The sequence below is a fragment of the Protomyctophum bolini genome (genome assembly GCF_963924005.1).
Source record: "Protomyctophum bolini genome assembly, chromosome: 1".
Lineage (NCBI taxonomy): Eukaryota > Metazoa > Chordata > Actinopteri > Myctophiformes > Myctophidae > Protomyctophum > Protomyctophum bolini.
In genome coordinates, this window is record NC_137862.1 from 48,234,656 (window position 1) to 48,306,744 (window position 72,089).

At 43.5% G+C, this 72,089-nt stretch overlaps 1 protein-coding gene across 1 annotated transcript; it reads right to left on the reverse strand.

Moving 5' to 3' along the window:
- Nucleotides 1-3,030: 3,030 nt before the first annotated feature.
- On the reverse strand, nucleotides 3,031-42,496 carry loxl1 (lysyl oxidase-like 1). Its single transcript, XM_080767374.1, has 7 exons — nucleotides 40,827-42,496; nucleotides 25,365-25,473; nucleotides 22,936-23,073; nucleotides 11,021-11,177; nucleotides 10,164-10,259; nucleotides 7,818-7,933; nucleotides 3,031-5,072 (listed from the first exon to the last, which is right to left on the reverse strand). Exons 1-7 carry the CDS (start codon nucleotides 42,067-42,069, stop codon nucleotides 5,066-5,068), a joined length of 1,866 nt encoding a protein of 621 aa, XP_080623500.1. The 5' UTR covers nucleotides 42,070-42,496; the 3' UTR covers nucleotides 3,031-5,065.
- Nucleotides 42,497-72,089: the final 29,593 nt, after the last annotated feature.

Sequence of the window (72,089 nt, forward strand, 5' to 3'; positions counted from 1 at the left end):
GAGAACCACTAGAATAGTACAGTAGATCAAACCAGATAACTGAATATTTACAGTACAATTAAAAGGGTGAATGGAATGTGTGTAGATGCAATGGATAATATAGCTGCAAATAGTAATTAGCAGGCCAAACACTAAGTCAGTGAAACTAATGCCAGTCGACAATCTAAATGTACTTTTGAATCTACTACATGACTAGGAAGACCAAAAAGTGCTAATAAAAATTGTGGAAATAGCAGATCTGTAATCGGCGATTTTCAGTATCATTGACAGTTTTATTTTGTAACATTTCTGGAAAATCTTTGATTCTTTTGGAAAATACCAACATTTTAATACAGGAAAAAAGAAAATGTACTTTGTCATTGAATACTTAAGTATTTTTGTTAAAGCAAGCCACTTTAATTCAAGTACAAATGTTTACTTTAAACTTTTACTTGTAGTTGAGTAATATTTGACCCGGAGTATCTCTATACTATGATTCAAGTACTGAGGTTGAGTACTATATTACTATACTATAGTACTATACCTGTTCTTACAGTGTATACCTGTAAGAACAGTCAGTACAGTATACAGTACATCTGTATCACAGCAGTGCTTCCCAACCGGTGGGCCGGAGTTTCTTAAAAACCTTGAGAAATGTGATTCACTGTGATAGTGATAAATAAGAACTATGTTGGTTACATCGATCAAAATAATGTGCTTGGACCAAAATATATAGAAATTATTGACATTTTGCTAGAATGCCTTGATATTTAATAGACACCTGTTGGGCTGGGCAAATAAACCACACATATATCCAAACATTTAAAACCAACAACCGACTACATTTAGCTTCATTAAAAAGAAAATCATATATCAATTCGACACCAATATGTATTATAATTGTGGCGTGCAAAAGGAATAGTGAAAAATAGCAAAATTAGCCAAACTAGGTCAGAGCGCATCATGATGTGACGCGGTGTGAGCTTGTAGATTGGCAATTTTCACAGTATAAATATATTTTGACCTAAAATTAATCGGAATCGGAAATTGTGGCAAAAGTTATGAGATAATGGTGATATTGACTGAAGGTCATGTGGCCCAGCCCAACCTGGGGAAATGTGTTGTTTGTGACAGAGTTGTAGGAGGCCATCGTGAGCCATCACAACTTGTAATGGGACCCACACTGTCATCTTCTGAAAATAATGGTCAAAGTAAAAAATGTAAAAGAAACCACGTAAAAAAATTAAAGAAGAACATAAAACAGAATAAACTACTACGTGTAAATATCATCGCTGTCGGGAGGAAACCACCTAACTCGATTTGTGTGGTTTGGGATTTTTTTTCCTTTCATAAATCAATGCTATTGAACACCATTCACGTCTCTGTGTTGGTTAAAAAACATATTGGACCAATTTGCGCTTCGGCAAAACCTTTTATGACATTAGTTTGTAGATTTATCCCCCACATATGGCAGAGAATGATATAGAACTATATGTATTAAAAAAGAAAACAAGTAAAATGACGTGCTATTTTTTTTCAGAAGGTGATGTATACATCAGGCAGAGGGTGGGGGGAAGAAAACAGCTCACTCATATAGAGAGGTAGGTATAGACGTGGCTTTGGGCAGTCTTCATCCCAACGACAGGTCTGTAGCAGTAGTCTCAACACACAACACACTATTGAATAAAACAAAGAATGACTCAGATGACTGATGGTAATTGTGTGTGTGTGTGTGTGTGTGTGTGTGTGTGTGCGCGTGCGCGTGCATGTGTGCGTATGTGCCTGTGCGCGTGCATATATATATATATATTATGTCACAGTACTTCCATCACCGGAGGCGTTTTTACATGAAGGTCACGACTTGAGCCACGTGAGACATCGGCACCTCCGAAACGTCATTTCTTAGTCTGACGGGGGCCCTGCGTATAGGTGAGCTTGAAGAAAAAGAGCACTCCCTTTTCAAACTGACAATCGTACTGTAACACACATGATAGAGCACTTCACCCAATTTCAACCTAGCCTGTTCATATAAAACTGTGTTTTCAACCTTTTTTTTGTATCAATGCTCATTATTTATTCATCATTTGAGAAACGGACCACCGTGACATTTAGCCTCTCAGACCCAAAACGTAGAATATTCTGTTGTAGTTGGATACCATTTTGTCCACAATTCAATGCCGTATAGGTAGGAGATAGCAGGCTAACGATCAAAATGACAATTCTTCTACATTCTCTAATGGTGCAGTAGACTTCTCGTACATTAAAGTAATGCAGATGTTTCACTCTTGAGAGTGTAAAATGATACCAAATGTTCACGTAAGGGTCCATTTGGTTTCATTTTACGCTCTCAAGAGTTAAAAGATAATATAAGGGTTAAAGGTATAAGGGTCAATTTTGTTACCAGCTATCATTTAGCATTTAGACCACTTGGAACCCCCTCAAGAACCACTGGTGGTCCCCGGACCACTGGTTGAAAACCACTGATATAAAAGGTGCCAAAATACTCATGTATAAGATGGCACCATGTTCTATAATCACTCCGTCTCTCAGAGGAGGGCGAAACCTTTTATGACATTGCATTTTTAATTACCTGAAAAAAATTGTTTGGAGATTTACTCCAAATCTCCACACCCACAGCTGCTGTTGTTGTTGTTGTATGAAGGGAGGGGTTAGGGGAGCGGATGATATTGTGACTATATCACTGATTTATTTTTTCATCAGCACTTTCATTTGACTGTCAAGGTTTCAGCCAACAGGAAGAAACCCTAAATACAAAGGGAAGACATCATTGCACATAACAACCACACCACAGGGTCTAATGAAGTACTGTCACCTCATAGACACATACACAACTGGAAAAAATACAAAAGTCACAGCACATCATCTTGAAGATAGGTTGAAAATGGCTGAAGTGCTCCTTTAATAAGACATGTTGAGATGTGTGGCATCTGACCATCAGTGTTTGGTAGGCTGAAGACTATAAGCGAAGACTGGGGTGTAAGTGGTTAATGGACACTACAAATCGTCACTGTCAGATGGAGACCTTGTATGTCCAGAACCATTTTTATTACATAGGCCAAAACAAAAACACACATTAGTTGAAATATGGAGTTACCAGGTTTTTGCCTGACATGCCAGCGACGAAATGCAAATGAGAACAAACTTGCGGCCGTTTTGGCTATGGCTGGAAAACACAACATTAAATGGTTTGTGGTGCCTGGAGAGTCACTATATGACCATCCTGCCTGGCCCAATGAGGCAGCCAGCTCACATAAACACACACACACATTATGCCTCTTATGACTCACTGGGGTAGCTCTCTCTCTCTCTCTCTCTCTCTTAGACAGCGTGAAGGTACCCCCTCCTCTCTCTTTAATTTTATTAGCGTGGCTTGCAGTTGAACCCTGACTCGTGTGGGACCGTTCGTCTCAGCACCGCCACCATTTTCACGCCTTATTTGTAATCAAACAGAGCCAGCCACGCCGGGGGATGGGGAGGGGGCACAGACAAAGAAAGTATAAACTAATTTCGGCGCTGTCAGATGGAAACCTTGTATGTCCAAAACCGTTCCTCTTTGAGGGGTGCTATAGCCCCTCCGACGCCCGGTTTGTGTGTTCCCCGCCCGTGACGTCATGTGTGTGGACAAGTCTATGGACTTTTTATGACAAAATGTGTTCTGTCAATGGCCAGGTCAATGGCAAATGAATGACGTACTGGTGATGAGAGGCTTTACGCAAGTGTGATTTTGCTTTTGTCCCCACACGTCTCATATATGCCATTGACAATGAAAGAGGAAATTAGGTGAAATGTCCGCCTGTAAATTTAACCAAACAATCACATAAATTCAGTTGGTCATGAGATGACGTATGATGATGGATAATGATATGTATAATGATATAATATAATAATAAGAGCGCCCCTCACTCCACATGGGTGTGATTTTTATTATTAAACTAGAGCGGCAGTCTTGGGCACTCATGGCCTACTTGGAACGATGCAAGTTGGAAATGCATGCCCCACCCAGTTATTATGTCTGTGTCCCTTTTATGCCCACATATGGAGTTCTTTGTCAGGCATGACCAAATATGAGATATGCCAGATGTCAGAACAGTCAGTGTGACTGTGTCAGAACAGGCCAGCTCCATATATGGAGATATAGGGGTGATCAGGTCCAGAGCCCCGGCAGAGGCTTTTGTGCTGGTTCTGGACAACCGGCTATCCGACAGACTCGACACCTGCAGGCGCTGCACCCCCTGTGGTGGGGTGGAACACACCTGTGTCGATTTTGAAGTTGTTGAGACGGTTCTCGAGTTACGTGGATTACAGACGTACTACATATGTACGTACGTACACACACACACACACACACACACACACACACACACACACACACACACACACACACACACACACACACACACACAGACTTGGTGCATTTAAAAAACCAACATACTGTAAAAAATAAATAAATTGTGAAAATAGCAAAACAACAAGCTTTTAGATCACTACTTTAGCGACACTCCTGTATGATGACACGGGACGTTAATTGACTCAAATAGGGAGATACAAGGTTTCCCCCCCGACAGCGTCAATTTGTAAATGTCTCCGCTGCTGTGTGTCCTCATGGTGAGGTGACTCGGTGACATTAGGATCGGTGGAGTAGCACTATATGAGGGCTTGAATAATAATGACTATGCAGGGGAGACTGACATGGGGATCTGAGCGGTTGGCGTAGAATGCACTGTACTGTGATGTGCACGTGTGTGACTGTGTGTGTGTGTGTGATAGTGTGAGTGTGAGTGTGAGTGTGAGTGTGAGTGTGAGTGAGTGTGAGTGTGAGTGTGTGTGTGTGTGTGTGTGTTTCTGTATAGGTTAAATACTCCACATTCTTCAGTGCCAGTAGAGCCCTTTACCACGGGCCCAGGATACAAAAAAAAAATACAAAAAAAGGGAGGGGGGGGGGGGGGGGGGGGGATCCATTCACATTTCAATGGAACAGCATTCCTCTGGGAGGCTGCCTGGCCCGGGCAACCATCCATCCGTCCGTCCGATCATCCATCCATCCCTCCATCCATCGCCAGTCCCATCAGGACCTGTAGCAATGGACACAACAAACAAAACAACACGTTGTTAGACAGACCATATACACCAACGTAAATGAAGCTAATTAAGCCCCGAATGGAACAGCCTGTATAGTCACTCTGTGTATATCGACTACCCTGAACACTGTAATCCGTTATTATCTCCCAAATTATCGGCGCTGTGACGTAGGTATCATGCATAAACCTCATATCGCCATATATCGTCTCTGTCGGGTGGAAACCTCTATATGTCCACAACTCTTACTTTTCAGGATTCAAATTCAGAAAGTAGCCAAAGTATAGCTCAAAACGTGTCGCTTTGTGCCACGTTTTGAACGTGTGGATCTGCTACTTTTGAGACACTGTAGGATGATCAAGTAGGGCATCAATTAATATTAGGAAAAAGAAAAAATGGAGATAAGAGGTTTCTGCCGAACAGCAATGTTGTATTAGCCCTTACCCCCCCCCCCTCCCCATACATTCATTCATGACTTGCCATATGAATGCCCTATTTTGTCATACTACAGTGAAACGGTATCTACTGTAGGCCTGATTAGTAGGCAGGTGTCTGATCTGTCCATAGTCCTCCAATGAGACGCAGGGTGATTTTTTTTAGGTAGGCCTACTTTTACTTTACTTGATAACTTCCATTTTCCAGTACATATAATTCTACTCCACTACATCTCATATACAAAATATTTGAATATATTGCATAATATTATTCAATTCAACCTATATTCAATTACAACCTTGAGTAGCCTACTATTACTTTGGTATTGCAATGTTGATACCTCCACTACATACTAAAGTAAAACTTTGATTTTGATTTGTAATAGATCATTTTTATATTGAGATGTTGCAACTTAGCCTAAAAATACATTGGAGTATTTGAATGTAATCAGAGCATATCGCCTTTGCACACCATATGTTGTGCAAAGGCGATATGCACAGGCACAGGTGTGAAAATACAAGCTGCGTTTAAATACTTAATAATCCCCCACAATCACAAACACCTTTCACCATGCTTGTATTGTATTCATTACATTTTTGTAGGATGTTTCATACCAGCATAGACATGTCCTGTACAGCTTACTTAACGCTTGCTGGCAAACACGTGATTAGATTTCACTTTTGTTTTCTTTTCTATTAATGCAAGCAGTGAACAATGTGTTATTAAATAAAAGGTTGAAATCCTATTTGAAATGACCAAACCTGCCTACCGATGATGTGACTGGTAGGCAGGTTGCGGAACTGTCCAAAGGCCTCCTCTGAGACACAGATCAAATAGACAGAAATGGTGCCATCTTAAGTGAGGACCATTTTTATGAAGATAGGTTGGACATGGGTGAAGTTGGAGATACAAGGTTTCTGCCGGACCCCAACGATATCCACTCTCTCTATGAAGTCCCTACAAGATAGTAACACTGACTGCACTGATATAAAGAGCTATTGAAGGGCGCCAACTCCCCTACTGCTTCCTTTGAGGCGAAATATGAAAGTTTCAAAGGTCATTAATCTTGACTCGAGAATGAGCACATAATTCATTAAATCATCAGATATTTCAGCAAAGAACCCATTAAGTCCACTAAGTAATTTAAAGCACTGAGGGTCTGTCCATAAAGCAGTGTTTGGCAGGCACCGCGTCATGCCGTCTCGCCCAGCGCAGTGTGTACAGCTACAGACCACATCATTAGCCCTCCGGTTGGGTTCGGGCTTGAATTCACACCGGGGCCACTGGCACAAAAAAAAAAGGAATGCACTCACATTACCGTAGGGCAGCCCTTTTAATTTCAAGGGCCCCAAGTTTCATAAGCATTAGGCCACAGACCTCCATTTGCTATGATTTTTTTCTCTGGGAACCCAATCTGCGCTTTGATATCATAAGCGTCCCCTCCGCAACCCCACGTCAGATCTGTCCCAGAATATCACCTGATTTCAACCAACATAAATTCTGCCCACTAAGACGGACGTTCCTCACGGAATACCAAACAAAATGTCCCTGAGGGTGTTCTGAATGGGTCTGTAACTCTGAGATTGTACAAATGGAACCAAATGGGTCGATTCCATTTGTACACTTTATGTTATGGGGGTCCTTGAAATGAAAAAGTAAAGTAAATGGAACAGAGCCATAACACATGAATTGCTTTTGACGGAATATTACGTCATTTAAAATCCAACCGTTGTCTGCCTCTGATGGAATTCTCCGTCAGAAGTACTTGTCTCGAGACAAGTACTTGTCTCTCTGAAAATCAACATTCAACACTGGCTCAGTTGCTAGGCATCGCCTTCGTCACCCCCCAGCACCAGGATGTTTGCGCACAGCCCCATGAGCTCCATTCAAAGTAGGATCTTCATGGCTATTATATTTGAAACTATATGAGCGCTGTCCGTGGTTTTGATCATCCATGCAAGGTTTGGATGTGATTTGTGATCGCATCGCTCCTGACATATTCCGTTTCTGGCGAAAGATAAACAGCGTGAGCTACTGCTAACAGAAGCCGTTTCTTACAATGGAGGTCTGCGAGTGACTAAGCTGGATTTGAAAACATGGTAATCTAACATGGTAATCTGCCGTATTCTGCCTGGCACAGCCAACTGGCCTCTGTCACCACCTTGCGGCAGACAATTCATTTTAATTAGTATCACTCGTAACACCAGTATAGGGAAGGGCCTGGAAGTATATGAAGCGTTATTCTGTGTGCATGTAGCCCATTGTGTTGGTGTAATGGCTGCTGCGGCTTGTCGGTTCGTACTCACTGTGTTATCTTGCAGTTGTTTGTGGTGACAAAGCGTCCTGTGTAGTGGATGTTGCACCGGATCACGTTGTTGGTGAAGTCTGATTCCAGTACCAGGTACTTGGGGTTTACCTGGAGCTACAGACAAAGTCAAATTATGGACATAAGAGGTTTATGACAGCAACGACATACAGTACCTATAGGTTCTGAATTTGTAGAACTCTGCGTAGGTGCGTACAGTAGGTACTAGGGGTGAGACGATATATAGATATCGCAATATATATCGCTGTGATATACAGTATACTATATATCGTATCGTCCTCCCGATATCATGATAATGATTAGTATAGGCTACCCATTGTTGTGGACAGACAAGTTGTGGACAAGTTGCAGTCAGTGTTTTACTGTTTGGAGGAGGCAAGATTCATATACTTTATGGCCAGTTTGTGACACCAACATCTTACATATTTTTTGCCTTTTATAGTTATTTTTTCATTTTCAGTTACAGATATCGTGATATATCGTTGATGAAATCTCTTGCAATATATTTAATATCACAATATTGCAATATTTTGAATATGGTGATGTTATCATTATCGAGGACCTAATATCGCCACAGATATGGTATCGTGAGGTACCCATATCGTTCCACAGCGCACGGAAAAACAAATCTAGTTAATCCCGTGAAATATTAGCTCACTCTGATCTCGTAGTCGAAAAAGAGCCTTTGGAGTCCGTTTTGGAATTGGACGAGGTCACAGGGTCATCCAGGAGGACAATGACGTGTTTTATCAAAGCGTCATTGAGCGCTAGAGACATTGAGAGCCCAGGCTACAGAAGCAGCTCCACTATTTGTTAAGGCTTAATACTTAAACCGAGTGTTTTTTCCCTCAACATGAATTGGGCTATGATTCTCCTTGGTTGAAAGACTGCACACGGCATGTAGGATTCAAAGGAGTGCAGTGGATATTGCCTCTGTCGGCCAGAATACCCTGTATCTCCACATTTCAACTTCAAATGTTTTTTTTTGTTGGTTTTTTTTCACTCTTACAAGAGTCATGCAAAATAGTAGCCAAAATAATCCATCTAGCTCTGCAAAATGTGTGTGGTTATAGGTGTGTATGTGTAGGTTTTATTAATATTTAACGGATTAAAAGCATTAAAGAACCACAGCCATTAAACCTTACCATCATATAATTGGTCCACACTAATAAGTTGGCAAACTTTCTGTTTTCTCACTGTGTCTCATTAAGGCCTATTCATACTCAAGTTTGAGGCGATAGCTTATCACCGCGGTGTAGTTTTCTAAAGGTTTCATCAGCTATCACTGCGGACTCCGACACATCTCTGTTTTAACTGTCCGACAAGTCCGTTCACCCTGGGGCTATCACCTCATTCACAGATTTTTTATCTTGTTTGAAATGTCCAAACTTACATACCCGATGATATCACTGGTAGGCAGGTTTTTGAAACAGGCCTCCTTGAATATACAGTAATCCTCCCATCTTATATAGTGAGCATTACTGAAGACCAATTATATGAAGTTAGGTTGAAAGATATTGAAGTGGTCCTTTAACGAGAGCTTGTGACTAAATTATGACTACATTGGACACATGGAACACAGTTTTTTTTTCCTCTCTCCCATGTCCTGTAAAGTTTTCTGGACATACAAGTTTTTCACCCGACATTGACGGTATGAGACGCATTGTGTGGCATTGATCTGGTCCATGTATTAAACTTTATGTGTCATTCAAGCGTGACCTGGGAATACAATGGCATATAATGTGGCTATTTGATCCTTCAATCAAGTCAAGACCCGTGACAGCTTTTGCAGAGTCATTGAGGAACTGCGGCAAATGTCAAAACTCTACAGAAAGTTTCCATCCGCTTTTGTTGCCGTCACAATCAATTATCTTTGGTGGAACAGCTAGACCCTGATGGGCTCCCCAAAACTTTTCCATGCCAAGGACTCGCAGATAATAGCGAAGTCCAAAATAAGTAGATCTGCTATTATTGAATGTTTATATTTGAAAACCTTTGGCGATCATGACAAATAAAGACATGGCCGTAATTGAATGTGGTTAGAGTGGCGATCTGATTAATTTAATATCAAATGGGATATATTACACGCACGCACGCACGCACGCACGCACGCACACACACACACACACACACACACACACACACACACACACACACACACACACACACACACACACACACACACACACACACACACACACACACACACACACACACACACACACACACACACACACACACACACACACACACACACACACACACACACGCATAGGGGTAGAGTGCCCTTGTGCTCTCCACACACCCAAAGTTCAGAAGTTCTTACCTTTAATATGTAGTTTCCTGGCTGGATGTCGGTGATATCAATCCACTGGCAGTCGATGTCAGCGTTGTAGGTATCGTAGCAGCCTGGACTAAGACCCTGGAGGAACACACAGACATACCAGTAATGAGGTTTGAGGCTTTAGACTAGAGCAACGTTTCCCAAACAGTTGCGTCAAATGAACGTCCAAACAAACTTTCTCCCTTCTATCACTTAACCACCTAAGACCTGCACACTTCGTCGTATAGGCCACAGCCACAGTATTCGCCTATATGATGTCAATAGCAGATTGACAAGCTCAAAACGTGTCGCTTTGCGCCACATTTCGAGCTTGCAGATCTGCTGCTTTTGATACATTTGTGAACGTTGTTGTATGGTAAATGGTGCATTGATATGGCGCCTTTTATCCAAGGTGCTTTACATAGATTGTGCATTTCATTCACCCATTCACGTACACATTCATACATCGATGCCGGAGGAAACCATGCAAGGTACCAACCTCCACATCAGGAGCAAGTAGGGGTTCAAAGTCATGCTCAAGGACACTTCGACACTAACTCTGGGGTAGCCCGGGTTTGAACTGGGCTATATCTTGCGCCACACCTCAACTCTTATCCCTAAACTTATTTGCCATTTCTTACTATTTAAAAAAACCTTTTAAAATAGTTCAAATAATTGATCTACAAGCTCACAACGTCTCGATGTAGATTGGCTAGTTGAACTATGTTAAAATGTTTTTCAAAATAGTTTAAAAAATGGCAAATAAGTTTAGGGAGTGGCACAAGATGGAGCCCTTAGAATATGGAGATAAGAGATTTCTGCGCGACAGGCAGCGACGATATCCTCTGGTAATCATGTACCTGTGTGTGAGAGGTGCAGGCGTAACGCTTCAGGTGACCAAAGTCACATGTGGTGTCCTCAAGACAGAAGCTGGCCTTGTGTCCCTCTGCCACCTTGCGCCCGGTGGCCACCTCCAACAGGTCATAGTGGCTGAACTCATCCATACTGTGGTAGTGCCTATTGGAGAAATAAAACAAAAAAACAGGGGAAATTTAAAGATGGAGTGCCGTGATTTTTGTACTTTTTCTGTTTTGTATACATGTGTCTATGGAGTTAACATTACTCTAATAGACCCCCAGGTATGGTTAGAATATTGTCTTTGTCTTCCCTGTGTGTTTTTGGTTTCTCAAAAGGCCCAATTGAGGCCCAGGTCAAAAAGGCCCAATGGAAATGACAGTGATATAGTGACATCAGAATATCATCCCCTCCCCTAACCCCTCCCTCTTTATCATACAACAACAGATGTGGGTGCAGCTTCAGTTCAGGTGGATCACCACCCATCAACACCCACCAGGCAAACCAGGCATATTTAATGAACTGGTGGGTGTGGCCAGATAATGTTTTAACACTTTCTGTACACCTTTTTGAAAAAAATCTTTCTCCTAGTATAATCATAATAACTCCTGAGATGACGTGCACCATTTCTGTCTCACGTGACACAGAGGAGGTCTGTGAATAGTTCTGAAACCTGCCTACCGGCAGGCAGGCAGCCATCAGTGTGGCTTATTTACTAATGACTAGTTATGTTTTTATTAATGCAATGAACTTAAATATGAAGACACAGTAAACTTAAGTTAACTTTTAAGGAAGTACAAGGCTGTAGTTTCAAGTAGACAGCCATTTTGGCATCTCATAATTCAACATTATGAGGACCAATACACAAAGATACATTGAAAATGTACACCTTTTAAAGCAAAAAGTGTTGCTGGTTTCACTTTTAAGAGGGGGAGTTTGAACCACGGGCGTGGAGCTGCAACGGGGAATGGCAGGTTTATCTGGTCATTTGTTTATTACCAGAGATTAGTTTCCACTGAGGACCACTTTGGCAATAAAGGGCTTTTCAGTAATGCATTTATAAAGTGCTCTCTTCTGGGATTTGGTGTCATCATCATTCTATACTTGTTTGTGCTTTTACATTCTTAATAAAAATCCAATCAGATCACAGGATGTGAGGCAATGATGCACGCATGCCAGAATGCAGGGCGGTTCCTTCAAACAGATGGCCCCGGTTCACATGTTGAAAGAATGATGCACTGGTCTGGTCTCACCCACTAATGACTGCTTATAGAAATCACCACGCTACACTATCACATCATGGGTCTAGTGGACCATCAAATTGGGAGCACAGTTTGGTAACCTTCCAGACTACACACCGTTCTAAGCAGGGCTGGAAAGTAACTGTAATTACAATTAATCTAAAAGCTCACAACGCAGCACAATTTGTTATAATTTGTTGGCAATACAGAAAGTATTGCCAACACTTTTGCACTTCCACACAAGTATATTTCTCAATACAGGCCTTTTACGTAACAGAATATATTCTATTGTGGTATTAACACCTTTTCTTAAGTAAAGAAATCAGACTGTACTGTATATTGTACTGTACTGTACTGTACTACAAGCCCTCCTCCCTGGCCTCCCACCCTAAAAACTAATCATTGTGTATATTCCTGCACTATACCTGCATTGAGTGACCTTGGTAAATAGAATTTGATCTATTGAAGATTCTGACCTTCAAATGTACATCATTTTTGTTTTGATTGTATTGCTGTACTGTTGTATTGTTCTTTCTGCTCTGGCAATGTAAACGTATGTTTTCTCATGCCAATAAAGCCCTTTGAATTGAAATTGGTATTAGCGAGGTGTTTCAGCTGTTCGTGCTGTTCGACACAGGGACTAGACACGTATAGGGACATACATAGCTGCATATAGGAGTGGCTAGCACCACTCAAAAGTACTTCTTTCACCACTGTTTCTGAGGAGAAGTATGCGAGTGCAGGCATGTCGCTAGGGTTATCAAGGGGGCATCATCATCCTTCAACATTTATTTCTCATACTAACAAGGTAGTGTGCATGTTGGCAAAGCAAGCAGCTGTATAAATGTCATGATGATTTTCTTCCATCAAAATCAATGCATATTATGACAAACTAGGTCTCCACCAGGTCAGGAACATTTGTGAAATCACAGAAATCGCACACTGTGTTCATGATTTAAGGCATTTGGTAATCCTTTGGGATGGAATATGCTAAATCGGACTGATCCGTGTTAGACTGTTAGTCACATGACTATAGAGATAGTGGGCTGTATTTTGCGTGTCTTAAGTACCAGGTCTTATTCCCTAACTTGAGTAAACTAAAGACCTGGAGGCGTGATCAATGCTCTTTAGCCACTCAGAATAGCCAAATGGCATTGATCACGCCTCCAGGCCTTTAGTTTACTCAAGTTAGGGAATAATACCTGGTACTTAAGACACGCAAAATACAGCCCAGTGTGTATACCGATTTGCGTGATGTATGGATTTAATCTGTAGGAGTAATCTAAGATTTTTGCCCTAAAGTTATTAGTGTGCAATTGTAATGCAGGCGCTATTATAAATGCACCATTTACCATTTATCCGCCTGCCGTCAACGAGGCGGATGCGTGCACGCGACCTCGGATGAGGTTGCTTCTCACCCTTAGGCATCCTACTGGTATTATTATATTACTAGACCTATGCCCGTCGGGCACAATTCTACTTGGGAACGATGCAAATCGGGAATGCATACCCCCAACCGTAGTATGAAATACCTGTTATATCCGTTGTCATAGCACTCATTTTAACCGTCTGTTTGTGTCCCTTTTGTGGCCATATAATGGAGATCTCCGTATCTGTCTGCCTGTATCCCTTTTATGCCCATATATGGAGTTTCCTGATGTTCAGTATATGGGCATATATGGGCCTGGCCATATATGGGCATATGGGGGGAGGGGGGGCGGGTTGATTTGGCGATTGTGGAAAGTCCATGACATTAGTAAACGTCTGTGGAGAATGTCTGAAGAGTGCAAACTGACTGTGAAAAGTTGACTGACTAATCAAAAGGCAGGTGTGGGGTTGCCATTGCAATCAACTGGCTCAGGCAGAGCCTGGAAATTGGACAGGTGTGGGGGCCTGACCAGAGCCTTTTCTGGCAATTCTGGACAGCGAGAGAGCTGGGGGTGCTATGGGGGTGTTGGCTATTTACAGGGGGGGCTAATGCATCTTGGTTTACATAGAAATGCAGTCAATTGGGCTTGTTTGGAGGGGGGCTTAGGGGGGCCCCTTATCCCCCCCCCCCCCGTTTATCCAACCAACTCAAGGCCAGGCACTGCACTCCCTGTGGCGGTGTGGAATGTGTGTGCCGGAAGTCTGTGGCGTGAACGGTTCTCGAGTTGCGTGGATTACAGACGTACACACACACACACACACACACACACACACACACACACACACACACACACACACACACACACACACACACACACACACACACACACACACACACACACACACGTATACAGACAGACGTGCATTTATTGTAAGATATTCTGAGAGAGAGAGAAACTTGTCCTCAATTTCATTTGCAATAGGAGTAAATAAAAGTTTGGGTTTATGACAAATAAATAACCTTTTACCTTCTTTCCTCAACACTAATTATCCATAATATATAAATGATGGATATGGGGTCAGGACAGCTAGGCCTTTTCGTGGAGGGGTCAGAATAACATTTGGATTTAAACTGTTCTTTCTGAGGATATAATGAAGCCTTGTTCCAAAAAAGACTATTTTTTACCTATTTAAACTTGAAAACGGGTCAAAAGAATGACCCTAACACAATGGAAGGGTTAAGCCCATAATACTCATACAAACTTTTGTATATGGGTTTGGTTGGTGTAAATAATGTTTATATGCTTGAAAACCTATCGTGGTTAGAGTGGCTGCTCTGAGACTAGGAGGTTGCGGTTCGACCCCCGACTGGGGTGACACTCCGCAACTGTACTGTACTGTACTGTGCATCAAGCACCCTCACACTATGGGTGTCACGGTGCAACTCAGGATATGTAGGACCCAATTACAGAAACAGAGCAGGAGCAGAGCAGGTCAAATGTAGTTGATTTATTCTCCAAAACACAGGAACACAAGAGAATGCAAAGAACACTACAAGAACATAACTAGGACTGAAAACTGTAACAACATCTATAATCAAGCAGGGAACACAAGGGACTGAGGGTTTAAGTAGACACAGGGATCACAATACACAGGTGAACGGAACAAACAATCAACACTGGGATTGGCTGGGAGACTAACAGGACACAGGTGGAGAAAACTAGTAATCACAGGGAGGTGAGACAAGACTGGCAAACACAACAAGGCAGAACAGGAAACACTAGGGCAACACTACATAATAAAATTGTATAACAGACTGATATCGTGACAATGGGAACATGTCTATATAGGCTACAGCCCTATATGGGCCTCATGGCTCGGCAAGGCTTCTTACTTACAGTACAAATACTAGTACAAATTGCATGTACTTTGTAGTCCACAGTACTGTAGTCCTCTAATTTAAATGAAAGGAGTTGTTCATTTGCTCAACCTGTGGCACCTCACCTGTTCACGTTTAGATTGTCAGTGATGTTGCAGCATGGATAAACATCACACAGTATCAAAGGACAAGGCATTTTAATTAATGACAACAATAATGCACTGATGAGACAAGACATTAACACCCCAATGATGTATGAATGGCTGTTAATGACCGTATCTGCAAAGTAAGATCAGAGGTGGGTGCATGCGCTCGTCCACGCGTGGCTGGGGAGTGTGTATTATTGCCTTTTTCTGTGTATAATTATGAGCAAGCGAATGCACGTGTATAGGTGTGTGATTCTGCACGTATATTTGTGAGTGCCTTCTTGCGTTGTATGTTGTCTCCGCCGGGTTCATTATAAAAAAACACAAAAAGTTAAAATATGGAGATGTGAGGTTTTTGCCCGACGCCAACGATGTGTTTGCATGGAATTGCACAGCTTTAAATGCTTGGAAACGCCTGGATGCACACGACCACCGATCACCTCAATTGAGTTAGCTGTCACAGGCAGAATTGAAACCTTGTCCAAAACTGTTATAACCAATGGATCCAATCTACTCCGTAGTTATTCTTTTTCATTGGTTCAACATTAGTCTCGCATAGCCAGACAGCTATTAACTATAATGCTATATAGTCTTGAACTATCCCAAAATCCGAGTAAGGAAGCTGTGCTTAGATGATTTCTAGCCTATTTATATTGGGATAAATTTGCACGACTGTAAAGACGTAAATGGAAGTGGAAGCCTTCACTTCCGCTTTATCGCTTAGTCATGATCAGAGTTTCCGCTCTCCAGATTCTATGACGGAAGCATTTTCGCATGGCCAGACACTGGCCTCATATGTCCATAACTGTTAAAAATAATAAAAATAGACAGGTTCAAAACACAGTGCAAATCTGCTATTTATAATACTTTGTGGAACATTGTAGTGCACAAGTCTAATTTCATTGTTCTTTCCCAGGATGACCAAAACTAAACAAAACTAGAACTGCACTCTGTCGACTGCCTACTCGCTTGTTGCACACAAGTGCGCAAGCAGAGCGTGCAAGTACTGTCGACCGCTACAAACTGTCAAATCTCAGCTTCTCTGTGAAAGAACGTTTGAAATATTGAATTATTAGGTTTATCTATTTGCTACGTACCTAGTTTTTGGAGGTAAAAAAGTAGTATTGTGAAGTATGGTAAAATCGTCGGCTTTCGATGGTGACCTATATATGTCGATCAGTGTCGGGTGGATTAAAGGAAATGCCTCTATGTATATGTAATTTGTAAGTTGATTAGCGGTATACTGTGGTTACTTTGCGCCCCTTTTGATGCGTATGTATCGTCCCAGCATATGACGTCAGAGTATAACTGGTATAACTAGCTCTCAATGATGACGTAATAAAGATGTGGATTAAAGGACCCAATGCCAGGGTGTAATTGGTTTCCGATGGTGACGTAAGGACGATATGTTTTAGTGTCGGGAGGATTAAAGGTACAGTAATGCCCTCTATAAATAGTATGTAGTCTGGCACCACTGCCGTATCAGGCACAAGTCAGGCATTACGTCATATGCCTGGACGGTGCATACGCATCGAACATCGTCCTGGACGAAACTAGTACTTGCGCGCTCTGCTTGCGCAAGTAACAACACAACAACTAACCATTGACCTCCTATCCTTTTGGCGTAATAACTAGACCTCGAGGAGATGAGACCATGATAAAATGAAGCATTGAGCAATGTACTGTAGTAGTGGGAGCCAGGAAATGTGCTGAAATAACATTTGGTGACATTTACGTTTGTTTGTTTCTTATTTTTTGTGGGGGGAGAATTTTAGCCGGAGGGCCTTTAATCTCAAGAGGGCCTTTTACCCCAGTCTAGCCATGAAGATAATGAAGTGTTATACTCTATCACTCAGACTAGGTCTGTTTGGAGAGTTCTTCTGATTAATGCTAGTCTCCCTATTGTGGGTATGTCATCACAGTCCCAACATTTTATTTTTAGTCATGATTATTTTGAATATATTAGGAAAAACCTTAATTTCTTTTAGCATTTTCAAAAACACAAAGAAAATCTAATTACAATATTGCAAAAAAAAGTAACGAAATTATTATTAGATTAAAATATAGAAAAATAAATAAACAAGAGAAAAGATGTAAGTAAAAGCAAAAGTAGCAGATGGACAAGCTCAAAATGCACCGCCACTCTATGTGGCGAGTTTCGAGCCTTGCAGAACTGCTACAGCAATCCTATTCTCGACGAATGAAACTCACGCAAGCCCGCAAAGTGTCGAGCTATACTCGAGTGCATGCTCGTTTTGTATGGATGTCACACAGGTGAGGTAAGCGCTGGACCCCGTACAGTCAGACACAAAAGTCAGACAGACGGTGAATAATGCCAGTGCTCCTGAGCTCATGGTCCATGTTTCAACATGGACGAGGACTTTTTACTGGAACAGTCATTAAAGAATGACTGACGGCTTGGAGCGAAAAGTGGGTACTTTCCACCGATGGAGCGAGTGACAATAATACAAACTCATATTTTCCATATTAAAGGGGGGGGGGGGGGAGTGAAGAGGTGCTCTCAGGTGAAGTGCTGTTTGCCAATCTTTGTGGGGGCTGAAAGCTATCTGTCGCACCATGTTCTGATATAAGGCGTATGCATCGCTGCATGTTACAACACAAGTCCACCATGAATGACTTCCACTTGATATCCAGCGTTATGGTGGAAAGTAATTAACTGACAATTTTAACCCATTCTGAACGGGAACCCATTTTGGTGTTAGCATCATGTTATGCTTTAGCTATTGAAAAATAGCAGATCTACAAGCTCATAGCGCGCCACCGAGTGGCGCGCTACGAGCTTGTAGGTCTGCTATTTTTGAAAAATCGAAGAACGACTGACATTTTTAGAATCTGATCTCAGGTCAGAATGGGTTCATCAGACCAAGTGTGTGTCCAGTGGAAACCTCGTATGAATCTGATCTCAGGTCAGAATGGGTTAAGGTTGCAAAGCTCAGTATTTCTATTTTTCAATACATTGTACCTTTTACTCCACTCAGAGGCACATGTTTGTAGGCTATATACTTCTGCATGAGTGGCAGACAGTGCATGCGTGAGTGAGTGCACGTTTATGAGTGATGCATGCTTGTATGCGCCTCAGTGCCGGGCTGTCTTTGGATGAGGGAATTCTGGAGGACGCCAGGGGCTTGAAATGCTCTTTATTTTTGTTCCCACACCAGGCATTTATTTGGACCGAAGTCTTGAGATGATTATCTGTGCTTGTACTGTATGTGTGTGTGTGTGTGTGTGTGTGTGTGTGTGTGTGCGTGTGCGCACGTGCAGTCGTGCACATGAGCTGTCTGGAATGGGTCCTTGCCTTTACTCAGTATCCCCCCCCCCCCCCCCCACACACACACACACATGCACACGCACATGCACGTGCACACGGCTATGTCAGCTACAGGGAATGCAGTGCTGGAAGAACACAGCGGCGGCCTAAATAAGAATGACTAATAATCCTTATATCATTGCTGTCGGGCAGAAACCTCATATCTCCATGTTTCCCTATAGTTTGTCGTACAAGAGTGTCACGCAGAAAACCTCACAACCGTATTCTAACTTCTTATCGTTTTTTTATGTAAACTAACGCCCTACTTGATCACTCAACAGCGTCACACAAAAGTATCGAAAGTTGCACATCCGCAAGCTCGCGGATGTGCATCGCGTTTTGATCGAGCATTCACACCGATCACAATAAGGCTTCCTCAGTTCTCAGCGGCCAATCCCAAATTAGCGTCCTCAATTTTCTGTCCTCACTTTTTTTATCAACACGTACATTGTTCAGCCAATCAAGCCATCGCTATGGGTTGCTCAGCCAATCAAACCATTGCTATGGGGTGCTCAGCCAATCAAATCATCGCTATATGGGGTACACACAAACACACAAAGCTGGGCATAGGAGGGGCTAGCGCCCCTCAAAAATAATAACCACGTGGAATCCTTTCGGAATGCTGGTTGGGGGAGGGGGGGGGGGGGCTCATTTCCTGAAAAGTAAGTGTTTCGGGGACGTACAAGGTTTCCACCCCGACAGCGACGATATACAAAACATTCCAATCCTTCTCTATGCACCCATGAGTCATTTTCCACTTGTGTTGCAACAGTAGAGGGACTTACAGGGATGGATGGGGGGGGATCACAGTGTGTGTTATTACACAGAAACAAGGCCTGTATGGGAACTATTTAGAACAGGCCTGACGTGCTGCATTCCAAGCACTACACACAGGGAAATAAAAGGTGCCCAAAATCAAACCCAAACTGTTTTTTCAGAGCAGTGGCTGTAAGTATAGCTCTTGTAAAATGGAATTCTTGGAAAGAAGAAGAGGAAGAAAAAGGACATCTACAACCTCACAACCCGTCACGTTATGAGCTTGTCAAGTAGCCTATACAAGGGTTTAAGTAGTATACCAGTAAGACGAGAAGAGAGGGCGAGGTGGCGCTGAAACAACTGGGAATGCCCATATATGGACCTTTTTTTATGTTTTCGTGCCGGGTAGGGCTTAAAATGTTTGCTAATTAGTAAGCAGACGGGGCCTAGGTAGGGCCGGGCCTTAATTGTCGGGCCCGTCTAGAGTTTGAATGGACAGGTATATCAATCAAAAGGGAGACATCGAAGAGGAAGGACGGGTGGGGAGGGATCAACATATGGAATGTCAGAACAGGTCAGCTCCCTATATGGAGATCTATAAGGGCTTGAGGTCAGATGTAGCGTTTCTGGCCGGCTCCATATATGCAGATCTAAGTGATTAGATGATCCAGTCTTCTCCATGTATGGCTATCCAGGGTTTGATGAGGTCAGTGTTGTGATCTTCATATATGGAGACTGCCATATATGGAGTGTGTCACGAGGTGTGACAGACTGACGGCCGTAGAATAGAATCAGACCCTTACAGATCCATTTTGTTCCATTTGTACAGCCTCGCAGTTACAGGACCTAAACTGTCCATTTGGACCTGGTGGCCCCGGACCAAACTTAGAGAAACAGTTAAAAGATTCAAATTTGTCACAGCACTGAATCCATTTCCTTTTCCTTGCTTTGAATACTCAAGAGAGAAGGATTGGACTGGAGGTAAAAAACCTGAATAAAACGTCTCTACTACAGAGTTTATGTGAATCAAATGTAGGGCAATAAAGTTTATTGTCAGAATCTGGGCCACATATTTTCATTCCCCGAAGAGAATTTCTCAATGGCTAACGGTAATGTTCTACTAACCTACATGCAAAGTGATGGACAAACAAACCCTATCAAGTATAGATACCTCATGGTGGCAATTTTGTACTTGTTTTAAAATATAAGTTTTCAAGAATATAATATACTTTCAAGCATGCAGATCTGCTACTTTAGCTGCTTTTGAATCCTGAATAGTAACAGTTTGGGGAGGCAACAAAATTGGGGAGGTGGAAAAGGTTAAGATTATAAAAAAGGGACAAAAAAAAAATGGATTGATGGGAGAAAACCATTGATTTTTATCATTCTGCTTATAATGCCCAGCAGTGCAACGATTGCCTCAGCACGTCTCCCATGTCTACCCCCCCCCCCCCCCCATACGAAGCTGCATGACGACACACAGCCAGCTGCGTTGCCGCAGTTATCCAATGCAGTATACGGTAAAGGTTCTCAAACATTTTCATGTCCAGGACCCCTGAATTAATATGCATTCTTGCAGACCCCAATCTGAAAAGATTTTGTGCTGCGGGGACCCTCAGAGGTCCTTAGAAGAAGGGCTGCAGGGGGTTCCCAGAGACACGAGCTTGTACATCTGGTAACCCTTATAGCTAGCCTATTTTTGAAAATACTTGGAAAATGTTGGAAATAAATATCAATTTGTAGGTCCTTGGCACGAATTGAGCACTCTATGCTCTATTAATTCCATTAATCCTCCTAAAGGACAACTTGCGAAACCCGGGACATTCCTTTGAGAACCACCGAAGAGTGACAACACACAGCCAGCTAGTGGACATTGCCATTTTTTAAATCCTAAATGGCATTCCTCACAGATGAGCCCGGGCCAGCCAGCCCGCCCGGGCAGCGAGGCGAGTGGAGTTTGGCAGGCCATGGGCGAGCGCCGGGGTGAAGCAGACAAGACGTGTCGAAAAGCGAGACACAGCGCAGCCATGGGACGCATGGAGCAAGGGGTCACAGAGAAAACACATGGGGCATCCAAACATCACCTCACTCTCCGAGAACCTCCAGAGACTATTCCAATGTGAGCCCGCTAGCTATCAGCTCGCTAAAGCAACACAAATCTGTACGTTCAAACAAGAATGTGCTGCAGACGCAATGCAAAGAAAAAGAAAAGAAAAAAGGACAGTATACGTGCCATGCTGCACAAGCACGAACATATACAATAGTGTCGGTTGCTTTATAAATAGTATTTTATACTGTACTATGAACAGGATACATTTTGTGTCGTGTAGGCCTATCGTTGTCGTGACGGAAAACCTTGTATGTACAAAACCGTTACTTGTAAGGAAATGGAAGAATGGCTGTTTTTGCTACTTTCCACAAAATAAATAAAACAAGTTGAGATATGGCCTATAAGAGGTTTCTGCCCAATGTCAACGATAATGCCACACAACAGCAGCGTGTGTTAAGTCCATATTCATGTGACCCAAATGTACCCAAAAATACATGTTCCTTATTATGCTAGTTTGGTCATTAAAATGTCCCTGAGTCAGATAACTGCAAAGTGGGTACCTTAACAGGACATCATTAGCGCTGTATTTCACCCACTGCTGCTGCTGCTACTGTCGAATACCAGCCGTGTCTACTGACAGACAGCACCTGACTAATGATGACGACGATGATGAGGATCTAGATTGTCTGGAGGCTTTGGCGTTCACCCACTCTATCATGTTTTATTTTTTCTCTGTCATTACGAGAGTTACGGTACAGTAAGACTGTTAATGTGGGACGACGGAAGTATATATTGAAATACATTGTAGCAACTTTAAAATTACAGTGTTGGCATCATAATGTAGTTTATAATAGGCCAGTGCGTCTCGCACTTTTTCATGTCAAGGACCCCCATGATTTATGTTTAAAAAGAATGATCAGAATTATTCAATATCATATCAAACAAACAAAAAATAACAAAGAAGAAAATCAAAGATAGCAAATGCTTTGAGCTTGTAGATCTTCCTTTTTTGAATAGCCAACATATAAATGGATAAAGTGGTTAAAATGATTGTGACGCTATACATTTGTATACATTTTAGCTGGAGACGGTAGTAAATGCACTTAGTTAGTTACTTTCCACCACTTGGGGCGGGCGGGGGGGGGTACTCACTGATGGCAGCTGTGCCACTCCCATGTGTGACGAGGTCTGTTGGGCATGAAGTCAGCGATGCCCTGGTTCTTCACTCTCTGTGGGAAACGCAGCAGCACCCTGACGTCATAGTCTGTGGCCTCTGCACCGTAGGCCGTGCTAGAGAGGGAGACAACATGTACAGTACCGTCATGACTCATGACCACACAAAGACTTTATTACAAATGTACAATGACTACAATTATAAATGATATATGTATGTATGTATGTGATGCTCGCCCAGCGTTTCCCCTGATAGAACATTCATTGCTGCCCGACAGCAACGATTATATAAGTGACTAATTAAACCCTCTCGATTACACTCACTCACTCACTCACTCACATAACATAAATAAATGCATGAATAAATACATAGCTGGTAAAGCTTCGAGGGACATATACACACGGCATCGAATCAATTATTCATAACAACAGATCACAGATAACACTATCTATTGATAACACTTTTTTTTGTTTTGTTTTAACTCCGCTGTGAGAAAAACATCCGAGTACCTGCACTCTCTGCTATACGATGCGAGATTTCGATCTGCAGGGTTTTCTCTTATCTTTGAGAAGGAGGGGGAAGGAGAACACAAACTGTGATCCCTCAATACCAGAGAGAGGGCTCCAAAGCCATTCATCTTGCTGGCCGAGTGTTGACATTGGGAGTGTATGGCAAATTACAGCGGGCCATCTGTGTGTGATTGCTGTGAACTCAAGACAGGATATGAGAGGGGGATCTGGTGAGGGATGGCTGTGTGTTTGTGATGGGGGAAGCTGGACCAAAGGGACGGGGACACTTCCATCATCTGAAGTGGGTCTATGTAAGGCAAAAGGCTGGTATAGCCTGGTGGCGTTCCGCGAAGGGGACAGAGCATACATGCTCTCACAGTTATACAGTTACCCTGGAGGTGACCAAGGTGTTTCATTTCATTTCATGCAGTACTGAATGAGAGCTTGTTCTTATTTCCTTATGGGGAAATAGCAGATGTACAAGCACGCAGCGTGGCACAAAGTGACACACTGTGAGCTTGTAGATCTTGTATTATTTTTCAATGGATCAAATGGATCCAAAAGTGATTGAAATGCTCGTGATGCTATATTAATGTATTAACTAATCAACTAATATATAACTTATCGAATGGCTTAACCATTCCATAAGTATTAATGCATTCTGCGTAATGTCACTTGGCTATAAACTCTAAAAAGCACACCCAAGTAAGGTAATGGAGCACACAGATATTTTGTATAATGCTTGAATAGTTGCAAGTAATAACAAAATAGAAATAGTGATGTTGAAACATTGCTGGCACCATATTAAACTATTTGACAAATATGTGTGTTATGTGTGTTGGGTTAAACCACTGAGAACATGTGTTACATGCAGAATGTGTGGATAGGCTACTGTAGAGCAGTGGGTCCCAAAGTGGGGTCCGGGGACCCCCAAGAACACTTTCAGAGTTAAAACATTAACATTGATTTTGCAATATAAATTGGGGGGTCAGGGGTCAGGTTGTGGCCTCCTGGTGGTGCTATAATTGGCCAATGTGAAAAGGGTGCCATTTCTTCTTACGCCACAAAAATGTGTTTTGCAAAAATCCACTGTTGGTGGCGCTATAACAGGCCAATGTGAAAAGGGTGGGATATATTCCTCAGCCTAGTAGGAAAGTCTGTGAAAGATTTCACGTAAATTGCACGCTGCGTTCATGATTTGAGGCTGTTTGTTCAAAACGGGCCAATCCTGCAAATTTTGAAAACCAATGTTAGCCAATTAAGATGGAATATAAAATATCAGACAGATCCGTCTTGAACACATGACTATAGATATATTGTGTAACGATTTGCCTCCTGGTGGCGCTATAACAGGCCGTTCTGGAAAATTTGGGGCAGAGGTTCATCGTTGGCATTTAGGGAGTGTGTGTGCCCTTTTTGGCATCAACCGGGTTAACGGTGCCGGATATTAGCTGTACACAGACGGACGGACGGACGGACACACGCACGGACGGACACACGCACGGACGGACACACACACAGACGGAGTGCAAAACATACTCTCTCCCCATGCCTTCGGCCTGGTGGCGACAATAAAAGGTTTGAGAACCACTGTGCTGCACTGAATGGAACAGAGCCTTCATTAGAATCATTGGCAACACCTGTGAAGGAAGTAAGGATCGGCCCAGCAGTTTCTTTCATGCATACAGAAACCGATTACATGTCGCCATCTGGTGGCTAAACTCGGTCCTGTTGCCAGAGGACTGGAATAGACCGTTGGTCTTCAACACATGCTCTTTGAGTCTAGTTGAACCAAAGTAATTGTGTGGCGCACGGAGCTTCAGTCCAGAGCGCCATCGAGGTCGGATTAAAGTTATATTAAGCTGTAAGTCCTTGATAGCATCAGTTGCTGGACTTACCTTGACAGGCATTTCTCCTCCGCAGCACAGCGGAGAGAGTACATGTGTGCCCTCTGGATGTATGTGGAGGCCTGGACATAGTTAGGGTCAGGAACCAGGTCAGGCAAACCTAAAGCAATTAACACAATTACATTGCAGGTTATTGATAGATATAATTTGAAGCACCATTTATTTTACAATAAAGACTCACATAAACAGACACAGCCGGTGGTTTATACAATAAATCATTCTATTGAGAGAACCAGACGACGTTGGCAGTTGAATGGTATACAAATATTCTCTATTCTCTACCGAATTATCAGTGTTTCACAAATATATATTAGACAGTTTGAGGCTCGGTCTCCCTTCCGTAGTCTAATCAACTTGTGGCAGAGAGTGGGCGACGCGTCCTGGTTACCACAATGTCACTTAGGTTACTGCAGTGCGCAACAATGTTTATTTCTTTCATTTTTTTTTAAACTTTTTTTTTTACTCAAAGAGTCTACCTCCTACTGAGCCCAGTAGTGACTGATGACCCGGACGTCGAGTTATTGGCTCAGGAATGTGACAAAAACATGAATCCAGAGCTCCGTGGCGTGTGTAATGTAATTAATAGAAAAGGTTCTCATCAGAGTACAGCTCTCCACTCTCCACCTGCTCAGGTAGGTTATTGCGGGCCAGCAATGTTCCGAATTCGCCAAATAAGAATTGAATATAAAAAATCGGACGGATCAGTCTTGATCACTTGACTATAGAGATAATGTGGGGACAGAGTGGCATTCTGGCTTCCGCGTGCGGTTGGGGTTAGGGACAGGGTTAGTAATTTGGTGAGTCTAAATGGCGATGTGTCGGAATAGCGGGCTTTGGAATCACCATCAGGAGGCATAAAAAACAATGTTTTGCAAAAAGCTGCCACCTGATGGTGCTACAGTATAATAGGGCAAAGTTAAAAAGGTGAATTTTTTTCCCGTCAACGTCATGAATAGTTCTGGACAATATGTTTAGTCGGAATTTAAAACATTTTCAATTATCTATATGCCTATTCAAAATAAATAATTTGCTGCTGGTTGCACCTTTCCAAAAGCACACTGGTGATGTTATTTCTCATGTAAAACACTGGGGCCACTCATTCATTACACAGTGTCCACAGCACAGTAGAGGTTGCTGAATCATACTTAGCCTTTTGGATTTAGATTTTCTTTTCTCTGATGTGCCACACTGGCGCGCTACCAAGTATGAATCAGGCATTACAGTATACGGTGCCAAGGCCCGTAGTTCAAGAACGGGACACACTGGAGAATAGCATTGCCCACTAATTACTTGCACATTCCTGATGATTATCTTCGCAAACTGGCGGGTCATAGTTTTCTAACAAGACACTTGTCCCTATAGGCCTCTCTGACTGAGTCTGAACAAATGGGGTTCATGGGGGTTAAAGTTTGTTCTCCCCTTTACAAAAGACAAAGTGTACTGTGCCTAGAGATCGTCTCTCTAGGATAGAATTTAAACCAAAATGGTTACATTTCGGGATTCAAATTCAAAAGCAGCAAAAGTAGCAGATCTAAAACACTAAAACTTTCGAGATTGCTGATCTGTTACTTGTAGTATGATCACGTAAGCCAAGGCATGACAAAGATAAGAGGTTTCTGACAACCATATACAGTATATAGTACAACCCAGGTAGCCTATTGTAACGTTCACAGGAACTGGAGGCAGAGACGTTTCGAGGTTTCAAATGAGCCAAACGCTGTAGCTTATCAATGAATGAACACTCGTAACCAGAGCACACACACAACAACAGCCCAGTTTCCCTCCTATCACATCCACATAACATCCCGTCACTTCCCTTCCCAGTCCCGGAAGTCACTCCTATAGGCTGAAGCGCGCCGTATAGCAAGCCGCTACAAAACTAGGCTATATATCATTCTTTAACGTTTAGCCTTTTACCAAACATTTGATTCATAGAGAGGTAGTTCACATGCACGACTCACTGGGAAGCATTGCCCGTACTATATATGGCATACAGTATATGATGTGATGTGCTGTGACACTAATCTTAATATAAACCCCTCACTCCTGCTGAACCTCTAGCATGTTCTGAATGTAGGTTGCCTGCTCGTAGCTGCAGGCGTCGCATTCTAAACCTAGAAACAGCTGAAGCGCAAGCGCCACAAACTCTTTTCAGTCGCTGCAATCTACAAACCGTTTTTTTTTTGAGTGAATGATACAGAGATAAAGCATGAGAGAGAATGGGGAAGGGGAGAGATGAAAGAGAGAGAGACAGAGACTTTAGGAGGAATTTTTTTTTTAAAGAGCAAGAGAGTGGGAGACAGAACATGCGTGCCAGGGTAAAACAACAATGATCTCACACCCCTGCTGTTTTTAAAGTGGGCCAGTGACCAAGACTGTCAGAAAAAAAACAGAGGAATCAAAAAGCAGGCCAGGGATGTCAGAGCTAATGTCTGTCCCATTTCCAGTAAAGGGCATGCATGCCAGCAAGGGTCTCTGGGAGCGCTTATCGTCTTGCCCTGCTTAGCTTGCCAAGGCCAGATGAGATTTAGCGTGAGCTTGTTCCAGTGGACTGAGAGTCAAGCCATCTGACCCGTGAAGTCTGGGAGCTTTAAAACAAAAAGAAAAGTGCAAAACAAAAAATAAATCGTTACATTCTGCTGTATTATACTGTAAAAAACTAGGGATGTAACAATATTGTCGTTATACTATACTAGGTATTATTCAGGCCAAACATTGTATTGTTTGATTATTATAGCGACTCTCTCGCTGATCGCTTGGTGATTTACGCACAAGTTGGTGCATAATGTTTATTAATTTGAAATATCTTGATAAATATTGTATCTTGGACTGGTGTGGTATCGTTACATCCCTATAGTAAGCACCAAAAGGAGCTTGGTTCTGCATTCAATTCCTTCTCTGTTGGCAACAACAGGTAAGCTTTTAGTGGAAAAAGGATTGGTTTGTTTCCTATCAGCCGTTTCTGTGCCAGCCCAGGTGAGTCTTTGCTCAGCCAAGGGTTCAAACTTCCCCCCTTGATATCGGCCACATGCACACATCCTATGTGTCAGGTATACAGTACGCATTACAGGCCAAAGGTGGTGCCCCATGTGCCACAAACATGTTAACACTAAGGCATCGGTTCTCAAAGTGGGGTCCCCCATGAGGCCCTGGGGGATACCAGGGGAGCCCGAGCTAAATTACGTCACAAACATTTTAACCACTTTTTAAAGCATATTTTATACTTTTCAGAAAAATTAAAAATATATAGGCCTATGAATAATAATTTAACATTTGAGCGAATCTTTATATGCAGTATCTTTTTACGCCTCCCTGGCACAGAATATTTTGAGGTGGTGGCCAAATGGTAGCCAAGTACATTATTTTGGGGGTCCTCGACATGACAAAGTTTGAGAAACACTGCAGGACAGTGTGAAATGCAGAGATCCTCATCGACCCCCAAAATGCCACAACCATGTAAACACATAGGCTACAGTACCTGCAAGTGATTTTGCTTGATTTCGTTTTGCTCTAACAAATGCTGTTTCGTGAGACAAAAATCACACTTGTGTGAAGTGAACAGTGCCTTTCATCACAATGATGACGTCTGATGACGTCAACATCATGACGTCGCAGACATTACGTGCCAGACAGACAGTTAGCCCCGGTACGTTCCCTCAGTCCCTACGCTCATTCTGTAGCTCCGAGATGAGGTCACGAATTTAAATCGGTTGTTTAGTCGGCCGCTTCCATGTTTTTCAAGGAAGTTGAAAAGCGATAGCGCCTCCCTTGGTTGAATGCGAAATTTTATTTTCCAACTGACTTCAGTTCAGTCGACATGCACATACGCACACTCACAACTTCCTTGAAAAACATGGAAGCGGGCCGACTAAACAACCGATTTAAACGCTCGTTCATGCCGAGACTTGGATTTTCTTCCGTTCCTAAATTCAATTTAGTTTAGCTCCTTATCAGACCTTCACTTTTTGGATCAGATGTGCAGAAAAGGTTAAGCAGCGTAAGTTGTAGAAACCATGCGCCATTTCTGAAACGCAATGGGAGGGCTTGGATTCGTGACCTCATCTCGGAGCTACAGAATGAGCGTAGGGACTGAGGGAACATATCGGGGCTAAAGGACAGTGTGAAATGAAGAGACCCTCAGACACCCACCAACTGTCTTCTCTTCTCGCTTGGAACTTTGGAAGGCTTTGTTCTCTAGCTGCTAATCTTTGGAAAAGACAGGCTAGTGCTAGTCTGTCAAAAAAAATAAAAGAAATCTGTACAGCCCCAGACAGAATATGACAGATATATATATATATATATATATATATATATATATATATATATATATATAGTTACTTACAAAACCAAGGTAAAAGTACAAAATGTGTCTCCCCCCACTGTAGCTTTGTAGCTGACAGTGTGACTGCTACAACAGAATGCTGAATGGCCACCATATTTTCGAAGGAAGCCAGTGACATGAAGATACAAAGCGATGCCCAATGCAAACCTACAATCCAAGTTGAGCTGGCTTTAACTACAGCTACAAAGCTATAAAAGATAACGTGCTGTTTAAACTCACCCTCTCTTCTCAAACAATTCCTGCTTTTAATGGGGGAAAATCTTAATATTTTTACCCTCAGTTCCTTTATATTATTCTTGCTCGCCTGGCACATGATTGACATCTAACGGACGTGTTGATAGACACTTCCAACAGCGACTCTGCGAGAGATATGCTGCTTTGTACCTTTGTATCTTTTGTAGCTGTCAGCTTCTTCTTACCTCTCCCCTATTTTCTGTCTCTGAAAATATTATTGTGGCATTATCCTTGTAGTGTTTGCGGTTGGTTAATTGTAGGACTGAAGCTCAATCTGTTCTTGCGTGACACACAGCAAATCAACTGCCAGGCTCGGGAATCGAACCTGAGACACGCTAGCGGGCATCAAAGCGTGGTATGCACATTAACCACTTGGTCATATTCACTCACACATTCATAATATGATGGTATTTAGCATTTTCATATGTAGATTTGCAAAAGCAATATCGTCACATCAAATAGCTGCCAAGATAATTGTATTCAATGCAATAAAGTGGCGCTTCAAGCAGCAAAGCTCTTCCTCAGTGAAGTCTGAGTTCTTGTTAGAAGTGTCACGTCATTGCATTAAATAAAATCCTCTTAATGGTGCGATTTGTGCATGTGTCTGCTCTAATCCTCAAGGTATTCTTTGACTTCATTGGACATTGCATGCTTTTTAATTATTCAGCATTTTGCTAATATATATATATTTATAATAATAAACAAGCAGACATTAACATATGCTAAAAGGAACTTTAAAGAATCTGAAACTATACAAGAAGGCATACAAATCTGACAGCAAGTGAGACTCGTTAGTGAGCTTGCAAATGACAGCTTGAGAAATGATTAATCTATTTATATATACATTTCTGCGACGCATTGTTGAGCTTGCTTGTAGATCTGCCATTTAAAAGATATTTTCATACATTTGAATGAAATGGAATGGGACAGTCTGCATAGTTACTTAAAGGACAACATTAGTTTTTTTCAACCAAGGTTCATGTTTTAGGTTGTTATTGGAGAAAGTAAAAGATGAGTGTTTTGTTTTTTTGCTGCTTTCTTTCGTTTTAGGGGTTTTAGCTATTTTTGACAGGGGCTGGCATTCGTAACCTGACGCTGCCAGATGAGGGCGGTATTGCGGAAACATATTCCCCAACACAACACTCATCTGGGATCTCTGACAGAGTTGAGCCCTGAGTCAGATCTGCTTCGCACCGAACCAATCAGCGTGAGCTAAAGGCGGGATGCGGATGTGACGGTATATAGACACGTCGATATGATTGGTTGTGTTTGCACGCCCACACGGTGATAGACAGACGCTCCCATCCAATCATCTACCATGTATCTTGAAAAAAAGGAACAGCCCCGTCATCGAATTTGCTTCCGCGATCCCAGATCCAAATAAGCTGTGAAACAAATTTGTGTAGCAAGCTTTTTGGATCTGGCAGCGTCAGGTTATGGCATTCGAACATGGGGCTAAATTTGTTTTTGTTATTACAAAATCGTATAGCGATTTCTTTTTTAATATTTACTATAGTTCTACTTGACCTCATAAACTTACATCTGGCCACAAAAGATCACAGGATCTGAATGTGAATGGGAGGTGACAAACTGACATATTGAGCCTGTGACACACAGTATAGTACCTCTACCTTTACATTCAATAGATCCCGTGATCTTTTGTGGCTAGATGTCATTTCTTGAGAAATCGCTATAAAATCCCATGTTCGAATGCCCCCGCCCCCCTGTCAAAAATAGCTAAAATCCCTAAAACAAAACCTTGGTTGAAAAAAACTAAAGTTGTCATTTAAAGGACCACTTCACCACTTTTCAACCCATCTTCATATAATAGGTCCTCACTAATAATCATGATAAAATGGCACAATTTCTTTCTACTCAGTCTGTGTCTCATAGGAGGGCTGAGGGCAGTTCAGAAACCCGTCCACCAGTGACATCATCGTTAGGCAGATTTTTTTTAAACAAGAGTTTTTTATAAAGAATATTTCGATTTGTATTATCGTGAGAATGATGGCTTCCATTTTCGCATTGCAACTTTTCAGGAATAGAAAGCCTGCAGTTTCTATTAGCTTGGATTCCCCATCAATGATGTCACTGGTGGACAGGTTCCTGAACTGCCCACAGCCCTACTATGAGACACAGACTGGGTAGAAAGAAATTATGGAATTGTATCATTAGTGAGGACCTATTATATGAACGTAGGTTGAAAAGTGGTGACGGTCCTTTAAGTTGATCAGTTTTGATGGACCCCACCAGGGACCCCCCGGGGACCTCCACACGGAGTTGCACCACTCACTTCACACGAGTGGGATTTTTTATTATTATTAAAAAAAAACATTTGACCCATTTAGGACTATTCCGATTCTTAAAACGCCTTCTAAAAACTGACCAAGTTTTCTGAAAATGTTCAAATATTAATTAAAAAAATACAAAAATGCTGCCAATATACTGTACATAGCAACAAGAACCCCAAAAGGGGTTCCCGTCCTGAAGGGGTAAAGCAAAAAAAGGGGTTCCCCCCAGAATGGAACATTTAAAATAGTCGATATACAAGCTCAGCTATTTTCACTAACTACAGTATACGCCATTTTGGTGTAATGGAAAATGAACTTTTAAAAACAGGAATCACATAAAAAAGACAAAGATTAAAACAGAGAAAGGGGCCCTGGCTCACATTAAGGAAGACAAAATATTTTGCTCGGCTGGTCTAGTACGTTGCCCAAGGCCTCTGGGCAACGGTTGTTGACAGCCAGCGAGGGAGCAAACTGGCGTATGCGGAAATGTCCTCGTTACAGTATGTAGCATCGTCTGTCATAACGAAATGAGCCTGAACCAATTAAAATAACTAGAGGCGTAAACAACTTCTCTTCTGAGGAGAGACGAGGAGAAGAATATCCTCTTCCTGCAGTGCAGAAACGCACGCACTGTGACGCACATGTTTTGTATTTTGGACAGTGAATTGATGAATGCCAAATAGCTGATACAAGTGTCACGGTTGCGGCACGTTGCGAGCTTGTAGAATTGCAATTTCCGAAAGACGCACGTCACGCAAGTACAAAAATGTGAATTGTAGACAACGTGTACCCACAATGCCATTTTAACGTCCAATTTCATTGTCTCTCATAAAGCCCACACTTCTCAAGTTCTCCTCGTCCAGTGCCTTTTAATCACTTTTATCGCTTGCGTCGCTCTATGTCAGGAAGGGGTTAGTCTAGTGCACATGCTTAATTGTTGATGTCACATGGCTGGTCTTTACATTGTATGTCTCAGGCTTAAATCCCTGTTGCATGCAGCTTAAAGCCTCACTATGTAAGCTTTTGAGGGGCGCTAATATCTATAGACAGAACTGCCAGTCAAAGCGAAGACTGGCCAATCACAGCGTGCCCTTTGCCGGACATGCTGCTTACATAGTTACATTAGTTACCAACCAGCTGTAATAAATGTAAGAATTAGCCTGATATAGGTTTTGGGATGGTGATAATGATAAAGTGGTTGCTACTAGTTGCTTGTGTTGTGAATCATTGGTGTGTGGAGGGGTTCCTGGCCTGAAAATAAATAATTTAAGACCCGTGCTCTAAACCAAATTTAGAATTTGTTCAGACCGGTAATAGTTATACAGAGTTACAGACCATTGACCATTTGGACCCCTGGTGGCCCCCGAACCACATGATGAGAAACAGTGGTCTATCTCAATGCTATCTCGTCATTAATGGTATGGTAGGCCTATATAAAATCTGTATATAAACTTTCTTTCAAAATAGACATGATACACTGTATAGGCAGTTGGCTGAAATTTAACTGCACGACTTTTACTTGGTGCATTCGTGGGCTGGTTCTGGCTGCAGCCGTGAGTGTGTGGGCTGGTTTGGTAAATGGCTGGGGAACCTGGAGTGTTTTCAGGCCCAGGAGCCCATGAATTTGGGATCCGTCCCTGAGTAAGAGTGGCCCCATTACAGTTTCAAAAGCAACCCACAGGCTCAGTACACACACAGCACAATACTGCTTCTTAAATGATTCTTAAAAAGGCAACAGTTCCGCGAAGAACCATCACTTACTTACTTACTTAAGAACCATTTTATTTATAGTGAATGGTTCTTCATGTTCCTATGGTGATTTTTGTCAAAGTTGTTTGAGGTACCAGAAAGTGTTCCTCAGAGAACCATGCATTTCTGATGATTCTTTGAGGCATTTTTAATCACTTAAACTTAAAGCACAAAACCCCTTTCCAGCACCTGGCCTCGCTAATCAGCCCCCAACCTCCTGGGGGCGACAGAGGTGCGCTGTCATAACCGCTTCTGACTTGAGCCCGCGGGAGGCACCACCGAGCGAGCTGAAGCGAGCGTTGAAGTCCGATTCTGCCGACTTGGCACCGTAATTTACCAAAAGGGACAGAATCGTAGAAGTGTGGCCAGTCACAGTACGTCTTTTCAGGGACTTGGACAGGTCACCTGACAGCACATGCCTTAACACTGGATCACCGAAAGAAAAGGCAGGAAGGAACCCAAGTTCACCCAAGTTACCAACTAGATGCGTAGATAAATGTATGGGTGCTTTCTGCTTTGTGCTGATTTGGAGCCCAATCTATGGGCTGATGACGTGAAGATTGGCTGCCGCAAACAGACAGCCTATATAGTCTACAATGTGGCATGTCACTGTTGTGTGGATCAGTGCAAACACACCACTAATCGCAGCTCCACCCAAAAGCAATGTCGTTATTTCAGTTCTTTATCAGCTCAAAAACCAACTTTATTTTCTAACTTCCTTGTCTAAATCAGAACAGAAATTGCCTGAGGTAGAGGATCAGACAGAGACTAGACTACCCAGCTTGGGAATGTGTTGTGTCAAGCTAATATTGGGGCTTGGAGCCAGCGTTATGAACTAAATCTTTCAACTAACTGTGAATCTTGCTGATTGAGGCCAGGGTCAATATACTGTAGCTCCTTCCAAATGTCGGCTTATCAGTAAGCTGCCGCAGGGCGGCTGCTTCACTATCGCTCACCACTGCCAGCCACAGGAAAAAAATCACCTGTAGACAATGTGTATATCGTATCATTGCTGTTCCTTTTATCACCATCTTTTAAATTGTATTGTATTATTATAGTCTTTTGTACCATAGATAGCAGTGGCGTCAACTCCGTGGGTGCTCAGGAGCAGAAGCATCAACTGGCAAAATAATAAGCCAATAATAATAAGTTGCGGGGCGGGTATTAGACTACTCTAAGGTGGGCACCCACTGTCGTTATAGGAACCTTCCGCCACTGATAGATAGAAACAAATAGATGCCTCATTGGCCACATGCAGTTCGCTGGAGCCTTGTGTGTCGACGGGAGGGCAGAACAATTTACACTCTGGGGGGCGGAAGTGCGGAGGAAGTGTGGAAGGCACGCTATGCCATGCTGCCACTCAAATGGCTACTGGCCAATCACATCGTATTTTTTTACGGGACTTGTTAGATCTGGACATCTGCTCTGTAATGCATGCGGAAGCTTCCGCTCATGCTTTCGCTATATGCTTCACAAGGACTCTGGGGAAAGCTTTGCCCCCTCTCGAATCGATGACACACACCCCAGAGGAAGAGGCGTCTAAGTCTATGTTTTGTACCTCCGGCTTTGGGGCATGTGTGGCGGCTGCCATTTTGTAGTCCAATGCGATACCATTCAATGTGACTACTGGCCAATCACAGCGCATCTTTTCTAGGACTTGTCAGAATCATCACTTCCTCATCAGTGACATAACTGCATGAACCACGCATCTAGTCCCTAGATGTGACTAGATGTGTTTGTTGAACGCACCCTAGATTCTGACAAGTCCCGTATAAGACGCGCTGTGATTGGCCAGTAGTCAACTTTGAGTGGCAGCGTGCCGTGTCCGCCATATTGGAGCTCAATATGGCGGCCTCCATAAGATTACATGTCGCTCCAATGAACTGCAGTGGTGTATAAGCCTAGGTATCTAGGATTTTCTATCTATGTTGTATACTGTATGACCCCGACCTCCCAGTCTCAGGGCGGACACTCTAACCACAAGGCAACTGAGCGATGACATAATAATACTATATTCTTGGGGATCCTTCTACAAACCCATACGCTCCAGCATTATGCTGTGGTTCTTCAGAACTCCCCATGAGCTCCAACCAGCTGCGTCCCCATGTTGTTCTGTTCCTGGTATGCAGAAGGTCTGTGGTTTTGTTTTGTCATAATGGCCATATAACATGATTGCCTCAGCGGTGGTTTGGCGAGTGATGGAGAGTGAATGGAGAGGCGTGCTGGCAGGGGGCCATGTGGCACGTTGTGCAGTTAGCCCTGTCATTCAAACTCAGGACTGGTCTAAATATGTGGTTCTCAAACATGTTCATGTCGACAGGGACACCCAATTGTAGATATTTGGCCACAGATCTCCATTTGTTTTCTTTTTGTCAAAAATGTAATTAAACTTCCCATAATTTTCAAATCTACAAGCTTGCAATGTGTCAATGTGCAATTAGGCTATAGGGTTAAAGTATAGTTAAACTTGTGTTGCCGTAAACTAATGTACAGTATAGCTGGGGACCCCCTGAAAGCCCTTAGGACCCCCTGGGGGAACCCAGGTCCCACTTTGAGAACCACTGGTCTAAATAACTTTTGACATACACCACATTAACCCTGGCGTTGGCCATTGATTGTTAAGAAAAAAAGAAAAGCAGAATAGCCGATCTACAAGATCACAAGGCGTCGCATTGTGAGCCTGTAGATCGGGTATCTTCGCTATACAACATCAAGTAGGTATAAGTTGGTTCAAATTGAAATTCCATTCCACATTTTTAACCAATACTTAACTGTACTAAATACAATTAGCCATTATTCTGGCTTGAGAGGAACTCGAAACCATACTTTGCCCACCCACACAGGGTTAGGTGTGATGGATTTATTTCCATGTTTCAATATTTAGCGGGTGGCTGTTGGCAGGTGTTTGAGGTGGTAGATACTAGACTGTTGCCAAATTCGACAGGATTTATATAGTGCATAATGAATGAGTCTTATCACATTATGTGTTGTGCGTCCCAGTCTCCAACAAACCGTACAAGACTAGCTTCTTCTTTTACATTTCTTCTTCTTCCTAGTTCATTATTATTATTTTAACATCTGTGGCAAAGTTACAGCACACTCTTCCGTTTGGTTTCATCTTAAATCATCTTTTAGCCTTGAAATTCTCAACGTTTTATTACAATTACAGTAACGATTCCAATGGAATTCCTTGGCAAGAGGCGAGGCAATAAAGATCTCTGCTGTTGCAGCCATTCAACAGCTCCCATTGGCTGCGCTTCCATCACACTGGTTAAATGTTGTGTGAGAGTGTGAAGGTGAAGGCATCTGCACAACATGCTGTCATCCTCCACTGTGGAGAAGAAAGGGCTCCCATGATGCAGCCCTGTTGGAGCTAATGAGGGTTGGTGGTGATGAGGCACACAGCATATTAGCAGTGATCCCCAACACCCAACAGAGAAACTTGACGTTTGTCCGGGACCCAAACGAGTAAAGATAGCAGATCTACAAGTGCACATAGTTTCACTACTACTTAAATCTTATTTATTTATGGAAATGATTAGATTATTTTTCATTATTTTTATGAAATACCTTTGAGAATAAATGTAATTGTTTTTAATGAATGAAACATTGTGATTTTGGTTTGTTTGTTTGTTTTAAAATATTTTGAAGTAATGTAGGAAACGGAAAACAGGACATAATGTACTTGAGACCCATAAAAATTGATGCGTGACCCGGTCCTGACCCACTGTTGGGATACAGTGCATTAGAGAGTGCAACACACCTGGTCACATGCATGATCATTTTAACATAATGATAACTGAGAACACAAATTCAAACTAATCTTGTCTCTCAAGATATCTGGATATACTATGAGGAGGAAGGTTAAAATGACATGATGTAGTAGTAGAAGTGGGATCCGGGAGAGTATGAACAATATTTGCAATATTCTTCAAATCTTCATGTATATGGGGGTCTCTGGCACTAAAATCTTTTCAGACGGGGGTTTGTGGCCAAATCCATATCAATTTAGGAGTCCTTGACATGACAATGTTTGAGAACAACAGATGTGGAAGAAACCATTAAAACTATTTTTAAAGAATTGTGCAATGTGTGCCTGGAAGAAAGTATATGCATCCTCTCTGAGGGGGCATCGGTTTCTCTGACTTGAGGCAAACAACCAGCACAGGAAACACACTCTCATGCTCAGCATTGCATCATTAATACTGTATGCCTGCATGGAGCTAAATATACAGTATAGACTAGCGTCGCTGTCCCGCCCCCTGCGAGGACCCAGGAAATAATTCCCCGTTCATTTTCCTCATATACAGTATTTATTTAAAGACATTTTAAGCCTCGTATAAAAGCCAACTCGAGTTGTGACAACAACAAACAAAAAAAGAGAAAAGCCTATGGTGGAAATGAACGGGTAATTCACTCTTGGGTCTCCCGTCGTCATGAAAGGGGGCGTAACTGCGCCGTGACGCTAGTCTACATACTCTATACTATACTATACAGTGCATATGTTTTTTCCCCTGCAAATCTATAACATTAAGGTCCTCCTAATCCAGTTAAGTGTGCGTGCCACCATGCACTGCCCAGTGACTGGCTATCAAAACAAAGATTGCTCATGGATTCAAAAGCACACTGTGCCTTTTGTGTTGCAAAACATTGCTGTTTTCTGTGGCTGGGTTGCACCCCCCCCCCCCCCCCCCCCCCCGCTGGGACTTTCCAACCCCCCCCCCCCCTTCTGAGGGAGTGGTACGGCACACGCGCACACTTCACGCACACACCTAAACTCTCGTTTCCCCTCTACCTTGTCCTCATGACATAGCCTATAGACCTTTGAGCAGCCGCCAGGCCACTATTCCCCTCCCCTCTGCCCCCCCCCCCTCCCCCTGTGAGGTCACCACCCTTATACCAGACTAGTACTACGCCATTCAGGCCTCCTTCCCTGCATGAACCAATCTGTTTCTTTGTAACATAGTACTTCCCCACACACACACACCGAAAAACACACGCTTGCTCGCTCGCTCACACACATACAGAGGGGTCCTGTGTGTGCTCTCCGTACATTGGCAGGGCATTCACAACACCTGGTTTCAATAATTGTGTGAATGGGGAAAGGATGAACCTTCGAGTCCAGCATTGGCTTTTGTTTGTACATCGAAAAAGAGGCAGAGAATCTACTGCTCTGGGTTACTAAATCATTGATGGGGTCCCCCAGGGGGTCTGTACTCACCCCCCTCCTATTCCCCCCCTCTATACCAAATCTCTATGACGGAAATAGAATAGAAAACACGTTGTGACTCGCTGTGAACTTGTCGATCGGCTAATTTTGCCAAATGTGTATTATTAACCCATTCTGACCTGAGATCAGATTCATACGAGGTTTCCACTGGACACACACTGGTCTGATGAACCCATTCTGACCTGAGATCAGATTCTAAAAATGTCAGTCGTTCTTCGAATTTTTCAAAAATAGCAGACCTACAAGCTCGTATCGCGCCACTCGGTGGCGCGATATGAGCTTGTAGATCTGCTATTTTTCAATAGGTAAAGCATAACATGATGCTAACACCAAAATGGGTGCCCGGTCAGAATGGGTTAAAGAATGTTCACATATTTGTGACATGCCCAGAACATGCAGGCAGGCACACTGGGGTTCATGGGGTTACGGGCATTTCTTTCGGTCTCGCGCAGATCAAAGGAGGAAAACATCTGACTGAAATAAAGAGAAAGCTAGATTGTTTTCCAGAATAAGTGGGATAGTTTAAGAAGTCAGGTGGTGCAGCTTTCCGGACCCTGGGGGTTCCAAGTTTCTCACATTCAAACCATTATGTCCACCGCTGCAAGACAACACACAGAAATGACTTGCTTTATATTATTTGCTTTTTGCTACTGTATCTTAAAAGGCAGAAACTGCCTTTGAGTTTGTGCCTTAAGTGTCTTAACTGGCTGCATCACAGTGTGGTACGGTAACACGACCGCTCAGGATTGCAACAGGTTGCAGAGGACCATTAAAACAGCAGCTAAAATCATCGGCACTACAGAATTACCCAGTCTCCATAACATATACACCACGCGCTGTATGAAAAAAGCCCATAACATCATGGAAGACACCAGCCACCCCGCAAATACCCTGTTCAAACTACTCCCTTCCAAAAAACGCTATCAGAGCATCAAATCTCGTACCACCCGTCTCAGTAACAGTTTTTACCCCCAGGCAGTCAGGCTGCTGAACAGCTGACCTCGAACTGTATTGCACTTCATTTCACTTGCACTTTCTTTTCCTGTTTTTCGTCTTTTTGTTGTCCTGTGTATGTAAGATTGTGAGTGCTCTGAGCAAAACAAATTTCATTGTATGTATACTCTGTATTTATACAAATGACAAATAAACCTGAACCTGAACCTGAACCTGCTTGGTTGAGCGTTTATAATACGTAATGGCTCCCTTTGAGATTCATTTATCTCTCTCTCTCTCTCTCTCTCTCCCTCTCTCTCCCTCTGAAGTGCTGTTTCACAAAGTTTCTCTATCAACTGTTCTCTGTGTTTTCCTTCCGTTTCTAATGATATCAAGTTCGAAATGTCATACAAGCCCGTTGTGAGCTTGTACTGTAGATCGGTGATGCAACTAAATATAGCAAATGATTGTAGCAGAGTAAAAAGTACAGTATTTGTCTCTGAGATGTAGTAGAATAGAAGTAGTAAAAATATAGTAAAGTAAAGGTATCTCAAACTTGTACTTGAGTAAATGTACTTCACTGACGCCAGTGATGGGATGTGATGTAAACCTCTTGAACTTGACCTAGAACTTGTTGACAAAAAGAGGGTGACAAACAGAAGGTTTTACAATACCTCTCTGTTCCGGCCGGTACACGCTCCCCACGTTGACACTGGGGTTCTCCACGGCCGCGTTCGGAGAGCTTCTACCGGGCTGTACGGGCTGCAGGAAGGGAGGCAGGAGCTGGGGTCTTCCGAACGGAGGAAACTGCTCATACTGAGGGCTTCTGACCGGGGACTGAGCCGCGGCACCCGTCCTGTCCACACCACTGACCACCAGCGGGCTGCCTTGGTTGGGATCGGGGGCAGCAGCGGCGACCACGGGAGACGACGAGTCCCCGTTGAACAGGCTGTGCGTGTACCGGCGGTCCAGGCTGTCCGCGGGCGGCTGCTGCGGGGCGGCCGCGCGCGGCTGCACCGCGGCGGGATTCGCCACATAGCCGCCGCCGCCGCCGTAAGGCTGGTAGTAGCGGTAGCCGTCCTCGGTGTAGTCGGTCGGGGAGCCTGGGATCACGGGGCCCACGCCGACACCGTATCCCGCTCCGGCGTAGCTCCCTCCAGCCCCCGCGTAGCTCCCTCCAGCCCCCGCGTAGCTCCCTCCGCCCCCGGCGTAGCCCCCGCCCACGCCCCCGTACACTCCGCCACCGTAGCCTCCCCCCGGGAGGAGAGGCTGGAAGGGCGGCTCGTAGCTCCTGACCGGCTCCATGTAGCTGGGGTCATAGGGCACGGCGCCGGGGTAGGCCGGCTGCTGCTGGGGGAAGGGGTACTGCGGGTAGGGATTATACGACGACGAGGAGAAGGACGACGACGACGACGAAGAGCCCGTGGAGGGCCTGAAGCGCGAGCCGGAGGACGGCTGGAAGCGGCCGCCTCCGCCGCCACCCGTGCCGCCACCTGTTGTGCCCCCCGAGGTCTGTCTCCAGTTGTCAGGCACCTGTCCGAAGCCGAAGGGGTGCCTGGCCTGCCCTCGGACGGTCTCCGAGCCTCCCCTGGAGGGGGCTTGCCTGCGCACGCTCGGGGGTCTGCGTGGCGAGCGGGGCCGAGGAGCGGCGTCGGCCACCACCACTCGGGGAGCCCTCTCCTCGGGCTGCGCTCCGGCCGGAACGTACTCCGCTCCGCTGTTCAGCAGGCTGAACCGTCGACCGTTGTTCTCCCACTGGATCACCTGCCTCCACGGGGTGGCGGAGCTGTCCTGCCCCTGCCCCGGAGTTTGCCCCTGAGTCTGTGTGGCCTCCTGAGACTGTGTGGAGCACAGCAGGAAGCACAGCGAACATGCCACAGCGATAGGCAGCATATTGGCCCCCCAAAGACACCGCATCAAGTAGAAAAATAAACTACCACCCCACCACCAGCTCAAACTCAAACCACCTGCTGCTCCGTCAGCAAAGCATGTGCAGCCTCTTTCCCTGGGTACGGCTCTGATGTGAGTGCAGAGAGGGTACAAGCATTGGAGGGTTTCAGGCCAGTGGTTGAGTCCATCCGCAGGTCTTCACTGCCGCCAAAGAGAGGAGATTGTGAGTGCATCCAGAAGTTGTCATGCTCAAGAGAGGAGGTGAGAGGATGGGGGGAAGCGGGCTAAAGAGGCCCCACTGGTGGTGCTAGTGTCTCGTATCGCTGTGAGAAAACGTCCTGTCTCCCTGTTGCACTGCTAGCTGGCCTGTCAGTGGACTGAGCATTGCTCTCTGCCTTCTGGAAAGAGAGTGCCTGTACACTGCACGACTGCAGGCTTCTAGTTGCCTCTTTGATTGCTTACAATGGACTGTGAAAAAGAAAAAAGAAAAAGAACCTCACTCAAACTTTTTCTTTTTCCTGAGAGGTCCCACATGGCCCTAGTGCTAGTGCTGTTTCCTGGCCTGCAGGAGCCAGGGCTCTGTGAGGCTTCCAGAGTCAACATTACCATCTGCAAAGGCACTCCGATTTGTATCGCCTCTCACTTTCCATTGCTCAAATTCTTCTATCATCCTGAACAAGCACAGATGCAGGGGGTGGGGGGGGGGGGACTTTCTGTGCCACACAGGTGTTTGAAGAACGCTCTTGTTATGTTGCTCATTTCGGAAAAAACCCTTTTGAAATGACAGTAATCATGTGCAGATGGGAAATAACTCATAACTAATGTGACCTCAGAGAGTAATTGTTAACAGGGGCGTACCCTTTTACAGAGAACTCTACATTAATGGAGATTACAATGTACAACACGACCTTGAGGAGGCATATACTGTTTTGTAGAGCAGATAGGATTAACATTATGTGTGTGCGCGTGTTTGTGTGTGTGTGTGCGTGTGTGTGTGTGTGTGTGTGTGTGTGTGTGTGTGTGTGTGTGTGTGTGTGTGTGTGTGTGTGTGTGTGTGTGTGTGTGTGTGTGTGTGTGTGTGTGTGTGTGTTTTCAATTCAAATTCAGTTCAACCATCTTCACGCTGGAATCCCTATTTTGGGTATGTCATTATTGTCAACGATTTTCAATACTATTTTCACGTGAAAAAAAAGCAATTTCACAATGAAGAAGGAGCAACAAGCTCACAACATGGTGCCTCAGTCCGTTGTGTTCAATGGACAGGTGACGCCATCTTGTATTGAAAGAACATGGCGTGACATCGTATTGTCTTCATTATTGGGGGGCCATATCTAGAGGCTCTGTGTGGGTCTTTGGCATGGAAAAGTTTGGGAACCCGATGAATGAAATACTAAAAACTGGTCTTCATACTGCAAGCTGTTGTGTGTTTATGTTTTGCAAATAAATAAATAAATCCCTGTCTAAAACAATCATGTCTTTATGTGGAGCAGGGCTCATGTTCCCCAGAACCTCCTCCCTAAGACCTATCATGAGATCAGGCTGAGGTCAATTAGGCAACAGTGCTCATTTATTTCAGCATCCGCCTCCCTCACACACACACACACACACACACACACACACACACACACACACACACACACACACACACACACACACTGACACACACACACACACACACACACCACGCACGCACGCACGCACACACGCACGCACACACGCACGCACACACGCACGCATGCACGCACACACGCACACACACAGACACGCACACACTAACCCTAATGTTTTACAATGGAGTTACAAGTGACTTTCTTGTAGCTTTTCTGCCATTTCCAACTCTTGACGCCAATACTAACCCTAACCCCTCAGGCCCCCTCAATCTTTTCCTAATCCTAACCTTATTAACTCTAAATATCTTTGTTAATTTAACCATGACAACATCATGTCTCTGGTGTGGTCAGGACAGTGGTCCTCCTACAATGGTTCATTTCTCAAGTTATACCATACTTTACTTTAGGGACATCTGTTGCTCATAAATATTGTAATACCTGCCTGCAGTATGCACCCACGCAGTGTGTGTGTGTGTGTGTGTGTGTGTGTGTGTGTGTGTGTGTGTGTGTGTGTGTGTGTGTGTGTGTGTGTATACAGTTCCGTCTTGCGAACGCCATCCATGCAGCGCCATGATAGCACGTACTCCTCTAGAAACTCCTCCTTTACACAACTTGGGAGGCAAAAGTCGTCACTGCAATCACACTCTGAAAACAGGGGGATTAGGACACCGCCCGGGCGGGCATGGCTTGCCTTGACAGAGTGTGTACAGAGTATATAGAGACAATAATCAGATTCCCTCCGTCCTGTTATCAAAGTCAGCAGTTTACGAGGTGTTTGCCTTGGCACGGCCACTTGCACGCGCAGCGGCCCAGCGTGCCACAGAGCAGGGCGAGGACATGCATTCCTCAACAGGACTGTAAGATTCTTTTTTTTTTAAGAAGCGTATACTGTAACAGCGGGGAATCACTCTGCTTGAAACATGTCCCAGTAGAAACATGTTGATGCACACAGACTTTTTTTCCCTGCTGTTCTTCCCCCTTGAAAAGCAAGGTGGGCAAGACGTCTCACGAAATAATGTTTTTTCCTCATAGAAAACCAAGAGTATATAGGTCAGGTTTCACCTGACAAAAAAATACTTCACGGCAACGCCAATTAGCGCCAATTCACACGTGTTTCTGCGGTTGCCTACTGCTTCAAATATGCAAAAAGTTTTTGCATATTAGAAACATATCATCCACACTCAAGTGACGTTATATTTGAATGTGACAGTAGTACAGCTGCGTCTATTGGAGAGTGGATTGACATTCAAAGGACCCTATAGGGTACCGCCATCCAAAATACAGAAAAGGTAACCAAGGTTCCCGGAAGGTGCTAGTTCCTCTATGTTATACTTGGGCTATAGCAGATCTACAAGCTAATTTGCAAGGCGTCTTGTGACCTTGCAGATCTGCTATATTTTTTGTTTTATAAATTTTTTCTTCATTTTTTTTAAGGGATTCGGTGTTGAAACACTTACAGAAAATGTTCACCTATAATGACGTGGTTGATCACCACAGCCCAATGTGTTATTTTCATTGTTGTCCTGTCCTGTGTCAGGTAAGCAGCAGCAAATAACCTAGAAGTAAAGGGTCCTCCACAAACCTCGATACTGGAGGGTGTATTCCATAATACTCTGACTCCACTTTGAGGCCCACCGCCTCCCAAGTTAACCTGGGGCACGGCACCGCACTGAGGGTGACCCCAAACCCACCATAGTGCTCTGACCTTTCTGAAGAAGTATGTGCACATGTCAGTTTTACTGTAAATGCATGCTGCTATGAGTGTAGCTGGAATTCCGATCACTTTCTGTACTTTCTTGTGACCAATACACAGCAACTGTATATGGATATGGATGCAGTACGGTTATACTGCACTGCAGGGCCATCTGTCTGTCTGTCTGTCTGTCTGTCTGTCTGTCTGTCTGGTTGTAAATCATTCTGTTTTCATTGTGATTCAAAACAGTCCTTTAAGCCCCAGAGTGAAGCAACAAATGCATTCAATTATTTATCTCACATTTAACATTCAGCGTAATTCCTTCCTTCAGTTTAAGAAAGGCTCACAACAACCGGAAATTCCGTAGGTTTGCCTTTTTGTTTGACAGAACACTTAAAGCAATATTAATGGTAACTAGTTGTCCGAGTAGTGGACCATCCATTACTCAGACCATTTAAATGATAATTTGACCAAGAAGCAGGTGGTGAATAATGGCAGGTTTGTATTTATCAACTCAAGCACTTCATTGTGTACTCAAAGCAGTGGCGTCGACTAGCTGAAGCACCCACACACATAATAGAACCCAATATAGCACCCGCTGAACTGACTGAAGCTCCCCTCCCCCTGCAGGTCCCTCATTTTGTCACGTAGGCACACAACTCTCACACCTTTACGGGGGTGGTTCCCTGTTCACAGAACAGGTATTCAAATGCTAATAGGGTGGCTTTTGTTTCACGCTGCCAGGTAGAGTATACATACACTGCAGTACAGCCTTTCTTTCTCACTTGTCTGACTTGACTACGATGAAGCCAAGAAGAACAGATTAGTCCAGTCGACTCTACAACTCGCCGCCGCCGCCAAGTCCCCGGTGCTCGCCGACAACGATGCTGCCAATAATGCCTTGATAAAAGTGCCAGCAGCAGCCAGCACCGCCCGTGAACCATCCCTGGGGGGAGGGGGGGCACCCACACCAGTTATAAGAACTTTCCGTGCCTGACTCAAAGGATTACTCAAAGTGTACCAATCACACCATATAGGCAACAAGGAATTAAAGGCTGCATGGACCAATGATGGAAGATTATTTCAGTAAGATATTCCTTACTGAAATAAAAGTGGCGATAATAAATATGTTACAAGTAAAAGTCCTGAATGCAGGATTTTTAAATAATAATTACAGTTCCAACTTCCAACATAAAAGTATTTATTTTGAATGGTCCATTCACAATTATTTTCAAACTAAAATAAATAAATAGCAGATCTACAAGCTTGCAACACGTTGCCGGATGTCCACAGAGGGTCCGCTTTGTATCCATGTGCCGGCACATCTGTCTGCATACTTGTTTTGGTGACTATAAATTGCACTTGAGAATGTCGCTAATGATGATACTACAGCGTCACACAAAAGTAGCATATCTGCAACATTGAAACGCGAAGTGACGTGCTTCGAGCTTGTCGATTTGCTATACTTTTGCTTACTTTTGAGTTTGAATGCTGAAAATAACCGTTTTGGACATAATGATCGAGGTTTCCACCAGACAGAGACGATATTTTGTCTGGGGTGGCCGTGACTCAGCATCTGGGAACCCAGTTTCCTGGTTCCTGCCTCCCCGCAGCTCCTCATTGTCAAAGTGTCCTTGAGCAAGACACTGTTCCCACGATGCTGCGTGATGGTTGCCTCTGTCGTTAATGTCTGCGAATGTAATAAAGGGGCTTTGGATAAAGACACAATATAAATGCAGGCCATTTATACCATTTAGCCAACAGGTACCACTACAACAATGTATAAATTGTCCAAAATGAAACACCATTCACCGTTCATTCATTGAGAATAATGGGCCACGCTGAATAAGGTCTGTTGCTTAGAATGAGTTGATTGTTATGTTCTGAGTAGCTATTATAGCATGCTAAAATGAACGACCTCTCAGGCGTCGCAGCAAAGTGCTACAGGATAGAAGCAATTACCCTCAATTGTGTCCTTGTTGGCGAACAGCGGGGGCTACCGCGCGTGTTGAGACCAGTCATCGTTCAGATTGAGTTTGCTGACACAATGGGCATTCCCTCCCATATTCTTTTGGGTTTGAAGACATGTCATTGTTAAAGGAGGGATATCCACCACATGAAAAACGTGGCACCTACCCATGACAAATATGAATTCAATACATTACAACAACATACTGATGGTTGGTTGATGTAAAACATTCGGCCAACACTACAAATGCCCTGGGGTTTGATTTGCAAAGGGAACAACACAGAATAGGCTGTTGTAGCCTAAATGCAAAGGGAAATAAAAGCCTGGGTGCCGAGGCTATGGCGCTATAGTGATTCTAACTGGTTGCTTGTTACCCTTGCCTGGTGAAACGCTTCACCGCCATGGCTGAATAGATTTTTTTGCAAAATGATTACATTGGAGCGACATTTTTAAAAGGACAAACAAATCAATTAAACAAAATGACTTAGTATAATAGTATTATGTATTAAAGGACTGACTGAATCCTCCGTTGATGGTGTTGTTTCATGTTACACAGCCTCTCCTTCCTGACTGGATATTCAGGCCACAGGCAACAATTTGCTATTAATTTCCTAAATTGAAATGTAACGCTTTAGAATACATTATAACTCTTCAATTGCTTCTCACACCGCTGTGTAAATAATTTCCCTTTTTTGTGGGCAGCTTCGCCCGTTTAATTAAAACAATTGCCTTCTTTATTACACACATCAGGTCATTTTCAATTTCATAGCTTGACGCTCCGTTGCTGAGATGTTTGGACCTCATGACAGTGCCATTCTTCTTGTGGATTTAGTCTTGAACTTTACCATCCATTAAGTCAGTGGTTCTCAACCTGTAGGCAGGGTTAAAATACTGTCTTTTTTTTTACGTTGGCCTCACGACCTGAAAAGGTTCAGAAGCGCTGCACTGAGAGACCAAGTCTCAGACCGTGGTTTTTTTTAAAAGAGTTAACTCATCAAGGGGTACATTTGTCCTGTACAGACAGTCCTGTGGGGACGACGACAAGGGAAAGGCCATTGTCATGTTTTGTCACATTGTCACAAAATGGAGAAATTCCTTGTCGGCGGGGTGCGGGACAAGTGCCCAGATTCTTTAGTTTCCACTTTGCTGGCACGCTAATATTCTTTAAAGCTGCACCCTTCCTTCCTGTGCAGAGGAACCCTGGATTGTGTCTTATCCCCCTTCCTTTCCTCCATTCATATTATACATGCCATTAGACTTCTTGCGCTTAAATTAAGCTTGCAGTTGTAATTTTTCATTACAGGATGATCCCTGAGGGATTTCCTCAGCACTCGCAGATGAGATATTGTTGATTTCAAGAGAGAGAGAGAGAGAGAGAGAGAGAGAGAGAGAGAGAGAGAGAGAGATAGTCTCGGAATGCCCTGAAATCCTGTCTTTGAAACATTCCATAGAGATTATTGGGAGCTCAGCTGTGGATGGCGACGTGCTCTTGTTTCTGTGAGACTATACTGTATAGCAGCGTGCGTCCTGCAGTCTGGTGGAAATGCAACCGTGTCCTCTATGAAGTATACTGTGAAAGCATGCATTGATCTGGGCCACCATGTGCCACAGCACCATATTGGATGGAAGGCCCAAAGGGAATGGGTCCCCACTGTTGAGAGCAAACCTTTTTCTCTCTCTCTCCACAGAATAGAAACACGGTGTGCTCCTATAATACACAAACATCAATACTGTGCATTCACTGTGTAAAACGCACAACACTGGCCTGGGCCTGCTTAGCGGTCCAGGCACCTTGGCTGGTAATCCAGCATGGCAGTGTGCCGCGGGTTCGAGTCCCGATCACAATTAACCTTGCTGTGTGTCTTGCCCCCCATCTCTCTCCCTTGAATTCCTGGGAGACACATACTGTACACTGAGTACACGTCAAATCAGTCCGACATGTTAATACAGTACAGCTCTGAGTGTGTCAAAACGGTCCCTTAACGGTTTCACTTTTACACACACTTGTCACTGCAATCCAGGACTTTTATCAATGAATAAAACTGTTTTTGAAGTGAACCAGTGGTAGAGAAACCCAAACTATCACATATCTGCAGTGGTTGGAGGTGGCTTCCCCCTGCTCTACCAATGAGGCATCATACACAGCACGTACAGAACGCATGTTCAGTGTTTTGTCTGTGTTTGATGGCCGCCTCAATGCTTTTCCAATGGGAGTCACATGGTTTGACCAAATTAACATTTGTGTTTGATTGCTGATTGCTGCCCCCCGCCCTCCATCAAACACAAATGGTAGGTCAAAACATGTGACTCCCATTGGAAAAGAATTGAGGTGGCCATCAAACACAGACAGGACACAGAACATGTGTTTGATACGTGTGTATGAGGCCTTTGGTGTGTATGAGACCGTTGGTTGGTTTGTTATTAACAATGTCCGGACATGATTGCAATAGCTATAGGCTTTTTCATATCATGGTTTTATGGCTAATTGTATCCCATCCTATAACTGTTATAACAATACAATACCAATGCATGGTCTACATTCTTACATTCTAAAGGATGGACCAAACAATTCCCCTCATGGGAGGTTGAACAGCAACACAACATTAATGCATGCAGCAGAGACCTAATGTCGTTTCTGTCGGGTGGAAACCTCTTAAGTCCAAAACTGTTACTTTGCAGTAGCAGATCGACAAGCTCGAAACGCGCCATTTCGTGCCGCTTTTCGAGCTTGCAGATCTGGCACTTTTGATGCTTTTGTGGGACACTGTGTAGATTGATCAAGTAGGGCGTTAAGTTGCCAAGACACACAACAAGTAAGAATGGAGATAAGAGGTTATACTACCCGACAGCAGCGGTATGCAAGTGAAAGTGTTGTATGGTTTACATCTCTAAGTACACACAGACACACAGTCACGCAGAGTGATAGACCACTTCCTGGTGTCTGTTAAGAATTCAACACATTCAGCCATCCTCTCTCTCTCTCTCTCGTCTCTTCCATTTGCAGCATGCTGGGGGACAGAGCATCCACGCATCGCTCTGGCTGCCTTTTCCCCCTGAAACACTTCCAACTGGTTTCAAATATATATGTTAAGGTCAGAGTTAAAAAACAACGAGGTGTTCTCATGATGAATTGCATCTAAAAGTTCCAGCATGCTGTGCCTTTTTTTTTGCCGAGGAGAGTTCAATACGCTATATACCCAGGTGTTAAAACAGGTCATTTATGCATAATTTTCCCGGTTTACTGTTGCAGCAAATTGTTTTTCACTGTGCATTGGAAATCACCACTACCACAAGTGTTGGAATATGACAGCTTATATGACATATAGCAGAGTAATTCTAGTTTGAAAACCTGAATAGCATAAATATTCCGGTTGTCTTGTCTGTGAATTGTGTCTAAAGTTTCATATTATTGTATCTGTTAGCTAGCCATGATCCTATAGCCAATGGTGGAATGAAGTACTCAGATTTTCTTTTCTCAAGTAAAAGTAGCTGGTGGTTATCAAAACTACATTTGTTTCCAATGTGAAGTGTTGTGGATGTATAAAGTACTGAAAAAACGAAAGACTCAAGTAATATGAAATACCTCAAAATTGTACTAAAGCACACTACTTGACTAAATGTACTTATTGTTACTTTCCCCACCGCTGGTTGTCTCCCCCTGTTAACAGACTGTGAAATGGTCTTATTTATTAAGTATACAAGACAAACAAGGATAGAGAGCATTTGTGACCTACAGTTAGCTGTATCCTGTGTGTACTTACTGTAGCACCCTTGTACTGTGGACTTTGGTGACTCACTGCTTTGATCTGTTCTGTTTACAAAGACTCTGCTATAAATTATGTAGTACATGAATGTATTAGTAGTTAGTTTCACTCAACGAGGCCAACGTTTCACTCTAGCAGGCAGTGATTACAACAGCTGATCCCGTGGCTGTTGTGGGCCCGTTCGGTCATGCTGTCAGATCAGCCAGCCTTTGATGTGCCCCCACCTGTCTTCCATTATTTCCTTTTTATTTATATATTTCAGGATAAACACACGGTTCACCTGCATTCTGTCTCTCTCTTTCTCTCTCTCTCTCTCTCTCTCTCTCTCTCTCTCTCTCTCTCTCTCTCTCTCTCTCTCTCTCTCTCTCTCTCTCTGCATGATAAAGCACAACAAAGCTGACAAATATCTGTAGTGGTGTTATCAAAAAAAAAATCCATTGCGGGAGATTTTCGGCAATTGGTCTTTTATAGTACTTTTGATTGATCAAGTAATCACGTTAGCATTGGGCTGCTAGCTGGTGTTGTCAATAACACTGGAGCGCACTATCTTGAACCCACGCCCGTTCTATCTGTTTCTTTCAATGGCCTTTATCTCCAATTCCTAGTCCCTGCAGATGGCATTTCTGGTAGTAGTCCTTTCTGATCGTTTCTGATTGGCTCTTCAAAACAATTAAGGGTTGAACGGGGAAAATGATAGCATGAATTACCTATATCGAAGTTATTAATAAATCTTGGTGGCCAAACACACAAAAAATGTATTAATAAATGTTTGCCTCTGAGACGTAGTGCAGTGGAAGTATAGTAGGTCGGAGAGGCGATTATTGTTGGTATCAAGAGTGTGGAAGTTTATTCCAGTTTCTTAATGCGCTATACGAAGTGGAAGTATACCGTGTTAAAATTACCATAGTTTAGCCATGTAGGAGTTAAATTCCACCACTGACTGGTGCATAAATGCCTTTAGTCAAGGCACGCTTTACATACTGTAGAGTTCATGAAACATCAAAGCTTGTAATCACATACAGATTAGTACGGGGAAATGTTTCTGTGAGGGGATGGAAACACAGAGGGCTAAAGCATGCTTTGATTCACTCATGACACTGCATGTTGCCATATAAACATATATGGCAGGAGTTTCCTTTGGAGTGAAATAAAGCACTTTTCATGTTGTGAATGCAACAGAGACATAAGCCTGATGTAATGACCATACAACATTTAATTTTGTGGGGGGGAAAAAGAAAACCACATTCTTAAATATAGTAACATATTCAGTTTTCTTTTTCACAGAATCAAAATTTTATAGTCATGATTCACCAGGAGCATGGGTTGATTCTACTGTATATAGCCTAGGCTTAAAATAATTGATATAAAAACTTTAAACACTAACAAACATTATGAGGGGAGGAACTTTTGATGCCTGTTTTCCCAATAATAATGACTACAGATGGACATCCTGACACGACTGTGACAGAACCAAACAAATATGTGTGTCTCGCTGAGATTTCAGCCCTTGATCTCCTCTGAAACGCAAACTTACTGAGAGGGGCTAATTTGGGCGAGGTCTCGTTACGAAGATGGCCTTATTAGCGTGTGGGCTCAAGGGCAAGCTAACACAGTGGCGGCCATGTTTCAATCGTTTCAATTGAAATGGGCCTCGAGCCTCCAGGTGCCTCCCGGGTTTGTTTGTTTGTCTGTTTGTTTGTTTGTTTGTTTGTTTGTTTGTTTGTTTATTTATGTGTTTGTTTGTTTGTTTATTTATTTATTTTGCATTGCATCGCAGCCTCCCAATCAGCCTTGTCAATTATTCAGCCTCATCCTGTACGTCCACTTACCACTAGTTGGCAGCAGCTAATAATCACTGCAGGTACTCCACCTGGCTGTCATGCCCTGAGTATATATGATATACTGCACCGGATTTCTCCTCCCATCCACTTGCATTAAGTTGCTCAAAAGCGCATGAGGCGATTTCACTCCTCCTTCCGGGTAGGAACAGAGTGCATTCGGGGATGGATTAATTGGGCCCAAACACATGAATGCGCTGCAGACTATCATTGCACACGTTCACGTGCGTTCACGCATGAAACAGCGTTCACGCGTCGTCATGAACGTGCACAATGATAGTCAACGGACCAACGCGTTCATGTGTTTGGGGCCAGCGCTGAAATAACAAATTCGGCCACTATGTCCATTTCGCCTCAGGGTTTCCTCCGGGTGCCGTCTCTATTCATATATATTCTAAGGTCATGCCACGTTGACCTGTGTTGTTTGTTTGTAATTGTTCCCACTTCCCTGTGTGTGCACTCACTGCACTAGCAGAGAGTTGCGATTGCATCATTGTATATAGGCTAGGCTGCTGCCTCCCAGTTATACCTTACAGTAATTTCAAGACAAAGTAAAATTATTGTTTAATCAAGCTGCTTTTGTGTATTTTTCTACTTGGCTGTGCTGTATATGCTGTTCATGCTTTGAAGTCCGATAATACGATGCCTATAGCCTGCCTGCCTGTCTTCCTGCCTTTATCTCTGGGCACCTCCAGCTCCTGCTCACTCTGCAATGTGGCTTTCATAAATACATCAACATGTGTAAAATGAAGAAAGAAGATAAGGTTGAGATGGGCGGATGAGTGGGTGGGTGGTTGTTTTCGGGTAAGGGCAGGAGATAATTTTATCGTCATGTGTTTCCCAAAGCAAGTGGAGCCTGTAAATGTGATGAAGCAGCAGCCTATTCAATTAGCTCCAGTCGTCCACAGCTGGTCCTTGGAGGCTCATATCCACAGATGTGCTGTATGCCCCAACAACCCCCCCCCTCTCTCTCTATCTCTCTCTCTGTCACTCACACAAGTTAAACTATATAACTCCGTCTTGATCACACGACTAAAGAGATAATGTTTGTGTGACAAAATTGGTAGGAGTAATGACAGAGCGAGGCTTTAATAGTAGGTTAATGTGACTTTTCAAATGATTGTAGTGGAGAAAAAAGTACAAGATTGAATTGCCTCTGAGAGTCAACACAACAACAGGCTGGTAATCAGATGCTAGCCGAGTGAGGAATAGACAACAGAGTGAGAGACAACGTACAGCTAGGAATCAGACATCGTCTCACACCTCTACTTCATATTGTTCAAGGACAAAGAGTCACCCGGCCTAAGCCCTCCTCTGTCCTCTCTAGCGATACAAAAGAAAACTCACTAAAACAAACACCTACATATCATCGCTGTCGGGAGGAAACCACCTAACTCCACTTTTGAGGAGTGCTATTGTTGATTGAACACCCTTTACCTCTGTGTGTTGGTGATACAACATTGGAACCAATGACAAGTATTAAAAAGAGCTTCGACAAAAACCTCGTAACTCCACTTGAGCTGGAAGTTTTTTTTTTTAATTTCTTTTTTAATTTCTGTTTTCAAAACAAATAGTGAAAACAATTAAGCTCACAACGGCTCACACTGTGAGCTGATACACACCATGAACTGACCATAGACAATATTCCCTTTACAGCTCTCTTTATTAACGAATATAAGTCGCCACAATCGCCAGCCTATACACGTAGGACTGGACAGAAAGAGCTAGTGCAGAGAGTACAGACAATACCATAGCCTACTAGGCTGTTGCGCTGCGCTCTGATGCCCTCTCCAAGCCGCGCACCGTGGCCCATGAACAACAATAACAACTCCACGTGGACCCACGACGACCCACGTATGAATTAGATAGTTTATAAGAAATGGCACGGCGGCCATCCTTGCAGGCAGTGACAGTAACATAATGAGAATCCTGTAGGCTGTGTAACCTGTTCATTTTGGGGGGCATCATCAACAACAGCCTGTTGATGATGATGATACTATGAAACTTAACAATTAATTTACTAGTACTCACCTAATGACGCCGCCACAGAGGATATACCATGTTTAACGTAATTCCAAAGTGTTTAGCCTACATTGTTTAAGTCATAGACGCATGCGGTTTTTATGAACTTTGGCTATAAGCATGTTGTTTTTATTATTCCACCACCTGGCACCACTGTCATGGTAGCATGGCTACAACCAAAAACAACTTCCTCTTCCTCTTCAAAATAAAAGCTACTTGTAATAATACTTTTATTTCTTAAGTGAACTACAGGATGTAGTAGACGCAGGATGTATAGTAGGCCTACATGGTATAGTCTCCTTTTAATACTCTATGGGTATAGTGGGCTTGGAAGGATAAATCACACAGAAGGCAGGAGAAATAAACTCCGCAGACATTCGGGGCTTTATTATTTTTAAATCTTGCCAACAGAATGAACAGGGACACATTATAGTAACGGCATTACTTTGTTGGAAATGTAACTAAGAAACTAACTACTAAATTGCAAAACTAACAAGTTACTTTATTCCTACCAATAAAAGTAAAGTAGCCTAGTCCCTTACATAACGCCATTATTAGCGCCGTTACACCCAACACTTAGGAACACTATGATGATGAAGTAGGGCATTCATCTACACAAAAAATATATAATAATAAAACATAAAACATGGTACAATCTGTACATTGTCTGGTTTATACGCAGTCAATTCATTTATTTTTATACCCACCTTTATCATTAGTTATCCTTGTGCAACATTACTACAAAAACACTGAATGATTTTGCTGTTTAACAATGGAAGAACTGATTGTGTCCCGTTAGCTCGGTAGTTAGAGCTCTTGCCTTTGCAACACAAGGTTTATTATTTTTTATTTGTATAGAGTTAGGTTTAGGGTTAGTTACTTATAGCCTATAGGCTAGATAAAATTGAGGATGGACTCAAAAACGCTAAATTGAATAGAAAATGATAAGGCACTATAGAAAGAATGGTATACACCGTATATCGTCATTATCTTAAACGGACATGCAAGCAAATCGCCCTATATCAAGTGGTGATAATGGTTGATCGTATTCCTGCTGGCATTCATTCATTCAAACTGGGCCAATGCAGGAACACATTCATGAAGTATACATTTTGGAATGCTCAAAGAAAATCGCTGCAAATTTTATTAGATAATTATGTGCTTAGCGGAATTCTTGTTTTTATGACCTAGTTTACCCAATAAAGTTATCCGTTTTAAAACCAGGCCTTTTCTTTTTTTCAGTTATATTACTGCTACTTTTTTATATTATTATTTATATATTCTTTCCTGTGGCAATATTTCTGCCCACGGTAAGGCCTTTAGGAGGGCCATTCAAGCCGCAAGCGGAGCCTGCAGCACCACCATTGTCCCCGGCAGAACCATTGCTGCTCAAGAATCCGCCACTCCTTTATGAAGTGTCTGGTACTGCATGAGTCTGGTGCAACGCACAGGTCCTGGCTGCACCTGGTGAGAGCAGGAGGGGCCCGATTAGGAGTCAACACACAGAGGCTAGTCCTTCCACGCGCCAGACCTCCCAGTCCCGGCAGAGTAGTTCGGGAGTGGCGGACTATGTCACATGTGTGGCCCTGTCTTTCCCTAATTGAACTGATCGAGGGTAGCTACTGGGACATAAGTCGGGACTTGATCACCCCGGCTGGGTTACCTGAGTGAGGGGTATGATGTTGCGAGACCTGGAACCCAGATGACCTTGGGATTTTTTAAATTTTATTTAACCTTTATTTAACCAGTAAAAACACATTGAGATTGAAGTTTGAACTGGAGAAGAGAAGACGCAAAATGAGTGACAGTCAGTAACAATAAATACAAGACAATAACAGGACAAACATGCAAGGCTCATAAATACTGTACTACCCACTGAAGAAGCTCAAAGGGAGAACAGGAATGTCTATAATAATGCAACCAATGAAGGCTAATAAATAAAAACTAAGCAACAAAGTTTCAAAGCAGGAGCAATGTTTGGGAAGTGTGCCCATGGCAATCCTTTTAAAGCTCACTAGGGGAATCACAGAAGCCAGTTTGATTCTGGTCTGTAGGTCATTCCAAGACCAGGGTCCAAAAAAAGTAAGGCTTTTTATTCCAGCCTCAGGTTTGTTGGTGGGCACGACATGATTTGAGGTTTAGAGAGGGATACATCACTGAGGATATGTCCCAGGTGCATCCATGTGTTTTTTTGTTCTACTTAGGAAATAAGTGAGTGGTGGAAAGTAACTAAGTACATTTACTTAAGCACAGTACTTAAATAGAATTGTGAGGTACCGGGGTATTTCCAATTTCAAATACGTCTACTCCACTAAAGCTCAGAGACAAATTTGGCACTTTTACTTGTGGAGTGGTTTACAGACTTGAACTCATGCTTCCTTCATGCCTTTTGCCTATTGATAGTTTCAAGTGAAGATTGACAGGAAAGAGGGAGAGAGAGAAGGCGAGAGACAAAGGTCATCATAGACGGGACTCGAACACGCGACACACTGTCAGGCCAGAGCCTATGCGTGGTATGCGCCTGGACCACTAGGCTAGCGGGTCGGCGCCCTCGATTTTTATACATTTGAAAACTTGAAATGGGACATTATTCTGCACAATGAGTACTTTTACTTTGAGTACTTTAAGTAAATTTCTAAGCCAATTCCCGACTTTTAGACTTCTAAGTAGTAGTCTACTGGAGTAGTTCTACATTGCAGCATTGATACTTTTACTTAAGTAACACATTTGAGTACTTTTTCCACCACTGACTGGTCACTTCCCGCTCTTACTCTCTCGCTCTCCTCTCGTTCTCTCTTCCTGGTTGTCCCGCTCTCTCTCTCTCTCTCTCTCTCTCTCTCTCTCTCTCTCTCTCTCTCTCTCTCTCTCTCTCTCTCTCTCTCTCTCTCTCTCTCTCTCTCTCTCTCTCTCTCTCTCTCGTGATGGACTGAATGATTGATCTGATCCGCCAATGAGTCAGATTACATTATGCAGTTCTCGCCGATAAGACAAGAATGAAACCACTATTTTCGTTCTCCTTATCTCCATGGCGAGACTGCATACATGTTCCCAGAGAGAGAGAGAGAGAGAGAGAGCTGGCCTCACCGACTAGATACCATTATTCATTTTCATCCGAGGCCTTTCCATATACTGATTACACCATTATGGGTCATGAACGTTTCCCAAGAACGGCACAGACCGCAAAGTAATGGCTTGATGTTTTTTCTTTTTTCTTTTTGTTTTAATGTTTATTAAAGAACCAATGGTGGAAAGCAACTACATTCACTAAAGTATAGGCTCTTAAATTCATTTTGGAGGTTCTTTTTACATTTTTCAATACTTTATACTTATACTCCACTACATCGCAAGAGGAGGAATGGAGAGCAATGTTTTTCAACCCTTTCCATATCAGGACCCATATGGGTCCATTTGGTTTCATGTTACACTCTCAAGAGCCTTTTGGTTAACATTATTTAGCTGGGGACCAACTGCAATAACCCCCTCAAGGGTCCCTGGTGGTCCCCGGACCACTGTTTGAAAACCACTGAATTGTCCGTGTTTCCCGGCTTCCGCCATGTTACTGTGAAAAGTGTGAGCAAGACACTGAAACCCCATGAATTGCTCCCGATGAGCAGATTGGTGCCCATGGTTTCCTCCACGGTCGGTGTGTGGAAGGATAGTAAGTAGCCTTGCCGAGCCATGAGGCCCATAGAGCGAGCAGGAGCCTATCTCCTGTTTCTGTAGCGTGAGGCTGCTTGATGTACAAGACAAGTACACACCCCGTGGACATGACGCTAGTATGTCACAGGGACGTACCCCCAATCCAACCCTTGATGCTGAGTGTCAAGCATAGAGTCTTTGGTATGACCCGGGCCCCGGCCAGGGGTTGAACCCCAACCTCCCAGTCTCAGGGCGGACACTCTAACCACAAGGCCACTGAGCTGGTGTGGAAGGATGGGTGAATGTAATGCACATTGTAAGGGTCCTTTCAGACGGGCATCGATTAACGCAGACGTTGTCGTCTGGATCAACGACAGGTCTGCTCAAGAGGGGCGCAGTCGCACACATGCTGACAATTTCACGGGACCGCCCCCCCCCCACGTCAATATGCTTGCGCTGTCGCCCTTCGATTTCTCCGTGCAAAAACGCAAGTCTCATTGAATATGAATTACTATACTAGGCCGTTCTCTGCCCGACCTTAAATAAAAGGCTTTGGATGAAGGCAATATACTCTCAGAGGCAAATATTGTAGGCCTACTCCACTATACTGTTATTTGAAAGCTTTAGTTACAAGTTACTCTGTAGATTTAGATTATTTATTACAAACCGCAATTAAAACCAAGCCCTATTTTATACGTAATCTATATTAAAATAGCAGATCTACAAGCTCACAACACGTCACATCGACGTGCTTTCTATTCCTGGAAAGGGAGGGGAAAAAAAGCCTAATGATGATGTCACTGGTAGGCAGGTTTCTGTGACAAAAATATTTTATCATCAGCAATATTGAGGACCTAAATGAATTAAGAAGGGGTAGAAAATGGGCAAAGTTGTCCTTTAAGTAACAATTGGAGTACTGCCACCACTGTTGATGTCGAAAGAAAGGAATGTCTTTTTTCTTCCTTCCTGGTATAATATTTGAAGGTATTCCATGTAGTCCTGACAGGTGTAGAATGTGGAGCTTCCTCCACACATTCCCACGTTAAACCAGGTCTTGTTTAAAGTCACGGGTCACTCAGCAGTGCTCACTGGAATCTAAACTTCACCTCACCCTGTCTGTCTGTCTCTTGCACGCACGCACACGCAGCCCTCCCAAGCCCACACTACGTCTGAGAGAGACCTCTGGTGTTTGGGGACATGAATTAAAATGTGAAACAATTCAAACGACCGACCGACCGACCGACCGACCGACAGACAGTACAACTTTGAGAGAAATACTGTGATATAGTGTTTCATAATGTATTAAAACTGTTTACTTGAGCAGACTATTTACAGATCTACAAGCTGACAATGCAACATGAGACCTTATAGACCAGTACAGTACTTGAGTAAATGGACTTAGTTACTTAGTTTCCAGCTCAAGAGTTTCTGTACACACTGGTACGGTGAGATATGATTCAAACAACAAAAATCACATTTCACATTAATTTGAGGTCAAGACAAAAAACCACATGAATATTTCACGCAATATGGGCTAAAGAACAGTCTTAGTAGGGTGAACACATTCAGTATATTCAGTATATTGCGTGCGTGCAAGAGACAGACAGACAGGGTGAGGTGAAGTTTAGATTCCATTGAGCACTGCTGAGTGACCCGTGACTTTAAACAAGACCTGGTTTAACATGGGAATGTGTGGAGGAATACTGAATGTAGACGGCACCCCGGGAGCAGCATGGGTTAGCGCCCCAGCCTGCATCCTCCGTGAGGAGGAAGCCCAAAAACCTTTGATGAGGCCTTTAGGAGGGCCATTCGAGCCGCAAGTGGAGTCTGCAGTACTACCGTTGCCCAGCGGTGGAGCCTGCAGTACCATCCACCACTCCTGAAAGTGTCTGGTGCTGCAGGAGTCTGGTGCAACGCACAGGTTCCTCGCCATACTCCTGGTGAGAGCAGGAGTGGACCTGGTGAGACGTAGGAGGGGCCCGGACAGGAGGCAACCCACAGAGCCTAGTCCCTCCACATACAATAATTTTACCTCTCAGTAAATAGTAAATAGTAGTTCCGGAGTGGTTCCAACGGATTGTGCGGCCCTGTCTTTCCCTAGTGGTTCTGATCGAGGGTATAGCTGCTGGGACGTAAGTCGGGACTTGATCACCCCGGCTGGGTCACCCGAGTGAGGGGTATGACGTTCGAGAGACCCGAAACCCCCGATGACCTTGGGATACGTCACTGAGTGAGGATACGTCCCAGTTGCATCCAGGTGATGTATTTTCGTTCTTAATCCCATACGTACAGTATGATGCTATATGTGACCATACTATTGACATCCTAGGCAAAAATGTAAAACTTTCCTTATGCTTTAAGTAGTATGTGACATGTCAAACTAGGGGTTTTTCATGATTCTGAACCCATTCCAAGGATTAGGTTTGCACAAAAACACTCCTTGGACTAAAAACATTGCAATCATCACAAATGTGATGAGGTCAGCACATTTTGGGGAATTTGGGCAAGTGGCTATGACCGTTTATAGCCCAAGGAATGTTTTTTGTGGAAAAACTAATGCTTGAAATGTATTCAGAATCATGAAAACCCCCCTAGTTTGACATGTCACATGCTTCATAAAGCATTTTTAAAATCTTGCCTTATATAGGATGCTAATGGTATGGTCACAAATAAACCCCAATTAAAAAAATTGACAGTCGGTCAGCAAGTGGATTCATGAATGTATACATATAGGGCCGTTTGCACCAAGAAAGATTAAATAAAGTTTAGTTTAGTGTTAATCAGGGATTTGTTGATCAAGGATTAATTTTAATTCGAGTTGTGTTGCACCACTTAATTTTAAGCATTGCTCAACAGATCTGTGATTAAATCCTTAACCTGTGATTAAAATCCATTAAACTGTGATTAAAACTTTAAACTGTGATTAATTCATGGATTAAACTTTGTTGTGTGTCCGCCATCTTGGTTTTGCGCTGTAAATAAACAGCAGCAGTCGTGAGCATCATTAGCATTACTATTTCATTCATATTTGAGAATGTTTAAATTATAGTGCCTGCAGCTAAAATATATATAATAATAAAAGTCGTCTCGCTCGCTAAAAAAAACAACAGACGTATGGTCACTCCGTGGTGCGTGGTAGGTTTATAGATCTGTTCCGTCGATCACACACACCACCACTTCCTCCGATAGTTTCCCAAACAACAACAAACATGTAGAGGTATATATGCTGCCATGTTGTTTTCAATTAAACCTCCTCTCCTGCTGGTTTAGAATTAATCCCTTATTGATACCTAAATCAAAGTTTAAAGTAGTGGTGCAACAGGATTGACATTAATCCAGGTTTACTGTGAAAATTAAAACCAAGATTAAAAAAACAAAACCAAGATTAAAAGGATGGTTTAAAACTAAACCGGATTAGTGAAAACTAGGTTTAAAGTTTGGTGCAACTGGATTAATAGATAAACCTTGATTTAAACCAGATTAAGGCTTAATCTTTCTTGGTGCAAATGGCCCATAGACAATATTTTAGGCCAATAAAAAAGACTATATACCAAAATTCCCACTTTGAAGGCTGCCGGACTAGTTTAAAGTCACGAGTCACTCAGCAGTGCTCACTAGAATCTAAACTTCACCTCACCCTGTCTGTCCGTCTCTTGCACGCAAGCACGCACGCACGCACGCACAGCCCTCTCAAGCCTAGTAGACTAGTAGCAGAATTTCCAGGATTAAGTGTCTTTCTCAAGGGCACATATATTATTTATTAATTTCTTTAGGGCGAGCGTACTCGTTCACGAGGATACAGTATGCTGATGAATATTCTGCACGGTCCCAAGGGCCAGACTGAATATTCCAGTTATGTATTCAAGTATGAACGGCCGTTGCCAAAGTGCACACTTCGGAGTGGGAGAGAGAGAGAGAGAGAGAGAGAGAGAGAGAGAGAGAGCATGTGAGAGTGCTGTGCAAACCCATACCACGGTTCCAGCCAAAAAAGCCACTGGGATATTTGCTCTGGGGCTGCCTGATTTAGTGCTCTGGCATTCTGGATTAAGATGGGCAGGTTAAAACACTTCCTAGGCATCCCCTTGATGGCTACACAGTAGGCAGATACATGTTGGCTGGCAGGCATTCCTGTCCTCAAGAATTGACGCGGATGCGAATGATTGCCTCGGTCTATTTCTGTCACTGCCCTGGTTTGTCAGACCTGTGCAGTAAATGTGATTGCACACTTACATGGTTTAATTGGCCATCGGAAACAGCGGTGGTTCCCAGTTTTATCTGGATTCGTTCTCACCTGGAAATATTGAAAGCGTTCACGGCCCACCCATCTGGCCACTTAACACGGCGGACATTCGGTCAGATGGGTTGATCCAATTAAACCTGGACCAAGATTGATTGAAATAAACATGCTCTGAAAATGCACGCGGCCTGCCGTCCACCCACCTGACCACTTAACTTGATTTGATGGGTGGGCCGCAAACTCTTGAAATATTTTGCCAGAAAAGTTTGGGAACTGCTGCTCTAGCCAATACTCCACCAGACACATTTCAGATACCTGTTTGCAGCACCAAATAGGCAATATACAAGCTCACAACGTGTTGCGAGCTTTATAGATTGGCTGTTTTTGGCAAATATAACAATTTAGAGAGATGACTTCCGCACACTCGGTTTAATTTTACAGCAGTTGCGTATAGGTCATGGCAGAGCAGCCTGAAGAAGGCCGAAATGTTGCTACGACTCTTATCTAAATAAAAACTCTTGAACCAGCAAGTGGCGGTGTGCGGGTCTCTCCTCCTTCTAGGCAAATATAAATAAAATAAACATTGCATGGATGCACCTGGGACGTATCCTCAGTGATGGATCCCAAGGTCATCGGGGTTTCGGGTCTCTCGAACATCATACCCCTCAGGTGACCCAGCCGGGGTGATCAAGTCCCGACTTACATCCCAGTAGCTACCCTCGATCAGTCCCATTAGGGTGCACATATACTGTATATATATATATATATATATATATATATATATATATATATATATATATATATACTATACTATATATACACCTTCTGTGTTGTTGCCCTTACCAGCCTGTAAGCGAAGACAGTAAGAGATAGCCTACATGTTATTCATTTTGGTCAGTTTCACTTCAGCTATAAGTTCTCTTTATCTACTTCTGTTTATTTTGCTTTTGTTTGCAGATTTACACATTATAACGTACGTTTTTCCAGGCCCAGTCAAGGTCACATTCTATGTTCGGCCACGGCACAGTACCACATGGGAAACATTAATGTTTCAAATTAAATTGAAACTATTGGTCACACTGTGCAACGACACTACAACCCATCAGCCGACGACGTAGCAGGGAAATGTTTCTGACCTGCTCTCAACTTGGAAGAAACGAGTTGGCAATTTTCCAAAGGGACATGCTGTCTGCCCATATAGAATAGATAATGATTTAACACATCATTTAACACTGATGAAATCGTAAATGTTCTGGTAAATGTATGGGGTTGGAGAGATGAGGAGACCCCTGTTACTGAACAAACATTCTATGATTACTATCGTAGAGATTTAACTTAGATCATGAATCACATGAGCGTGACATTTCTACTGTCTTGGGGATAAACAAGATAACTCGCATTCTTGGTCCGTCCGGCTGAAAAGTGGAGTTTGGGCGGGGGGGGGGGGGGGGGGGGGATTGAATGATAAAGATGATGAAGGGAAAATAATGAAGTGGATCCAAGGTTAAAGGTTTTCAATATAATACCTATGTTAATGGTCAGCATGTAATGACCATCACTTGTTTGCTGTCCATTTCTGGTCCCAATGAATGCACTGCAGCATTAACCTCCCACATGGCAATCCCAACCAATCACTGCCCCCTTGTGGGTGTTATTAAGGGCTGCTAAATTGCAGTAGGCTACTCAACCCCAGTAGGCCTACTTGATTCAAAGTACATATCCGTATTCCTGGTGAAATATTACTCAACTGCAAGTCATCATGCTTATTTATATGGCATATTTAAATACAACAGCAATTGATCAAAGTGCTTTCCAACGGACAAAACCAGCAACATGCTGTCATAGACCATACCATAGTTCCACACCAGCAATGTGTGCAACAGGGCCCCCTCCTGTTCCTACGTTGAGGATCTGTGTAAACACAAACATTGAAGACAAAAGTGTGTAAAGACAAACATTGAAGACAAAGGTGTGCAACCACAATTCACTCGTCGGAATGAACACATCATTGAGAAGGTTTGAAGGATTTTATTGAATGAAGAAATTGATGAATGGGATGAGGCGTAGGTTTCTGGGGGGGGGGAGGGGGGTCGCTGACCCTGGGGTCTCGGGGAGGGGTCCGTGTGGCGATCAGCTCGCAGCACACACAGACGTAGGAACCTGTGGAAGGAGGGGACAAAGACAAAGCTGTGTAAACACAAACATTGAAGACAAAGGTGTGTAAACACAAACATTAACCCATTCAGGACGGGAACCCCTTTTTTGGTGTTTTAAGCATTATGTTATACTGTAGCTGTTGAAAAATAGCAGATCTACAAGCTCATAGTGCGGCGAGCCTGTAGATTTTTTTATCGTGAAAATGTGGCGCAAATCTTTGAACATATATTCTTTCAAACGTACAGTACGTTTTTAACTCAGATCTTTGCTTCGGGGGGGGGGGGGTCCCTGGAACAACATATCAGATGGGGGTATGCGGCCAAATATATAATTTCTGGCGTCCTTGACATGAAATAGTTTGAGAACCACTGATATTGAAACAGGTATTTCATTTCATGATGTATAGAAGATTCTTTTTTTGTTTCGACGTCAGGTGGGTAAACACAATCATTGAAGACAAAATACATACTGTATCATACACGCACGCACGCACGCACGCACGCACGCACGCACGCACGCACACACGCACGCACGCACGCACGCACGCACGCACACACACACAGAATCAATAAACGGAAGGACTTGTTATTCTCCTGGTGGTGTACTTCTTAGGTCCTTATCAAGGCACAACCCTCCCACCCCTATTTTCCAACAGCGTGTCGTCCCCCCCTCCACTTTCAGCCCCCCCCCCCGGTGACTTGGATTCCTCTCCTCTGGGGAGATAAGAGGAGTGCCCTTTCTTTGCTGAGAAATGCGAGAGCAAGAATGCAGCATTCGTCCTCTGCATTAAAAAAAGGGGGGGGGGGGGGGGGGGGTGTAGGAAACACAGGAGCCGGGGCTGGCTCCTCATTCCGCCAGAGAAAATGTCATCCAGGCCCTGCAATAAATCACATGGGGTTGTGATGTGTTTACTTATTACAGTGAGCCGCCTTCGCTGTCATCTGGGCTCTTATTTACTCCTGTGGCCCTGTGGAAGCCTGGCCTCCCTAACTGGCCGCCTTCACATCCACTCTCTCCTTCATTCTTTCTCGGTTTCATCTCTTTGTAGGAGATGGTATAACCCCTGTGACACCATTGAGTCTATATGTATTGTCTCTTTTTTTATGAGTGGAAACCTCATATGTCCAACAGCTGTTACTTTTGAGGATTCAAATAGAAAAAAAGACCAGATGTGCAAGCTTGAAACGTGTGCAGCATTTAGAGCTTTTTGCTTTTTTTACTACTTTTGGTGGTTTTGTGTGACACAGTGTAGTATGATCAAGTAGCCTATATATAGTATATAAGTTAGAATGTGGAGATAAGAGCTTTCTTCCCGACAACCATATATTGTAATGCAGTGGTTAACCCCCTGGGGTATGGGGACCGTCCCCCATGGATCCTGAAGGGGGGCAAACATGACTTAATATAGTGTCAACATCAGATGAACCACTCTAACACTATTTGGCAGATGTAGCAGATCTGCTTCTTTCTTTCTAAAAAAAATACAAATACAACTTTCATTGTTTTATATCATTTCTAATAATTATGTTTACATATTTATTCTCTTCTGGGGGTCCATGGCATGTCCTGTCCTTCACACGGCCTCGACATGAAAATGTTTGAGAAGCACTGTGCTGAAGAACAATGGAAACTCTGTTGAAGTGCTCTCATAAAGTTGTGCCGAATGTCAGCTGATTCAGAGAGGCAGGCAATGTGCTTGTCCACTGTGGACAGATGGCTCTTGTCAGAAGGAGACAGGATACAATAATAAAGGGCAGGAATAAGTCTCATCTCCAAAAGAACAGTCTAAAACTTTACTTTGGGGCAGAAAACCTTTTTTCATAGTAGTCACCTCGCTAAGAAACATGCACTCTATAGCAGTAGGCCTGACTCACATCACCTTTCGATCTAGCATACAACATTGATGCATGCTAGATGTATGAGACTTGTTTACTGATGCAAGCTCAATGTGTGTTCCTCAGAATGTAGGAAAGTCCGTGAGAGATTTCATGTAAATTGCACACTGCGTACCAAAACAGGCCATGCAATCCTGCAAACTTTGAAAGCCAATGTTAGCCAATAAGCATGTAATATGAAATATCGGACAGATCCGGCTTGAACACATGACTATAGAGATAGTGTGTAATGATTTGCGGGGTCTTTGGACAGAATCTGGATATAAAAAAAAATGTTTTTCAAAAGTCGGCCTCTATATAACTATAACTATAACAGGGCGTTCTGGAAAATCTGGGGCAAAGGTTCATCGTTGGCATCCAGGGAGTGTGTGTGCAAAATTTGGCATCGACCAGGTTAACGGTGCCGGAGGGAGATCATAAGCTGGTAACAGACGGATGGACACACACACACACACACACACACACACACACACACACACACACACACACACACACACACACACACACACACACACACGAACGGACACACACACGGACGGACACACGGATGGAGTGCACAACATACTCTCTCCCCATGCCGTCGGCCTGGTGGAGGCTGTACACTGACCAGAACTTAACCCCATGGCAAGTCTACACTCATCCCTACTTAATCTCTGTCTCTTTCGCACACGCACGCACGCACGCACGCACGCACGCACGCACGCACGCACGCACGCACGCACACACACACACACACACACACACACACACACACACACACACACACACACACACACACGGAGAGAAATGCACAGGATATACAACACACAAGGAACTAGATATGACCCTCACAACAATCGTCTATTTTGAACTTTTGAACAACCTTATAGAAACTTCGGTCCAAAATGGGGTCCTTAGGGTCCATTTGGTTATCTGTCTATTTTCACATTACCGCGTGTCAGAGCGCTGTCCATGGTGCTGACCCTAGAGCCTGGGGTCAGCACCCACCCACACACACACACACACACACACACACACACACACACACACACACACACACACACACACACACACACACATCAATAAAGATATCAATCATTCAATCAATAAATAAGCCTTGCCTATCGAGCCATGAGGCCGATCGGGCAGGAGCCTATCTCCTGTTTCTGTAGTCTGAGGCCGCTTGATGTAAAAGTACACTCTGGACATGACACTAGAATGTTGCAGGGACTTACCGAAATCCACTCGCACCCCAACCTTCCCAGTCTCAGGGCGGACACTCTAACCACAAGGCCACTGAGCAGGTATATAATGACTAGTCAATAGTCCGTGAATCAAATCCTGGTGTATATCCGAGACCCAAGGTGCCTTGTCACTATGTGACGGGCAAAAACCTCACCATCTCTGGATTCTAACTTTTCGTAAACTAATGCCCTACACTTGATCATACTATAAGCGTCACTCAAAAGCATCGAAAGTGGCAGATCTACAAGCTAAAAAAAAGCTTGTTTTGCTATTCTGAAAAGTGAGTAAAGATTTTGGACATACTGTATGAGGTTTCCAACCGACAGAAACAATATTCATGTTTGTTGCGCCTGCGAGACACGAGGCAGGCTATATCATGTTGCAATTTCACAGAACAAGGTGGAAAAAACAAGAATAAAGTCGAAACAACAAATGATATAACTTTCTCATTCCCTCAGTGTCTCAGCATCATTCTCAGTGACGGTGAGTGTGACTAATCCCAGATGGAAGAACCCAGAGAATGGATACTATGGTTAACTTCAGATATATCGGCTTGAGCGTGATGTTATGTATAGCTACAGTTGATGCACACACGCACGCACACACACACACACACACACACACACACACACACACACACACACACACACACACACACACACACACACACACACACACACACACACACGTATACACGCACACTCTTTTGTAACTTATCTCTGCCTATAGAATATAAATGTTGTATACTGTTAACAGATACCGCAACATTAAATGTTACATTGCACTTATCATTTCATCAAATCATAGTCCAGCCTAGAGGTGTGTCTGTGTGTGTGCGTGTGTGTGTGTGTGCGTGCGTGCGTGCGTGTGTGCAGCTAAAGGCACTGGGCCTCAAAACCCATTCCAGGGGCACGTATACCGATGACCCTGCAAGCTGACCTCGAGGCTATAAGAAATGCATTGCATGGTGTGTATGTTTCTAAAATAATGCTTGTGTGTTGTGCTGAAGCTCCTTGTCTGGAGACTTGGTCTTGCATCTTCCTGTGGCACCGATAGGCAAACAAAACTGATAAGCTGACGACGCACCGCGTTTGCAAAGTGTCGTGAGCTTGCAATTCCTTTCCAAATGACTCCCCCCTCCCAGAGTAGGAGCATAGGCATGCATGCAATAACAAAAGTTGTCTAGTCAGACTGTTTTCTAGGAACAGACACTTATTTGTATGTAAAGTGCCTGGGTTGAAACATGGGATGAGATTCAAACCGTTGTGGTCTTTCAAGCAGAGACGAGGTGTTTTTACATTTTACGAAAAAATGTGCCGAGTATGTACTGTATATGGATATTTTTCCAAGACTTCCTGACCACATATTATAAATCTAGTTGCATACCTGTGAGCTTGTGTGGAAGTGTACAACCGCAATCTCCCACTGTTGGCTGGTGAGGGGCTCGCCATTCCTCAACCAGGATTACTACTGATTTACTGTACGAATGAAATTAATATTTCATAGCCCATTCTGGCAGTTGTTGGGAGGTGTGGGAATAACATCTCTCATCGGTTCCCAGTAGCATTTGTTCTGATTAACCATGGGGTCCGGGGACCCCCAGGGGTCCTTGGGGGAAGGACGGTCACAGCAAAAGTAGCTAATATATCGCAACCATTTGAACCACTTTGTCCATTTATGCTGGCTATTCAAAATTAAAAGGGTTAATTTTGGGTTAGGGTTACGATGTCTAACGTGTTATTTCGATTGGGCCTTTAGACCAAAGGCTTTTAGCGGGCACTCTAATCCCAGAGTTACTTCGCCACGCACTCCGCGGCAGAAGTGCCGTGTTTGCATGAATGAAACTGTATGTAATCGCGCCTGTGTGTGTGTGTGTGTGTGTGTGGGACACGTGTGTGTGTGTGTGTGTGTGGGGGTGTGGCTTACAGGCGTGCGTGTGCGTGTGTGTGTGTGTGTGTGCATGCAATGAGAAGCCAATTCGAACAGTCTAATTGTTTTACTTCGGCAAAAAACAACTATTGACAAACAACAATGTTGATGTAAGTAAGGGAATCGCTGTGTCAGTGATATTTTAAATACAGACATTTAGAAGGAATAAGCAAAATCCAATTGCTCCCCTCGCGAGCAGAGAATTGCTCTTTCTTGTTTTTGTCTTATCCTGCGAGTCGAGAGCCGAGAGACGGAGAGAACAGAGCTGGTGACGTGTGAGCCAGGGCAGTGTTGCCAGGTTTGCGAATTGTAAGCGAGTTGTAGTGTATGTAAGTAGCGTGGTTTAAAGGCCTTGTTTCTGGCCCTGTTGGGGCAACCCCCTGTCGGGGGTGTGGGTGATTGGGGCGATAATGTTTGTATTAAACAAATGCATTGCCGGCGTGAGTGTGGAAGGGAGGCATTATTTTGGCAGTGCAAAGACTATTGTTTGGCGGCTGGTGGTCAGCGTTGGCGTCCGGCGCATTATGAGGAGATAGCTTTGGAACACTGCGAAGGGTAAGTGTGTGACGTCACTGCCCGTGTGAGTGTGTGTGGGTGTAGTGTGTAAGATGGTGTTGTGGGTGTTGCAATAGCAACGTAGCTGTTGTGGCTTTGGGTTTCTTCTGGGTACAACGTATTGGGTACAGCTTTTGGGTACAGCTTTTGGGTACCACTTCTCCAATGTATAATAGATAACGTGAACAGCTCACTGAGGGGCTTGACAGCGCTAGAATGATAGTGTTTGTCGACACACCTGGAGGTCTATTAGAGAAATGGTAACTCCATAAGCACATACACCAGTAAGACGCTTTAATATAGCCCTGTGGTCTCATATAAATTGTCTCATATAAGCATTGTGGTCCAAACATAAACTGTCTCATATTGTCAGGGAGTTGTCTCTGTGTTGTGACAACAGTCAGTCAGTGATATTTGATAGCGTCTGTTTATAGCGAATTCTGTAATAATTCTACGGCAGTAACATTTGCGTTTTCTCTCAGTCAGTTGATTATTTATATCCATATTAGTCAAACCACCGCGATCATGGGAAGTGGATGGGAAAGTCCCTGCATGGCAGTCACAATGACAAAAGCATTTTTTATAATCTCAATACTTGAGATTGTTTTATTTAAAAAATGAATTATTGAATGATTTTGACAAATTCTGAAAATTTGCATGCACATAATGTGATGCCCAAACCCAAACCCGGGTCACAGGGGTTTAACGTTGGTTATAAGCCTACCCGATGCACAGCGAACATGCTGTGCTCTGTGTCTCCCACACACACACAGGTCCCTGGACTGACGCAGACAAAAATGTCATTGCCTTGGCTTGATGGCTATACTAGGGGCCAGATATTGGATTTGAATCATTGTTGCAGTAGGGGGTGACATTTATAAATCTAATATATCAACCGCGGTCATGAATAAATAGTGCTCCGATAATGCCTCTTCCGCTTGGAAATGCATGTGCCTTGTGGCAGCCATGTCCGCTGTTGAGGAATGGCCCACGCGCGGATTAATCATGCCTGGCCGCGGGGGAGTGGCCGGCGGCTGCTGTGTACCCAGGGACCACCGCCAGCCGACCTGACTGACTCGCCGGGTTCAAAATGGATTAATTGGGACATACCGTTCAACAGCGGAGGCAAAGTAACTGAGTACATTTACTTATATTTTATCGTCACTCTTGTATTCCATGGTTTGTGTCTTTATCATGTGGGATGGAATACGATTCTGTTTCCGTCTTGGCGTTCACAATGTAATTTCCTGGTAGTAAATGTATTTCACAATGCAGGTGTTTTTATGAAGGTGGTTTTATACTTTGCAAATAGAGAACAACATTTGAAGTTGAATGTTTTAAACTGGTTTCTATTGAACGGAGTAAAATGTGTTAACTGTTTTTATGAGCCTATAGTAGGGATTGGACTAGTGATAAATTCGCAATAAGTGCAAAATTGCAATAAGTTGCTTAAGACACTTATAGCCCAACATTGTCCCACCCTGAGCAAGCAATTGAGCGACAAAGTGACAACAC

Coding starts and splice junctions, on each gene's coding strand:
- loxl1 (XM_080767374.1), bottom strand. CDS start 42,069: ATGCGGTGTCTTTGGGGGGCCAATATGCTGCCTATCGCTGTGGCATGT. Junction 11,178..22,935: donor GAGTGGCACAGCTGCCATCA/GTGAGTACCCCC, acceptor TTTCTCCAATAG/GCACTACCACAGTATGGATG. Junction 10,260..11,020: donor CCTGCACCTCTCACACACAG/GTACATGATTAC, acceptor GTGTTCCTCCAG/GGTCTTAGTCCAGGCTGCTA.